The sequence below is a fragment of the Mastigoproctus giganteus genome, chromosome 3, assembly GCF_048544385.1.
Source record: "Mastigoproctus giganteus isolate SK-2022 chromosome 3, ASM4854438v1, whole genome shotgun sequence".
Lineage (NCBI taxonomy): Eukaryota > Metazoa > Arthropoda > Arachnida > Uropygi > Thelyphonidae > Mastigoproctus > Mastigoproctus giganteus.
The window spans coordinates 17,571,155-17,637,557 of record NC_143577.1 but is presented as its reverse complement, the minus strand read 5'-3'; the positions used below and the strand labels follow the sequence as shown (position 1 = coordinate 17,637,557).

The 66,403-nt window shown below is 39.2% G+C and overlaps 1 long non-coding RNA gene across 1 annotated transcript; it reads right to left on the bottom strand.

Annotated features, from left to right (window-relative positions):
• Positions 1-6,731: 6,731 nt before the first annotated feature.
• On the bottom strand, positions 6,732-35,818 carry LOC150087754 (uncharacterized). Its single transcript, XR_016546759.1, has 3 exons — positions 35,726-35,818; positions 17,925-18,116; positions 6,732-7,250 (listed from the first exon to the last, which is right to left on the bottom strand). It is a non-coding gene; the product is annotated as an uncharacterized LOC150087754 (long non-coding RNA).
• Positions 35,819-66,403: the final 30,585 nt, after the last annotated feature.

Here is a 66,403-nt window from a genome sequence, read left to right as displayed (position 1 = left end):
GCGTCGATCCACTTGGGACATACTGACTTAAGTTACCCATCTGTGGACGAATCCAGTAGAAAATTTTGGTGAAACTCAAGCAGTCTGTCGACATTTCAAAGGCCTTTGATCTTGTTTGGCATAAACATATTCTAAATAAGCATCCATCTTATGTTTCGGCAACTGTTTTTTTTTTTTTTCTTTGTAATTGAGTATCCAGTGTTCTTTCTGACCGTTCATTGCATGTGATCGTAGATGACTCTTTCTTGAGCTCTTTCTCGCACCCTTTTCTTGTATATTTATGACTGTCTTCCGGTGACTGGAAATCCTATCCATAGTTTTTCTGAGGATCGCACATTGCATTCTACCTTCTAGTTTAAGAAACCCCGTCCTGCACAAACAGCTTCAACTTAGCATTAGCATTAGCATTAGAAGAGGCATTTGATGCAAGAAACCAAGCTTATGCAGCATCAGCCAAAAAAAAAAAAAAAAAACACTTCCACTTCACCCCTCTGTTCGTTCGAAATACCTGTCCAGCTGAGCCTTAAACTTACTTAGGCTATCAACTTCCACGACAAGGGATGGAAGTCTGTTCCAACAACCAACCACCCGCTGGCTAAAGGCAAATTTCCGCACATCTATCCTACATCTGTCTTTCCTCAATTTGAATTTATGCCCTCTCAGGTGATTATTCTGAGCGAGAGGAAGAATCCCATCAGCATTGAGCATGCTCAAACCATTCAAGGCTTTATACACCTCTATCAGATCACCTCGCCGGTGCCTAGTCTCCAGACACTGTAATTTGCAAAACTTAAGCCTTTCTTCGTAAGTGCACCCCTTTGTTCCATTCACTAATCTTGTTGCCCTTCTCTGTACTCGTTCCAGCAGCTCTACATCCTTCTTGAAATGAGGCCTCCAGACCTGTATACAGTACTCTAGGTGTGGCCTGACCATTGCCTTATACAAGGGAATAATCACCTCCTTATCCCTGCTAGAAAAATTCCTATATATCATTGACAATACACCATGAGCTACTCTTGCAGCCCGTCTGCACTGCTCAGAGAACTTCATATCTGCCTGCACAACCACCCCCAGGTCCCTTTCATTCTCTACCACTGTCAGTGTAGTACCACAGAGTTGATACGTTGCTCTGGGGTTGCTGTTTCCCATGTGTAGTACTTTACATTTGTCAATGTTAAACTTCATTTGCCACCTCTCAGCCCATCTGCTCAACCTTTCCAGATCCTGTTGCAGCAGCATAGTGTCAGTAGTGTCCTTGACAACCCTGCCTACCTTTGTATCGTCTGCAAACTTCGACATTAAGCTTGATATACCATCATCAATATCATTTATAAATACAGAAAACAATAATGGACCCAACACTGAGCCCTGAAGGACTCTACTAATAACATTAGTCCACGACGAGCAGTGTCCATTGATTACCACTCTCTGTCTTCTCCCCCTCAGCCACCCCTTTATCCACAGCAGCAATTTGCCTCCAATGTCACACTGCTCTAATTTGTGCAGCAGTCTTCCATGTGCAACAGTATCAAAAGCCTTTCTAAGATCCAAGTATATAATATCAAAGTTATTCCCTGCATCCAGTTCCTTTGTGACTGCATCATAGTATCCAATCAAATTGGTCAGGCAAGACTTCCCCTTAACAAAACCATGCTGTGTCCGAGCTATAACTGAAGTCTTGTCTAAATGATGCAGTGCTTCTTTAACCAGTGCCTCCATTAATTTTCCTGGAACAGAAGTTAAACTCACAGGTCTATAATTACTTGTGTCAGCCTTTGATCCTCCTTTGTGAATTGGGGTCACATTTGCACATCTCCAGTCTGTGGGTACCTCCCCTGAGTCCAAGGAAGCTCTCATAATTATGGCTAAGGGTTTGCTTACTTCCTCTGCTGCCTCCTTTAATATAACTGGATAGATCCCATCCACCCCGGGTGCCTTTCTTGTGTTTATCTTCAACAATTTCTCCTCCACCCTACTCTCAGTTATTACAAGATTCTCTAGCTTACTGCTAGAGTTGAATACACCTCTGGCATTCCCCTCGCTAAATAACTCCTCATGTGTTCTCGAATAACTTCTCGAATATCTGTTACCGGTTCCTTATATGGTGGTCTTTTGGTAACATTCCAGTGGGCCAAAGATAACTTGGTTAATATCAGTCCTTCTAAAACTTAGTCCTGTCCTATATCTCACAAAAAGGATTTTTCTGCTCCTATGCTTATCTTTGATCTGAGCTTACTCAAATTTCTAGAAAAGGTCACTTATCGTCCTTAGGAATTATTCTGATTTCCAAACTTTCTTGCCATAAGCACATCATTGCTTCATCATAAGCACAATATTGCTTCCTCTGCATGCAAAAAAACTGAGTTTCCTCTTTCGCTCTCGGCATTACTTTTCTAAGTAACTAGTCATCTGTAATCTCAAATCCGCCCTACCAATGAATATCGTTTGCACATTATTATTATTAAAATCTGTTTATTTCCCAAGAAACCTTGTGTTACCCTGGGACGGCTCTGTGCCAGAAGGTTGTGAATATTTACAGACTAAGGTGCGAGGAACACATGTACATGCGTGCTCGACCCGAGACATTTATAGGATTAAATATACAAAATATACAGTTGCATGAAGACAAAACAAAGTCTTTGTCAAATACAAATAGGCAAGTTAAAAAAAAAAAAAAACAGTCAGTCATGTCCAGGAGCAGGTGAGTATCTAGATTCATTATCTGGGAGCAGTTCTTGAGGATTTCCTTCCTGTAGAGCTTGTCTTCACAGAACTTATCAGTGTGTATCCTAAATTTATTGAAGATCTGAAGACAATTGGATAGAAACATATTCCTCTGGGAATCAATGCTTGACAGCGTAAGACGCAGAGGGAGACAGGAGTCGGGGTGCTCCCCTCTTGCCCTCCTCTGGCCCGAGATTAATGTGTATACCGATGGATTATTAGTTCGCTCCGTAGAAGCCGTGCAAGCGTGAGGATATTTTTTGTCATGATGAGATGTCTCCAGGGAGTGGTACCCAGATTTGCTTGTAGAATCGATCTGGAGATAGTTAGGGGGTGGCCTACCACCCTGTTCATCCATCTAAGCAACCAGTACTCTAAACTGAGATACTTGTGAAGGAATGAGGCAAGGGCAGATGATCAAATTTCTGATACATAGAGAGGGATCGGCGTAATACACCTCAGAATGTATGTGCTGAACAAGCAGCGCTGGCTGATGCACACCAACGAGCTCCTATCGCACTGCCCAAAGAGCCGCGTATGTCTTTCTTCAGCCTCATCCTGACAAAGTGAGACTGAAAGGTGAGCCCAACATCCCAGATCAGTAAGGGAGGTCACGTTTTGCGCCGGCTTCCCACTAACAAACATTTGGATATAATTTTTTACTCTCTTCTTGGTTATCGGCAGTTGCTCTGATTTGGAAGGGCTCTCAGATGCAGCCCAATTATTGCAAGATAATTTTCCAAGCTTAATGTCTGCCTAGAAGCTTGTTGGTTGATATCATGAATCTGATGTTTATCATCTGAGCTTACTTAGAACTTCAGATCGTCTGCGTAAGAGACAAAGTTAGGATTCTGAGCGAGAAAAGGCTCCAAAACTGCTGCAAACAGGATAGATGACAGCACGCTTCCTTGCGGAATGCCTCTTGAAACTTCAATAGTTACCTGGAAGTCGTTGTGGCTCACAGACAGGTGTCTAAGAAGTAAAATTGACTGTATCTGCCAGGCCGAAGTAGTGTTTAAGAATGGTAAAAAGAGCTGGGAGGTATATTCTGTCATAAGCCGATTTAATGTCGAGGAATATGATATCAATCTGTGATTTGCTTTTAAGGGTCCGCTGAATTCTGAAGAGGGTATCAAGAAGAGTGTTAGTTGTCGATCTCCTGTGCAGAAAGGTATGCAGGTACTCGGGCCTGTGTTCAAAGCAATGCTTTGAAATTGCCGGCTGAATTACTTTTTCAAAAATTTTGAGTAAAAGGACTTTAAGAGATTTGGGTTTCTTGATCTTTGGAATGGGCTTAACATGGTAAGTTCTTCAAATTGACGGAACTATTCCAGATTGCAGGATTTGTCTGAAAAGGTGCAGAAGACGATCAACTATATATGGGCTGCAAATCTTGATAATAAAGAGTGGGAAACCATCCGCACACACAGTAGCTTTGTTGAGTAGTTTATTAATGACATCAATTAGGGTCTCTCTAGTTATTTCGATGTCAGTCAAGTGTGTCCTAGGTAACCAGTCCCCCTGTGAGAGAGAGAGAGAAATCAGAATCAGAAAAATCTGCCTGTAGAAAGCTGAACTGTGTCCATTTCTGGACAAGCTTTTGGTCAATGGCTAGATGATGATGATGCGAAAGGATCCTTCTGCCCCTTTCAACCTATCCAGAACAACTTGGTTAAGGAGGAAGTGCCCCTACAACCTATCTCAGGCTTCTGGGCTCCATTCAGAAGAGGGGCAGTTTCGATTAATTAATGACTCATCTCTAACAGTCTCGCCACTCTCTGGCTCAGACGTTCTGTTTCTGCCGCATGCCTTTTCTATAGATACTTTCATGGATACTGTTCTTCTGAATTGGCTTCTATAATTCTCACGGTCTCATCCGAACACGTCCGCAACTGAACGTCCTTTTACTGTCCAACTTCAAATTACAGACATGGCCGGATTGAAACTTGTTGTGACCCTAAGCTATGAGGCCCTTCTCTCTTAGAGTTCACCTGTAACAATATTAAAAAAGGATTTTTTAAGATGAAGTGAGGATCTAAGCTGTAACTTGTTTAGCTTATATGTAAATCTGGCCCTGCTTATAGAACTAACTTTTCTTCTTCCTCATTTATTATTTGAACTTCTGTTTGCTGAAAAATCTCCCTTCACAAGTATTTCTACAGAAATCCAAGTCTAATATCAACAAGATTATTTTCAGTACCTTCCTTCATTTTCTGTACCTTTTATCCACGCACTGTTCTAAAGTACTGTTAGGTTCTAATACCTTACTTCTTATGGGAGAATATTTAAGTACTTTATCATTTTAATGATAAATTTCAACTTTTATATCCTAATAATTTAATTATTCAATATTTTTTCTACAAATTTGTAAATTTTGTACACGCAGTATTCTCATAAACTTGCAGTCTCAGTCCTTTTCTTTACTAAATTTTCTCGACACATAATGAAAAATTTTAAAGATTATTTTCAGTAATTTGGTAATACATCCTTTAATATATTACCACATTTCAGTAATTTGGTAATACAGTATATCCTTTAAAGGATAGTTGCAAGAAAGATATGCGGAAGTTTGCCTTCAACCAGCGGGAAGTTTATTGTTGGAACAAACTTCCATCTGTTGTTGTGGAAGTGGATGGTTTGAATAAATTCAAGGAAGAACTGGACAAATTATTGACGTGCTGGGAAAATAATGTGGGATTTTTTTTTCGACTGATGTTTTATAAACTTGCTTTCTTGTATGATACTAATACTAATTGCACTCCAAGAAAGGTAGGGGCTTTTGCCCCTCTGTTTTTATGGGATTTCAACAATCAACCACTCGCTGGCTGAAGGCAAACTTCCGCACATCTACCTGCAACCATCCTTTCTCAGCTTAAATTTACGTCCCCTCATGTGTGTAGTCTCAGTAAAAGGAAGAATGCCATTCACATTCAGCTTACTCAATCCATTCAAGGCCTTAAAGAACTCAATCAAATTACCTCGCAGTTGCCTAGTCTCCAGACGCTGCAATTTTCAGAACTGAAGCCTTTCTAGGTAAGAGCACCATTTTTTCCCATTCACCAATCTGGTTGCCCTTCTTTTACTCCGTTCCAGAAGATCTATATCCTTTCTAAAGTGAAGTCTACAGACCTGTATACAATACTCAAGATGCGGCCCAACTATGGCCTTGTACAAAGGGATAATCACCTCCTTATCCCCACTAGCAATGTTTCACTGGGTAGTGCAGCATTTCTAGACATTAAAGAAGCATCTAAACCTAAATGTAAAGCCTTAACTGCAGGATTATAGCTTCACTTCAATCCAGTTGTAAAAAAAAGGGAGTGGGGGCGCTGTCTCTGAGGAATAAACATTGTTTATAATTTCTAGAGAACTCTTTGGTTAGTATTCTGCTTGGGATTCACCATCGGTTCTTAATGGTTTGAAATTCTTATTGAATGTAATGTTGGCTCTTTCCATCATAAGTATCTATCTATTTAAAAATTATTAGTTCTGCTGAAAACACGTTACATACATAAAACAGAAACATGAAGTTAAATAAAATGGAAAATGGAAGAGGCTAATAATTTAATCATGCATGTTCATGTATTTCTGCTTATATGTGTAAAATTTGAAAAAAAAAAAAAAAAAAAAAATTAAACTATATGTATATTAGCGAAGCTCTTATTCACTTCTATTTTCAATTTTTTTCGAAATTTATCATTTCAAAATTATCATTTATGATTTAATATCGCCTTCATTGTTTATTGTCCAAAATTAGTGATGACTTTTTCGAAAATAAGTCTTTTAAGAATTTGAAAAATGTTTGACGTCTATAGATCATGTGTGAGAGAGAATTCTATAAATAACTTGAACTAGAAACAACACATAATTCCAATTTTTCTATCATCAGTATCAGTCAGATTTTCCATGCTAGCTTTATGACCAAAAAATAGGACAAACACCCTGGCCCTGTCCCTAATCGGCTCACGAACGCCATAAATGTAGGAAAACTATTAAAAAAAATCAAAACCAACGAAGTAAAAATTTATTTATACAGTATTTATTAAAGTACAGCAACTCAAAGTTTTATCCTCAATTAACAGTCAACTTGAGCTTGAATGGCCTCACAGGGCTCCTGTGAGGGCCAATTGAGCCTACTCTATTTTTTAGAGTAAATTTTTTTTCTTGAATTTTCTTCTAAAAAAGCTGAGGTCGTTTGTAAAATTATGCTTACAATGCTTTTTTCTTATTCGGATAACAGTCAATGATCAAATTTCAGTACATGATAAAATGAGATTATAGAATGAGTTTATACATATGTAATTTGTACATTGAGATCAAAATTCTAAATACATTTGGTGAGAGAGTTTTGAAACGGATTTTAAAATCTTGAAAACCACAGCCGCGACAAGTCCTCAAAACGCCTTCTTTGGAATAATACACTCAACAAATTTCTGTATGGATACCTATACCATTATCTTCAAGTGCTTGATAAATTTAAAACGATCTATTGCATAGAATCACAGTACAGGACATGGTAGTTGAACCTATAAAGGTAAACAGTAATTAAATTAAGTTAGTACAGACAGTAAGAACATTTCAAATTTACTACAGCTAAAAAATTCATACTCTCATTTAATATATGTGAGAGTTACACCAAAAGTAATGTCTACTTTTCCCTTTTTCTTTTTAAAATTTTGCTAATGTATTCTTCCTTGGCTGTTGTAGTAGTAGGGTCTTAGGAGCATCAGCGACTAAGACGATATTGCACTGTGTATACTGTCTGTAAATTGTGTGTGTTCTGAGGTCAATTTTCTGTTTTGCTGGATAAAAAACCCAAGTTATGTGGGATAAAAACTATGCCACCCTCGCCTAAGACCGATTAACTCGGCCACGTTGTGAAAAAAGCTCATAAAATTCCTCCCGTCTTTGTTGGGACTCGAAGTCAGGTCTTTTCCACCCGGTGTGGGGAGGACGGCGATCCTACCAACTGTGCTACCCAGGAGGGTTCTTCCTGGGCGCCATTTATGCTAAAAGTGCCAAGTTCTACAGGTGATGTACATATGGTGTTTGTTGCAGCAGTTAAACATAGAGGTATACAAGGTGCAGTTAAAATGAAAAGAGAATCGTTGCATACGAACGCTTTACAACTGCGCATGTCAACAACATTCATATTTTACTGTAGCTTGTTTTTTCCTGTATAGTTTAGTTTTTTGTTTCGTTACAATCGATTAAGTTTTGATTGAACTGTGCCTCTTTGAGTGAATCAATGTTTTAACATTTCGGTGGAAAAATAAGTGATTGTAATTTAGAGCAAAGACTAAAATTTTTGGATTTAGTGATAACAGGAGATGAATTCGGGGTCTTTCAGTATGGTCCACAAACCAAGCATCAAAGAACATGCAAACCAAGCATGCAGTGGCAAACTCTTCTCTTCTCTACGTTTAAAGAAAACAAGAATGACTCCATCAAAGATCAAGTTCATGCTTGTCGTGATGTTGTTCATCAGGAATTTGTCCCCCCAATCAGACTGTTAATCAAAACGTTGAGGGTTTAGGAAGACTTCTTGAAAAAATCCGAAATACACGGCTCAATTTATGGCCGAACAAATGGTTTTTGCATCATGATAATGCACCCTGTCATTCCTCGATCGCAGTGAGAGAGTTTTTATCAAAAAATAAGATCACAACATTGCACCACCCGCCTTATTCTTCAGATCTAGCACCGTGCGACTTTTTCTGTTCCCGAAAATTAAAATCCATCTCAAAGAAAAAATTTTAAATCTTTTTCTCTTTGTAAATACCTTTACGTACAAATAAAGGGTATTTACAAATAAAAGAAATTATTAAACGCTGAGAGAGACATTAATAAACACCGAGTTTAAAGTTAATAAACACAGAGAGACAGCTCTCCACACCTCCAATTTGTATATCACATGACAGTTAATTCTTTTTGGGAAGCATCATCACAAGAGTCAATATCTTTGCCCTATTGTCATTGCATGGATAAGACTTCCTTTCTAAGCTTTTTGTCACATGCAGATTTGTAGAGGTCATCCTCGGTTTATAGATCTGAGAGAGCATCTGAAAAGGGAGGAAACAATCAGGAAAAGTCTCGTATTCTGGGGGAGGGGGGCAGTCTTGGAGCAACCCGCAAGGCTGAGAAGCAAATTGTCGATTAGCATGAATCCCATATGGATGCTTCAGAAATAAATCCCGCAACCATTTTCACCATGATGATCAGCCCTCGGGAGTCAGTAAGCTCAGAGAGACGGGGACCCCCTATTGCATTTACTAATTGTGTTGTTCTAATTTGCGGCATCAGAGATTGGATTTCAATGGGTCCACTTCAGTAGCCAATATTCAGATGCAATGAGAGGCTTTTTGCTCGGTATGGTTGCCGAAGCCCATTCCTCCGACTCGTACAATAATGGGGGTAGACAATTGTTTTATGTATTTCTTAATACATAAAACAATTGTCTACCCCCATTATTGTACGAGTCTCTGAATCTCTTCAATATGCAGCAGATTTTGTTTTGTTGTCCAACGTAGACTCAAGGTTCGTGAGGCGAGTTTATCCAGCTGAGTATTAAAACAGAATTTAGGGTCGAACAGTACACGTGACCAGAATGCGTAGTTACAACAGGGATTTAGGTGTTACCAAAAGTCGGAGCGATTACTGTGGGATTGGTCTTCAGAGAGAATACCATCATCTTGGTTTTCTCGGGGTTGATCATCAGGCCAAAGTACTGAAGCAAAGACGCAATTTTCATTGATATGGTTAGTGGTCAGGATGAGGGTGGGACTGGGCCCAATTGGCATAAGAATCTTAAGATTATTGGTGTAGAAGGACAATTTGTTGGTTCTGTATTAGTGGGACTATAATCGCCGTGAATAACAATCCAGAGTGAATGCTACCCTGGGGGACTCCAGCAGTAACAGTGCTCCGATAGCATCTTTCTCCTCTGTCAAGTTATAACAAATTCTTGCAAAGAGAGCAGAGAGAAAGCACAGAATATCTCCCTTGATGTGATAGTATGATTCTAAAAGCCACAATAGAGAAGGGACAACATTCACAACATCAAATGCAGCCTCTATATCTAAGTAAGTTATATGCTCTCGAACGCTGATAATGTAGCATTTGTGGTTGCGAGGAGGTTTATAATTGTCGATCGCTATGAGAGAGCACAATGAATCTTGGGAGGGGCTAAGCAAGAATCTGTTTGGTGAGGACTGGTAATGGCGCCTCCGTAGCCAGGTGGGCAGGAGCAGCAGTGCGAAGCACACGCTTCTTGTTTAGACCGGGGTTAAAGCCCGCGACCACCAAATACGGAGAATGCGGAAAGGTCAGGGATTGACCACCGCATATCCCCGGAGCAATATGGCCTCAGTTGCTAATGCTCCTAAAAAAACAAATAACAAACAATAAACAAACGAGGCTGGTAGCAACATTTTTCAAATGGATACAGGCCTAACACTGTAGCTGTTCCACTCAATTGGGAACGAACGAATAATGGTGGTTGAATAATAAAAGGATTCAGGCACTTAACGATGAATTGGGGGACATTATTAGCTCCTGCGACAGTAGTGGGAAACAATGAATTGATAGCTTTTATAAGTTTAGATGTAGTGAAATTATAACTGCGGAGGTTATCCAGATGGGACATGTGATCTGGCACGTCTAGGTTTTGGGGGCAGTACACTTGATCAAAATCTCGTAATGTGGTCCATCCATTGGTCAGGATCAACGTGAATTTTATTGATCCTTCAGCAATCTCTGCTTCTAAATTTTATGAAGTTGTTTCAGTTTAAAAGCTACATTGAGGTCTTAGTTCCACCGCGCTTTCGAGTGGGAGGTAGTTTTAACTGTACTGGAGGCGAAAAAGTTTGCAACAGTATTAATCCAGTTTGTAGGTATGTTTGTTGTAAGCGTGACTTCACACTCTTCAAGGATGTGCCAAGGAATGAGTGTAGCTGCCATAAGGCATTTTTTACTATGTAGAAAATTCGGGCTAATGATTGTGGACGTGTTACTCAGCTTATGGAGAGTTTCACATGACTTATGGACAGCATGTTTTCACGAATGAACAATCTTCGAATATTTAATTATTCTTTTATATTCCCTGATCAAATTCAACAACGGATAAATGATATTGATAGTTCAGCGTCTGTACTAAGAGTTCACTTCAAGGTATGAGTATCCAGCGTTGCATTTCTCTACAAATCCGGTCTCCTGATCGTCACTGGGGGAAAATATACCCGTATTCTCTCTCTCTATCTCTCTCTCTCTCTCTCTCTCTCTCTCTCTCTGCTTGTCGCCGAGATCGGAGAGAAAACATCGACATGGTGGGGTTGATGTCAATGACCAACTTGCGAAAGCAAGGAGCAGTCTAGTCAGCTCTCTCGGAAGCGTGACACCACGTGATCAGTTAGGAGGAGGAGCGACGTTTGTCAAACATTGTATCACTCCACGTATTTGGAAAAATCCACAGAAGGGGTACCCGCTTGTAAAGATTATATAGCCATGTAGGGCAGCTCCCAAACGCTAGTTCAACTCCGCCGTGGTACACAGTGATGTTACAAAAACTCTGCAGAAAGGCCACAAATGTGTGTAGTGCTATGTTTGTGCCGTGTATATGTTTGTTATGTTGTTTAGTTGTTTCTGACCGCTTTGCTATCAGGAAGCAACAAGCACCAGGGTGGTGCGTCCTGATACCCGTCTATGCCGCGTGGAGGCGGGCCACAACTGAGCGCGAACCGCAGCAAACCTCGAGTGTCACGTACTGAATGTCGAAATCATTCAAAGTATGAGCAAATAAAGTTAATTTTAACAATAAATTAAAAAATAATAATAATAAAATAATCACAAAAATTAAAGATAAAAATAAGTAAAAAAAAATAAAATAAATAAATTAAATAAAAAAATAATAATAAAATAAAAATAAAATTCAGTAAAAATAAAGATAAAAATAAGTTAATAAAATGGGATAAAAAACAAAAAATAAAAATAAATAAAAAATCATCCTGCACCAGTGTAACCCCACCTCAGGACCAGCCTGAGGTAAGCAGGAAATAGAAGTCAAGAAGACAGTGATGTCACTCGGCGTCATACACGTTTGTTATCCAACTGTCCAAGTCGAAGATGGTGGTGAAGTTGGTATTTGAGCTAAAAAAAAATGGTGGTAGTGACGATGGTGGTGGTATCACGAGATGATGATGATAGAGATGCTAGTTTGGACTGCAGGTAGAGCTGGAATAGGAGTAGTTCCTGAAATTGGGGCACTACTGATGATTTGTCCACCTCTGGCAAAGGCTTTATGTGCAAAATCTTGCAGAAGATGAACTTTTTCTTTGGAGTCCAAGAGAGAAGACTCATTGCCTGGGGAGAATGGTTGACACAGAGTAGACAGAGGCTGACGAAGATCCAAGTTATATGGACAGGTGCAAAGAACATGCTGCCAGTCTTCTGGGCTGCCACAGTTACAGAGGGATGAATCAGACAGGTTAAACATAGCAAGTTTAGCACGAAGGGAACCATGACCAGTTAGAAGAAAAAGAGTGCGGAGACTCGGACTGAACCATTTTAGAATAGATTTTTGTAAGGCAAAGGACACAGGTGGAATAAGTTTTCTTGTGACCATACCTTTTGAAGAAGAAGACCAAAGAACTTGCCAGAGTTGAACCAGGTGGTTCCAGCAACGAGTTTTTTCGGCTTTAGGATCGCAGTGGATATTAATAGTGAAGTCTAAAAAGTCAACTGGAATGGCATGTCTAAGGTAATAGCAAAAACCTCGATAAGCGATTTGGAGATCCAGAGGTAGGCAACCGTTTAAAACCTGGAGCGCAGCTGTCGAGACAGTGCGACAGGTACGACTCATCATTAAGAGCATACGTCTTTGGATAGAGGAGAGTTTCTTTTGGATGGCAATCTTCTTAGTATACCAAAACCAGGCACCAGCGCCATAGGTACAAATCGAAACAAGCACCACTTTGTACAAAAGACGAAGGGTATGATGGTTAATACCCCAGGATTGATGCGAAAGACGGACAAGCATAGATGTATACTTGGATATTTTATCATGAAGGTGCAATATATGTTTCTGAAAGTTTAACTTGCGATCTAGAATAACACCCAAAAATTTATGCGAGTCAACCGTGGAGAGAGAACGACCAAAACGTTTAACAATCGGAGGCCTGAAAATGTTAAGGTTGCCCTTATATTAAAGAAGCTTAGTCTTCTTAGGAGAAGTGGTAAGTTTATTAATAGCAGACTAAGAGCACAGATCATTCATAATGCTACTGGCAGTACTTTCCAAAGAAGCACGAGAATTACCAAGGAAAAGAAGGGTTAGATCATCGGCATATGCTATTTTAGAAGCATTCGAAGTTGAACGGAGAAGCCACTCATCTAGAACCAAATCCTAGACGAGTGGACCAAGCACTGAACCTTGTGGGCATCCTCGAGAGACAGAACGACTAAGTTCTGAGTTCCAGAAATGACTTGAACAGAACGGTGGAGAAATTAGTTGTAGGTTAAGTTGTAGAGTTGTGAGGAGCATCGAGCAGCCCTGAGGCGAGAAAAGAAGCTGTCCCACCAAATGAATGTTGCATATCGTAATTGGCTTGTTTCTAATTCTTCAGTTTCATTTTCTGCCTACACCAAAGCTAGCAACAATTGTAAAGCAGTTATTAATCAGTCCAAACTAGAGTTTGAACAGGCTAAGAGTAGAAAACTTGCTTCTTGCCCTAATGGTAGCCGAGCATTCTGGTCTCTTGTCAAAGCTATTGGCCGCAACTTTTGCCCATCTCTGCTCCCACCTCTGTTCAAACCAGATGGTTCTGTTGTCACTTCAGCCAAGGATAAAGCTGACCACCTGCTAGCATCCCATTTTTCTTCAAACTCATGTATTAATGATCTTGGTAAAACATCTCCCACCATTCCCAGCACGCTCCATTCAATGCCTCTTGTGGTCTTCCGTCAAAAGGATGTTTTGACGAATCTTGATGCTAAGAAAACTCCAGGTCCCGATGGTATTTCTCCACTTGTTCTCAAAACCTGTGTTCCTGAACTTACTCCTATTCTTTGCCGCCTTTTTTCACTTTCTTATTACAAAGGTGTTTTTCCTTCTACTTGGAAATTTGCTCATATCCAGCCAGTTCCTAAAAAGGGTGACAAATCCCTCCCATCCAATTATCGTCTCATTGCAATTACTTCCACTCTTTCTAAAGTAATGGAGAAATCAATTAACCGCCAACTCTTAACCTACCTGGAAACCTTCCGTCTGATTAACGATCGTCAGTGTCGATCCACTGGTGATATTCTGGCTTATGTTACCCATTTATGGACTAATTAAATGGAAAGGTTCGGTGAAACACAAGTAGTTGCTCTTGACGTCTCAAAGGCTTTCGATCATGTTTGGCATAAAAGTCTTCTAAACAAGCTTCCATCTTATGGTTTGCCAACTGTTTTTAGTAATTGGTTATCCAGTTTTCTCTCTGATCGCTCACTGAGGGTGATGGTAGATGGCTCTCTGTCTTCTAACTTCTCCACTAATGCCGTTGTCCCCCAAGTTTCAGTTCTTTCCCCCACTCTTTTCCTCTTGTATATTAATGACCTTCTTCTATTAACTGGAAATCCTATCCATAGTTTTGCCGATGATAGCACATTGCATTAAACTTTCCATTTTGAGAAACCTTGCCCTGGTCAATCAACTTCAACTTCTAGAAAATCTGCTACCAATTCCTTAAATGCCGATCTTCAGGTAATTCTCCAGTGGCGCAAAGACAACTTAGTTGATTTCAACACTTCTAAAACTTAGTCTTGTCTTATATCTCGCAAAAAGGATTCTTCTGCTCCTATGCTTAACTTTAGCGACACTCCGATTTCTAGGCAAAATGATATATCTCTTTTGGGGATTACCCTGACTTCTAATCTCTCTTGGCACAAGCACATTACAAATATTGCTTCTTCTGCATCTAAAAAAACTTGGTTTTCTCTTTCGCTCTTGGCGTTACTTTTCTTCCAAACACTGTATAAATCGCAAATCCGCCCTGCCATGGAATATTGCCCTCCCACATCTGGGGTGGTGCCCCCAAAACCTCTTTGAGGCTTCTTGATTCCATTCAGAAGAGGGCAGTTATGTTAATTAATGATTCATCTCTAACAGAGCCTCTCCACTCGCTGTCTCATAGACGTACTGTTTCTGCTGCATGCCTCTTGTACAGATACTTCCATGGGCACTGTTCTTCTGAATTGGCTTCTATAATTTCGGCTGTCTCTTTCAAAACAGTCCGAACATGTGCCGCCACCAGCCAACATCCATTCACTGTCCAACTTCAAACTCACAGAACCAACTTTTCATCTTCCTCGTTTATTCTTTCTAAAGTAATGGAGAAATCAATTAACCGCCAACTCAATTAACGTAATGGAGAAATCAATTAACCGCCAACTTAATTAAAGTAATGGAGAAATCAATTAACCGGTTGTTCCAGAAAACTGCCGTTTTCTGGAACAACCTTCCTTCGTACGTATTTCCTGAAAATTACAGTCTACAGAAGTTCAAATCCAATGTCAACAAATATCTTCTTTTGTCTTCTCAACCTCCAACCCAAGCACGATACTAAGTACTATAGGTTCTAATACCCCTCGTGTTTGGGGTTTACATAAAAAAAAAAAAAAAAAATTCCAGACGAGTGGACCAAGCACCGAACCTTGTGGGCATCCTCGAGAGACAGAACGACTAAGTTGCTGAGTTCCAGAAATGACTTGTACAGAACTGTGGAGAAAGTAGTTGCAGGTTAAGTTGTAGAGTTGTGAGGAGCATCAAGCAGCCCTGGGGCGAGCAAAGAACTCCCACCAAAGGGAGTCAAAGGCTCCAGAGAAATCTACGAAAATAGCCATAGCATATTTAAAAGAGCATTGTTTACTCTAGAGAGAAGTTCAACCAAGGCCTCCTCAGTTCCACGGCCTGTACGAAAGCCAAACTGGTCGGAGGACTTTAATGAGCGTTCAGTAAATAGACAATCTAGACGGGCAGCAATAAGTCTCTCAAGAGTTTTACCCAAGTTGGACAATAACGCAATAGGACGATAGGCCTTACCAGTGATAGGAGTACCAGGTTTGGGAATTAATTTTAACAATGCCGTCTTCCAAAGAACTGGAAAAGTTACGTCGTTCAAGCATTTATTATACATTGTGACAAAGACAGAGGGATAGAGTTTGTGTAGTCGCTTAATAAAAATGCCCTGAGGTCATCAATTCCAGGACAGCTATTATTATTGATTTTGCAGATTGCCGAATCAGCCTCTGCCTGGTTGAAGCAGGGAGTGGATTCAGAAGTAAGATAGGTACTGTTGAGAGATCTAATTTGTTGGTGAATAGGAAGATCACAGCAGGAATCATCTGAGGGAAGAAGTGCATTAAGTATGGCATTGACAGTGGTAGTCCAAGTCAGAGTTTCATCATTGTGATAATCAACAGACGGTAAATTTCTGGAGGGTGAACCTTGTTTCTAGAGAGACGATGAACCAGACCCCAAGGGTCAGAGTTACCTGAGGTTAAAACAAATGTTTTCCAAGTGGATCTTTTACTGTCCTTTATGGCCTTGGCATATTGCCTTTTGTGGTTGCGATATTCATTTTTTAGCTGCTCAACGGCGAGCACGGAACACACGACGGCGTAAGATGGACAAGTCGTGACTCCACCACGGTGTTGAATGTTTAGGCAGCACTTCTTAACAGCACGAGAGCAGGCCTTAAACAAAGCATCCTGGACATACTTTGCATAGTCAGATGCAGAGTAATTAGCAATATTATTCATCATAGAGTCCGTGAATGAGAACTGAAGAGCATCATCAAAACGACGCCATAATATAAGTTTAAGGAAGAAGCGGTGAAGGTCCTGCAAAGGCATAGAAGTGTCTGGAGAGGAAGACTTAATAACAAAGGTAATAGCTCTGTGATCACTAGAGCAAATGCCACAGTTACCAGACCAGTCAGAAACAGTGGTAGCGTTGGCATATGCAGTCACAGTTATGTCAATATTGCTCTCTCCAGATGTAGAGCTGAAGGTACAAGGCATGTCAGGCTGGTTGAGAGTAACAAGGTGATAAGAGAGTAGGAATTCTTCGATAAGTCTGCCTTTAGCGTCAGAGGAGGATGAGAACCAGAGTAGAGACTTTGCATTGGCATCTGACATGATAAAAAGGTTTGTACAACCAACAGTAGCAATAACGTTATCAAGGTATCGAAGATAAACCTACTTCTCTGTAAAGTAGGTTAATCTGTAAAGATTAACCTACTTTACAGAGAAGTAGGTTTATCTTCGATAAAAGTAGGTTAATCTGTAAAGATTAACCTACTTCTCTTTCAAACCTTCACAAATTCAGCTAATAGATTATTCATGACCTAAATGAATCAGATTGCTGTAGAAATCTATTCGCCAATTAATTAATATCAATTAGTTAATTATTACAGTGAGAATAAAATAATGACAGACAAGAGTACACAGAACGAGATCTAAGATCAAATGTTTCTTGTAACATGAAAATGGTGGCCCTTTGCTGGATCATGTTGGTTGTGCTGAAAAGAAATCTCGGGGGGTTCTCTGAGTCCTCTTGGCCTTCGAACACATTAACTCGAAGTACTTGAAATGTTTTCGAAAATTAGCTGTCATTAATGAAATTAAATTTTATCTTTGTTTATGAATCTATATTACTCTAAAGGAGGTTATTTGCTCACATCTGAAATTTTAGTCGAATATTTCCATGGATTCCAGTGATATTCTCTGCTTTGTGATGTTCCTTCCGTTTTTTGGATACCAGTGTATTTATCTTAATTTAAACTTTTTACTGATGAAATGTTTCAATAGAGCCCGTTTATCACGACAGTTGTTTAATAAAAACACGTTTAAGGATTTTAAAAGGTTCTATTTTTGAAAAATAAAAAGTAATCTTTAGCATTCAGACTTTGACTATTCATGGACGCACCAAAACAAATCAGCATGCAATGATTAATTTTAAATGCATTCAGCGTATATTTGAAATGCCATACAAATCTTGGCACACACAACTATAACAAAGAGCAAACAAAACAAAACGGGTGTTCTTATAAATTTTCTAAACGTGTTGGTAATGCATTGAACATGTTTTAATTAAAAGCAATCCTCGTAATATATTTCATTTTCTATTTCATTTTCTACAAGCGATATCTTAAATAGCGTACCTTCACATTTCCATCATTACCATTGGATTCCGTGCCTGTTTTGTTATCTTTCTGTTCATCTGCCTTCGGCTCTTTCTGAGCTTGTTGGTTCTGGAAGTTGGAGAAGCGATCATCTCTCTCATGTGTAAGTCCTTGCATTACATATCGAATTTCTGGTTTGCCATTGGAATCCATCGTGAATTTTTGTGGAATCTAACGTGAATATAAAAGAAATACGCTCTGTTATGTATTAGGAATATGGCATAGTGTAATTACTGATTACCATTTTATAGGAATGGTACAGATCAAAAACAGCTTGAATCATTAAATAATGCAAAAGCTGCTTACAGGAAAAATGGGAAAAACTTTGTAATCGGATGTATTTAGTAGTAATTAAGACGGTGAGTGGTCAGGAGTTGGAGTGCAGTAGCCCACGTTCTTTGAGTAGACCGGGGTTCAAGCCCCTGACTGCTAAATACGGTCGATCTGCCAACCCGCACTGGACCAGCGTGGCAGATTATGGTCCATTTCCTTCAGCATGAATTGTTGAGGAGGCTTCCATCCTGCAGTGGGATAATGGCTGCAGTTAACTTTAAGACGGTGAGTTAAGAACGAGCGTAATGGCAGATGTTTTAAGGTCTCTTATTGGTTGTTGTGCTGTCCCCATGCTTGTCTGAGGCCAGCTCTGTGATTAGCTGTTGAGTCGATGGGAAAAAACATTTTTTTAGTTCTTATATTGTTCACTAGATTGCGCTGCATTTTTTTCTTTTTTTATTTATTTTTACCGAGGCTCGAACCCATGTCATCTGTCTGGTGCTTATCCATTGGGCTACCCTTTAAGTTGTTAGAATGTGTGTAAATGTGCCTGTTATAGTTAAAAGTGTGTGCGTGTGACGTCAACAGACCTGTATTCTGCAATGAATTGTGGGGCCCCATCGCAGGGCTGGGGGCCATTGTTGTTTATTTCATCTGTCATCTGTCTGGTGCTTATCCATTGGGCTACCCTTTAAGTTGTTAGAATGTGTGTAAATGTGCCTGTTATAGTTAAAAGTGTGTGCGTGTGACGTCAACAGACCTGTATTCTGCAATGAATTGTGGGGCCCCATCGCAGGGCTGGGGGCCATTGTTGTTTATTTCTTCTGGTTGTATGTACCTGAAACAAAACGTTTTTATATTTTTTTAAATTTCCAATGTTGATACTATTGGAAATAAATACTGTGTTATTGTTAGTCCATTTTGCCAGTGAGAATCAGAAATTAATGATTTTTATTTTATTTTATGTGTTTGATGATTAAATATACATATTTTTACCAATAGCTATGTATGGTGGGGCCATCTATCGGTCCTTTCTGAAAGCTGAAAAAAAATGTTTTTCCCTTCTTATTCTAGAATGTAAAGTTTTTTTTTTTTAATTTTTTTATATCCTGTGTTGATACTATTTGTCTCCCATGTTTAGAGATGCATTTTACCTTTGTAAACCTGAAAAGTAAAGATTTTTATGTGTTCTGTACTGTTTTGATGTGTAAATTTATTTTACCAATGTTTTTTTTTTCTTATTCTAGAATGTAAAGTTTTTGTTTTTTATTTCCTGTGTTAATAATATTTGTCTCCCATGTTTAGAGACACACTTTGCCTTTGAAAACCTGAAAAGAAAAGATTTTGATGTGTTCTGTACTGCTTTGATGTGTAAATTTATTTTGCCAAAGTTGTGAATGGTGGCTCCATCTATTGGTCCAATCTGCAACTTGAATTTTACTCTATATTTGAAATTTAATGCTTTTTACATTTCTAAAGTAATTTCCCAAAGTTTAAGATTTTAAGGCTATTTATTAATGGAAAAATTACAAAGTTATTTTCTAGTAGCTAAGAAAAAGACAGACACAATATTTACAAATAGAATATATTTTTTTATTGATAAGATTTTAGAGCTAGCTACAAATCACAATTTTTTTAAAAATATTAAGACAAAAGTATAAAAAATTAAAACAATCACTTACATAAGACACGTAAATTTCAATGTGTAGGCACAATTAAGTTCATCGATCATCGAACTTACTACACTGAATAAACCATAGATGTTGAACTCTGTTTTTTTTTTTTTTATCTCCTCTTTCTGACACTAAGCAGAAAAAATTTGAATGCTGGTATATGGTTCTACAGTTCTTATATAATATGCATAGACGTTGTTAAACGATACATCGAACGAGTTTGAAATTACATCGGCCTTTAGACGCTCTCGAACGCTGTTAAGGTGCTTCAATATAACTGCTGGTTTCAACAGAAATGCATGCTTTTCGTTTTCTAGGCGTTGAAGAAAAATATGAATATCTGTGATTCTAGTAGCCAAAACTTCAAGCTCCGAAAGATGTAAGGTTAAACGTACCTCTGGCTCTAGGAATGTGTTTCCAGTAGAAGTCACCAATGCCGTCCTCTGTATTGATCCGGAGTCGATGCAACTGGATTTCATCTTTAGCTTTAGCTCTAACGAAAGCAAGAAATCAGGCAATTTATCCTTGAATTCAGTCCATTGCCTTCTCGATAATCGAATGTATGCATTAGGTGTTTTCGCTCGTAGCGTACGGTTTGAATTCGTATCAAGAAACTCGCACTGTGGTACTATGACCCAAGCGTCTATAGAGAATAACGTTCTGTTTTCTTTCTTCATCAAATTTTGTAGGCACTGACATTTTGACAACTGGACAGAGAAAGTTCCAAACTGCAACTGAAGTCCAAAATGTTGCTGTCTCACATGCGCAGAATCTAGAGCCACATGGCTACAGTCTCCCCCGTCAGCACGTAACGGACCCAACGCTCCCACGCCTAGGGGTGTGATAAACTACGTGGCTGAAGCCGTGTTAGTCAAAAACAGCTCCATCTGACTGCCTGTTTTGCTTCCTAAAATACACGATAAGAATGTACCCTCCTCGCAATAAAACAAAGGCTTGTTTTAACTTCAAAAGAAGGCGACAACTTTATGATTTGCTGGTGTGTGCTCCTAGAATTCGTTGTACGTGTTATGTACTGAAAGTTGTTTTTCTTAGGAATAAGCGCTACAGATAGAAAAATTTTTTTTTTTTCATTTACTGTACACAATATTTTCTTAAACTCATATCGATCCTTTTGAATAGTAAAATTAGAATCACAGCAAACAAGTATCTTTTTTTTTCCCTAACAGTTTTCAAAATTGTGTTTCAAAGTTTAATGAAAATGAATATTTTCTATAGAAAATAACGTTCTGTTTTCTTTCTTCATCAAATTTTGTGGGCACTGACATTTTGACAACTGGACAATCAAAATCGTATTCATCTTTAATCCAAAATCATCCCAGAATAGAGAAGGGGAACATCATTGTTAGACTAAAACTCGTTTATCGGTAAATTTGATTTCAATTCTGTGATGTCTCTACTCAAAACAGTCTTTACAATAAAAATTGCTATTTTAAACCTGTAATCAGGTCACAAAGAAGGTTAGGCAGGCGAAGGCAGATTAAGAGAAATCCTTGGCAAAAGATGCTAAGAAAAACAGAAAGGATTTCTTTACTTATATAAACTCTAAAAGGAAGGGGATGAATCTGATTGGTCCACTTGACATGGATGGTTCGACTGTTGATGATCCTGCTCAGATAGCAAACAAACTGAATGAGTATTTTGCATCCACATTCACACATGAGGAATTATTAAGATTTGAAAATGGCAGAAGGTTATCAAATTGTAGCATGGTGCTTAATGATTTTGTAACAACTGAGAGCAAAGTGGAGGAGAAATTATTGAAGTTAAACATAAGAAAGGCACCTGGGGTGGATGGGATCTATCCATTTATATTAAAGGAGACGGCAAAGCAACTAAGCAAACCCTTAGCCATAATTATGAGAGCATCCTTGGATTCAGGGGAGGTACCCATAGACTGGAGATGTGCAAATGTATCCCCAATTCACAAAGGGGATCGAAGGGTGACACGAGTAATTACAGACCAGTTAGTTTAACTTCTGTTCCGGGTAAAATAATGGAGTCACTGGTTAAAGATGCATTGCAGGATCATCTAGACAAGACTGCAGCAATAATTCAGACACAGCATGGGTTTGTTAAGGGAAAGTCTTGTCTGACAAATTTGATAGGATATTATGATGTGGTTACAAAGGAACTGGATGCAAAAAATAATTTTGATATCATATTTGGATTTCAGGAAAGGTTTTGACACTGTTGCACATGGAAGACTATTGTACAAATTGGAGCAGAATGGTATTAAGGGTAAGTTGTTACAATGGATAAAAGGATGGTTAAGTGGGAGAAGACAGAGGGTGGTAATCAATGAACGCTGCTCTTCATGGGCTAATGTTATTAGTGGAGTCCCACAGGGTTCGGTGTTGGGTCCACTGTTGTTTTGTATATTTATCAATGATATTGATGAAGGTATATCAGGCTTAATGTCGAAGTTTGCAGATGATACAAAGGTTGGCAGGGTTGTTAATGACAGTAATGGCAGTGTGCTACTGCAACAGGATCTAGATAATTTGGGCAGATGGGCTAAGAAGAGGCAACTGAAGTTTAACCTTGACAAATGCAAAGTACTGCATATGGGTAGAAGTAACCCCAGAGAAACGTACCAACTGTGTGATACTACACTTAAGGTGGTAGAAAATGAAAAAGACCTGGGAGTAATTGTGCAGTCAGCTATGAAGTTTTCTGAGCAATGCAGACAGGCTGCCAGGGCAGGTCATGGGGTTTTGTCAATGATATATAGGAATTTTGCTAGCAGGGAGAAGGAGGTGATTGTCCCTCTGTATAAGGCAATGGTCAGGCCACGCCTTGAGTACTGCGTACAGGTCTGGAGGCCTCATTTTAGGAAGGATGTAGATTTACTTGAGCGTGTACAGAGAAGGGCAACAAGATTGGTGAGGGGAATGAAGGGATCCTTTTACCAAGAGAGGCTTAAATTCTGCAAATTGCAGTGGCTGGAGACTAGGCACCTGCGCGGTGTTCTGATTGAGGTATATAAGGCTTTGAATGGGTTGAGCACGCTGAATTCTGATGGGATCCTTCCACTTGTTCAGATTACGAACCTAAGGGGGCATAAATTCAAATTAAGAAAAGACAGATGTAGAATAGATGTGCGGAAATTTGCCTTTAGCCAGCAGGTGGTTAATTGCTGGAACAAACTTCCATCTGTCGTTGTGGAAGTTGACAGGTTAAATAAATTTAAGGAGGAACTGGATTACTTTATTTTTATTTTTATTTTTTATTTTTTTATTTTTTTATTTTTTATTTTTTGGCTGATGCTGCATAAGTTCATACAGTTGCTTTCTTGCATCACATGCCACTACTACTACTACTACCATTTGCTGAATGTTCGTTTTAGTCTGGATAGGGACGTGTTGTCAATACAAACATAACATTAACCTATGATTAAAGAGGCCTATGCGCTCCGGATTCATTCTACTAAAATTAAAATTACAGTTGCTCAGAGCGAAACTGATACAAAAATATAGATTGTAACAGGTTTAATAACAGGAAATATACATATATTAGATTAGATACATAAAGCTTTCTTTTATCTAGTTAATCTTCTTCAGTTGATATGAAATGACAGTTAGAATGTAGGCGTGTACTGCCAATCTGGTACGTGAAGCGCGTGGCTAATTGTTTGAGGTTGAAGCCTGTGGTTGTGATGTATGTGGAGTATCGTTGCTTCGGTGATAGGGTGGACTTGACAACCACTGTTCCTGTTCACTGAGGTATTGGAGCATTTGATGTTTAACGATTCCAACCAGGCGCGGCGCAGATAATGGCGGGACTTATCCACAATCACGACATCGCGGTGTGGGTCAATGTCGTGGTGGGTTGCCCAGACGTGCTCGGCAATAGCTGAGTGCTCCACATCCGCTAAGCGGATCGCTCTTTTGTGTTCGAAAAGGCGTTTTTCGAGCCGTCTCCCAGTTTCCCCGAAGTAGCAGCTAGTGCAGTCACGGCAAGAGATGCGGTAGACCAATCCGCTTTGTAGTAAGGCGGGGACAGGTGAGGGATCGTAATTTCCAATTTCCTGCCTGGGAGTTGCACGCACTTTATCCCATGTGATTTTAAGATTCTACAGACCTGTTGTGATAGGTTTGGGTAGTATGGGATAAAGGCGCGCGTGGTTGAGTCACCACCTTGGATGTTTCTGTTGGTCGCTACGTGGTCGCGTGCCTGTAGGTCACACCTGTCAAGGGTATTGATGGGATAGCCACACCTCGTAAGGTCTGCCTTGACTTTAGCGATTTCTGTGCGCCTCTCATTTAACTGTCATTTCTAACTGTCATTTCATATCAACTGAAGAAGGTTAACTAGATAACCGAAAGCTTTATGTATCTAATCTAATATATGTATATTCCTATTATTAAACCTGTTACAATCTATATTTTTGTATCCGTTTCGCTCTGAGCAACTGTAATTTTAATTTTAATTTTAGTATAACATTGACCTTTTAATATCTCTAATTACTTTCATGTCTAAAGTGTATTTTTCAATATGGAATTGCTTTTAGTGTTAGTTTTAAAAATAATGAAAAATTTTTCTGAAAGTAAAGATTTTTTTTTTACATGTCCTGTACTGTTTGAAGCAAATTAATCTTAACAATGTTAGACTATGATGGTAGCTCCATCTATCGAGCCTTTCTGAAAGATGATTTATTATTTTTTGTTCTATATTTGAAATATATTGATTTTACATTATAAAGTAATTTTCCCAAAGTTGTTTAAGATTTTAAAGCTATTGATTAATTGCAGTTTTTACCAAGTTATTTCTCTTTCTATAGTAACTAAGAAACGACATACACAATATTTACAAATAGATATTTTTATTGAATTTAGAAAGAGATCGCTACAAAATTAACCCTTTTAAACCCAAAAGCAGATTCAAAAATTAAACTGATATACCCACACAGCGGTTAGGAAAGTTGAAATTTAGACAATGAGGTGTTTGTGTGTGTATGTATATATGTGTATGTGTGTGCACATCTGTAATAAGTACTTTTACTATGTTGTTTTTTGAAATACAGATCACTCGGATATGTATAGAGGGTGGATTTTACAAATAGAATGTAGTTAAGCAATGTGGTAAAAGAGAAAACATCGAACGATGTACAATAAAACTAACAGAGAATAACATCAAAGGAAGTCCCGATCTTTTATGACCCCAACCTGGTGGTAGTTTTAGAACTGCAGTTTTTTTTTTTTTTTTATTGTTACAAGCAACTTTCAATTTGAAAACGTCAACTTTGCTTTGCTATGCATATTATATAAGAACTGTAGAACTGTATACCAGCGTTCAAATGTTTTCTGCTTAGTATCAGAAAGAGGAGATAAAAAAAAAAAAAAAGTTCAACGTCTATGGTTTATTCAGTGTAGTAAGTTCGATGATCGATGAACTTAATTGTGCCTACACATTGAAATATACGACGTAACCCTTCAGATAAAAAAGCTTTGTGTCTTACGTAAGTGATTGTTTTAATTTTTTATACTTTTATACTTTTGTCTTAATATTTTTTAAAAAATTGTGATTTGTAGCTAGCTCTGTAAAATCTTATCAATAAAAAAATATATTATATTTGTAAATATTGTGTCTGTCTTTTTCTTAGCTACTAGAAAATAACTTTGTAATTTTTCCATTAATCAACAGCCTTAAAATCTTAAACTTTGGGAAATTACTTTAGAAATGTAAAAAGCATTAAATTTCAAATATAGAGTAAAATTCAAGTTGCAAATTGTACCAATAGATGGAGCGACCGTTCAAAACGTTCGCAAAATAAATTTACACATCAAAGCAATACAGAATACATAAAAATCTTTACTTTTCAGGTTTATAAAGGTAGAGTGCGTCTCTGAATGTGGGAGACAAATAGTATCAACATAGGAAATAAAAAATAATAATAAAAAAAAAACTTTACATGCTACAATAAGAAGAAAATTTTTTTTCAGCTTGCAGAAAGGACCGATAGATGGCCCCACCATACATAGCTATGGGTAAAAAAATTATGTATATTTAATCATCAAACACATAAAATAAAATAAAAATCATTAATTTCAGATTCTCACTGGCAAAATGGACTAACAATAACACAGTATTTATTTCCAATAGTATCATTGTAAATTTAAAAAAATAATAAAAACTTTTGGTTTCAGGTACATACAACCATAATAAATAAACAACGATCGGCGCCCGGCCCTGCGAAGGAGAGCCCCACAATTCATTGCAGAATACAGGTCTCTTGACGTCACACTCACTTTATATGGAATGTATGTATGTATGTATGTAATATAACAGGCACATTTACACACATTCCTACAACTTATAGGGTAAGCCAATGTATAAGCACCAGACAGCCAGCATGGATGACATGGGTTTTGATAAAAATAGAAAAAACATGCAGCACTATCTAGTGATTAAAATAAGAACTAAAACGTTTTTTTTCCCCTCAACTGAACAGCCGATCACAGAGCAGACCTTACCCAACTCAACAGCCAATCACAGACATGCGTGGGGACAGCACAACACCCAATCAGAGACCTTAAAATGTCCGCCATTACGCTCGTTCTTATTACCGTCTTAATTACTGTATTTTTTTCACATGCGTCCACTTTTCATGGTAAACTTTTTCGACCTTATAAAATACCGGTAACTTAAGGAGATAAGAGATAATTGGACCGAATTGACCCATCAAGGACTGCTATTTTTGAATAAATGGGCAAGCTTTTGCCATTTTTGTATCCATTTTATGTTAAGTATGCATTCTCTGCATTATATATCGAATAATTTGCTTTAGTAATTTAAAATCAGTCCCATTTTGAAGATTATGGATAAGTGGTTTCCTCTTGGAACTTTAAAACTAAACACCCATGCTAGGGTTGAATTGGATTTTAGTAATGAAACTGGAAATCTTGAATTCAAAGGGCTTCTTCAACTTCTGATAAAGCAACTTCGCCGAAAAAAAAGACAATAGTGTGAATAAGGATGAATATATTAAAATGGGTTTTATATGGAATAAAACTATTATATTTAGGCCACCCAAATAATTAAGTTCATCTGCCGTGCTGTGTCTGTTCTATGGTAAATTTGTCTGTTTGCTGGACTAAAAACCCCAGTTTGTGTGGGGAAAAAAAACATGCTATCTACTCCTGAAACCGATTAACTCATCCACAGAGTGAAAAAAGCCCATTAAGGTTCCTCGCGTCATCGACGGGATTCGAACCTGGGCCTTTTCTACCCTGTGGGTGGAGGATGGTGACAATACTACTGTGTTACCGAGCAGACTTTATATGGAATGTATGTATGTATTTCTCTAGGGCGGCACCTGGAACGTTAGTTCATCTCCACCTCGTTTCACTTTTAAATTACAGGATTCTGCAGAAATGGCCAGAAATGAACTGGCTGTTTGGCTACCCGGAATCATCAGGTCGAAAACGCACTACCACCACTGGAAAGTAGACCAGGGGCTACCAAGAAGCGGCAGCAAAAGAAAGGGACGCCAAGACCCTAACAAAGATTTTAGCCATAAATAGTGAAAAAAAAAAGTATCTTATACATACAAAAATTAAATACTGTACACAAGATTAACCTCAACAGATTGAGGTAAACACAGATGATACTTTGAGGTATCAAAGTAAACAATGCAAAAAGTTTATATACAAGGTCAAAGAAAATAATTAAGGATAATAATCCCCCCCCCCCAAAAAAAAAAAAACAGATCAGTACTACCATTCAACCGACAAAACTTTACACAAGCATTTTAGCTCAGAAGCAGGCACAAATCTTATAAACAGCTTGGGTTAAATGTAACATTCAGTAAGTTCTGCAGTCATCAGTAGCAAAGTCACAGTCAGTTAACAGCCATCCGAGCAATTTCAGGAGCACAGGAATTTTCATCGTTAAATTGAGTTGTAGTTGTAGGACACTTGTAGAGTTGAGGGAAAAAAAAAAAAAAAAAAAAAAACACGCACACACAGTACGTCCAAAATTGTAGATCTTGTTGAAAAAATGGACATCATTGCAATGAAGGTGAAGAGTCTTGAGCTGAATTTGAAACATTCGCAGGTGCAGTCATTGCAGAAAGTATTGCAAGCCCTTTGTTGAAGCTGCTTTAGCAAAATTCTGAAGGGCGCGGTAACTAGTGGCATTTGATACAAAATTGGGTTCCAATCCTGATGAAAAGTTGGGAATTGCATTCTGCAGAGTTACTCGAAATTCATTGTATGAGGGAAAAGAGTACAACACCTGCTGCCAATCTTCCACACCGCCACAATGACAGAGTTCCTTAAGAGATTAGCAAAATTTAAACATTTTCTTATTTAATGATCTATGTTCTGATAACAAATAGGAGGTAAACAAGTCAAGGCTAAACCAGACTAGATTTTTTATCCATAAGAGAGTCAACTTCAGGAAAAAACTTACGTGTTACACTAACCAGTGTTGTGCCATCCCACCTACGCTGCCACAAATTCATCAACTCTTGCCAAATTCTTTGTCGTTCAGCTTTAACATCGACTTGAGTGTTAATAGAAATTCCAAGGATCTCAGTGGAAATCTGATGTTTCAAGCGATAACATAAGCCTCTGAAAATTACGTAGAAGTCGAGTGGTAACGTCCAAGCTAAAACCTGCAAAGCAGGTGTTGAAACTGTTCGACAAATCTTCAAAATACAAAGTAACATTGTATGCTGGATTGACATCAATTTTGATTGAAATTGTACAACCCGCACCCTATGGAACCAAACGCAAGCAGCATAGGCAACCATAAGGAGAAACACAGCGTTATAGTAGATTCTTAAAGATCTTCTAGAAAGACCCCACACAGTTCTAGAAACTCTGACAAGAGCGCCGGTGAAATTTCTGATCTTAATTCGCAGATTGGATAAATGAGGGGGAAAATTTAACTTGCTGTCAATAGTTATTCCCAAAAGTTTAATTTCCGTTACTAGAGGTATTTGTGTATTGTTTATTTTAACTCTTAGTGGTCGACGACCGTCCAATTTAGAGACAAGGATCATAATTTTTGTCTTGGTAGAACTAATTTTTAACTTATTTTCAACTATCCATTGTTGAAGATCAGATAAAACTCAGATAAAACTTTATACGGAATGTATGTATGTATGTATGTATTTAGCTGTCAAAGGGTGGCACCCGGACATACATCCATCTCCACCAATTTAGCATATAATACCATGTTCTCATAATGGCCTGTTAGTATAAGTGTGTGTAATGTGTTGTAAAGTGAAATAGGCTACTCTGCCACCAGGTGATAGTCCATTGGGCAATTACCACCTGGTGCCCATCCCTAGCACGAAGAGTTAAGCCTGGGTCTACTAACTCTGACGGTGCATATTGCACCTAGATCCCGCACCCACCAGTAAGTGTGCAAGACCAGTGGGTGCCAGCAGTCCCGCTCCTGGGATGCCCACATTGGGTGTGGGCACCCAAAAGTTTTCTCCCCGCCTCCAAGACAGAATGCCTATCCATCTAGAGGAGTGAGAGAGAGAAAAAAAAAGGGTACAGGTCTTTAGTCAGTATTAGTAACCACAGGTATACTCCTCCTTTTATTAAATGTCAACCTGCAAAACCGTTGAAATTCTACAAAATTCCTTTCATTAGACAGCCAAACTAATTCAGAACCCCTAATAAAATTAGGTACCAAATTAAATAATTCTAATCTAAATTCATCATGCAAATTGCATTCACATAAGATATGATCCCATGTTTCCAACCTTCCACAAACACAGTAAGGATCTTCCACTAAACCAAACTGATGCAACTTACTTTTTAAGGAACCATGCCCCGTAATCAAATATGAGCATTCCATACTTGGATAAAACCAGCGATGCAATTTGTTATTAAAATTAAATTCGACACAAGGTATAAATAAATAAGTTACCCTACCAGTACTACTGGAATCCCAACGGTCCTGCCATAATTTAATTAATTTCACCAAAATTTTTTTCTTCTGTTTGCTAATTGCAGAAGAAACTTCATTAGTAATCCCCATAAATGTAATTTGTTTTCTCTTACGTATAAAATAACAAAAAGCTCTATACACGACAGCTAAATCCAAAGGCAGTACCCCCGAATCACATGTAGAGCATTAGTCGAAACGGTCTTACAAACACGCAAAACAGTTAACAACATTATTCTTTGAATTGATAATAGTTTTTGTTTAAATTTTACATTGAGAGTACGAACGTACCAGATTGATGCAGCATAAAAATAGCTTTATAATATAGATACAAGATGCGTTTACCTAATCCCCAATCTTTTCTGGTAACCCTAACTATAGAGGCAGTGTAATTTTTTATTTTCCTATTTAAATAATTCAAATGTTGTGAAAACAATAACTTATCATCTAAGATAACCCCTAAATATTTTACTTGGGAAACAAGAGGAATTTGTTTACTGTTTACTAATAATCGAGGTGGTCTGTTGTAGTCTAATTTTCCTTTTAATAACATCATGACAGTTTTAGTAGATGAAATTTTTAGTTTGTTTAACGCAGCCCAATCAGTCAAATCCTGAACCTCCATTCTACTTTCTAAGACTGCTCTAGATCTTCCTGTCACGCACAAAACCAAATAATCAGCATAAGCCACCTTATAACAATTAGGGATTGTTCTACTTAACCACTGGTTTAAGACCAGATTCCATAAAATAGGACCCAACACAGATTCCTGTGGATAATCGCGATCAATAACTCTATTAAATGTTAGATGTTGGGATCTTATAATAATCTGCCCATCCATTAAATAACTTTTAATAATTTGGTATAACTTTATTTCTGAATAACTTTGTTATTCAGAAATAAAGTACTAGTAATAGTAGCAATTATAGAGTACCAATCAATAGACTCAGTATCATTTGAATACACAGTATTAATTAAATTGTTTCTGGTTAACTTAAACAACAATCCCCATGGCTCACTATTTCCAGTAGTATAAACCAATTATTTCCATGCATTACATTTGCGTTCAGAGATTCTTTATGATATTCTCTCCTCTTAATTTTATACTTTTCTTTATACCTTAATGCTTCATTATTACTTCTACCCCTAACCCTCTGAAAAAGCTTCCTCATTCTAAAAACTTCCCTCCTTAATACTGATTGCTCCAAAGACCATCAAGGTACTTTATAACCTCTCTGTTTCCTTCTCTTAGCAGCCAAATTTAAAGCATTAAAAATGGAAGATTGAACAAAAAATGCATATTCAGAAGCAGTTAATGAATTTAAATTGTCCCTAGTATAAATTGAAAAACTATGTAACACAGCACCTTTAAATTTATCCCACTTAATATTCTTATAATTAAATCTCAAAGTATCATCTGTTGACATATCTGTATTGCTAATTTCTGATAAATTTATAATTATTACAATAGCTCCGTGATCACTGTTAGTCATATTTGTAACAACATCCCAAGAACTGACTCTTCTATTTAATTGATTATTTACCAAGGTGATATCAATATTGGAAACACCATGAATGCTATTAAAATTTCCAGACATCTATTCTACAACTGTTTCCTCAAATTGAATCTGTGCCCCCTCAGGTTCTTAGTCTGAGCAAGAGGAAGAATCCCAACAGCATTCAGCTTGCTGAACCCATTCAAGGCCTTATACACCACAAAATCAGATCACCACGCAGGTGCCTACTCTTCAGGCGCTGCAATTTGCAGAACTTAAGCCTTTCTTGGTAAGAGCACACCTTTGTTCCCTTCACCAATCGTGTTGCCCTTATTTGAACTCGTTCAAGCAACTCTACATCTTTCCTAAAATGAAGCCTACAGACCTGTACACAGTACTCTAGGTAGTGCCTGACCATTGCCTTGTATAACGGGATAATCACCTCCCTGTCCTTGCTAGCAAAATTCCTATATATCATTGACAAGACTCCACGACCAACCCTGGCCCATCTGCACTGCTCAGCGAACTTCATATTTGACTGCACAATTACCCCCAGGTCTTTTTCACTTTCGACTTCCCTGAGTGTAGTACTACACAGTTGGTACGTTTCTCTTCGGTTATTGTTACCCATATGCAGTACTTTGCAGTTTTCAATGTTAAACTTCAGTTGCCACTTCTCAGCCCATTTGCCCAACTTATCTAGATCCAGTTGGAGTAGCATACTGTCTTTACTGTCGTCAACAACCCTTCCAACCTTTTTATCACCTGCAAACTTGAACATTAAACCCGATATACCTTCATCAATATCATTGATAAATATACAAAACAACAATGGGCCCAACACCGAACCCTGGGGAATTCCACTAATAACATTTGTCCACGAAGAGCAGTGTCCATTGATTAGCACTCTCTGTCGTCTCCCACTCAATCATTCCTTTATCCATTGTAGCAACTGACCCCTAATGCCATACCTCTCCAATTTGTACAGCAGTCTTTCATGTGCAACAGTCTCAAAAGCTTTCCTGAAATCCAAGTATATGATATCAAAATTATTTTTGGCATTCAACAAACCCATTCTGTATGTTAACTATTACTGCAGTCTTGTCTAGATGATCCTGCAATGTGTCTTTCACCAGTGATTCCGTTATTTTCCCCGGAACACAAGTTTAACTAACTGGTTTATAGTTACTTGTGTCACCTTTTGAACCCCCTTTGTGAATTGGTGATACATTTGCACACCTCCAGCCATGGGTACCTCCCCTGAGTCCAAGGAAGCTCTCATAATTATGGATAAGAGTTTGCTTACTTGCTTTACTGCTTCCTTCAATATAACTGGATAGATCCCGTCCACCCGAGCTGCCTTCTTTATGTTTAACGTCAACAATTTCTCCTCCACTTTGCTCTCAGTTATTACAAAATCACTTAGCTTCCTGTTAGCTTTTCATAACGTCTGGCACTCCCCTCATTGAATAACTGCTCATGTGTGAATGTAGATGCAAAATACTCATTCAGTTTGTTTGCTATCTGAGCAGGATCATCAATAGTCAACCCATCTATGTTAAGTGGTCAAATCTGATTCATCCATTTCCTTCTAGAGTTTACATAAATAAAGAACACTTTGCTGTTTTTCTTTGCATCCTTTACCAAAGATTTCTCATAATTTGCCTTCGCCTGCCTAACCTCCTTTGTGACTTGATTACAGACTAGTTTATACCTGCCATAGGCTTTTGTGTCACCTGATACTTTATATGCATCCTATACATTTTTCGTCTCTGCCAAGAGCCTCATTAATTCATCTGACATCCATTTAGGCCTAAACCTTGAACAGTATTTCTTAGTTGGAATGAAAAGCCTAGTAGCCTCCAAAATTAAGTCCCTGAAGGCTTCCCATTTAGAGTTTAACGTTGGTAACATCATTAGTTGACCCCACTGTACAGAATTTAAAAACTGTCTGAGACCTCTGTAGTCGCCTTTACGAAAGCAAAACCCTTCCCTTTACCCTTGATGGTAGTTACATCTTTAAGTAATTCCCACATCAGTATGTGATCACTGTCATCCAGTTCTTTTATCTGCAAATTCGTAATGCATGAATAATCACTGCTGATAATCAGATCAAGAGTATTACTCCCTCTGGTTGCCTCTCGAACATGTTGCTGTAGAAAACAGTATCCATTAAATCCACAAAAGTCTTGATAATATGCGACTGACCAACCCACAAGTTCCAGTCAATACCTGGAAAGTTGAAATCCCCGATTATAAGACATTCTGATTTACTGGCCCACTCTATTTGTCTGCACAACTGCTCATTATACTCATCAGATCAGATTCATTAGGCCTATAACTAACACCTACTCTTATTTTTCCTTTCCCAGGTATTTCCCAGTGCCTATTTCACACCAAACAGACTCGACACTGTATTGTCCACCAACATCAATTGGATGCACTTCCTTAGATTTTATGTGTGTCTTAACTAACAGCATAACCCCTCCTCCCTTCTTGTCCCGTCTATCCTTTCTTTACACTCCCCAAATTCCAATTCTGCATTGCTTATCTGTGTGACATCACGTCTCTGATATCCCAACAGTATCTGTCTTTGATGTCTTGACTAGCACTTCAAGCTCATCAAATATATTAACTATACTCCTAGCATTGGTGTACATGCAAGTATACATGCACCCGTTTCTACTCTTTGTTACCCTAACACTGCCCATGTATTTACTTGTTCCACTATGACTCCCAACAGTCCTGGAAATCTCCATTACCTTGCTTTCCAGGCTGCTGCTGCTCATTCTAATAGAAGCAGTGCAAGAATCACTTTTGTCTCTGCCTGCGGCCACCGTTACCCGTTTAGTCTGTGTATCGCCCAAGCTACCAGTTTTCCGACCCACCTAACACTGCCTCGATAGCATCAGCAAATATTCTTGCACCCTTTCTGTTTAAGTGTAACCCATCCCTGTAGAAGTAGTCTCTCCTGTCAACAAGCACAGACCAGGCTGAAAAAAATTCTACCCCTTGAGCCTTGCACAATCTCTCTAGGGCTGAATTGATCGACAAGACTCTCATCATATATTCCCTGCTATCGTGTCTGGGCAGAATTGCAGACACTTTCACATTCAACCTAACTCGCGACTTTTTTTCAACATTGACCTGTACTTGTTGAGTAAATCTGCAGATCTCTTACTCTTAATGTCATTAGTCATTAATGTCAAAAGTTGATGTTGTACAACAACATCAACTTTTGTGCCCTTAAACGATGATATCTGCTCTCCAACATCAACTTTTGCCCCTGGCAGACATACCCTGGTCCTGCTCCACCTATCGATTGATAGTTATTAATAATTAATAATTAGTAAAAAAGCGCAACTTTTAAAAATAAACTGGAAGATTTTTAAAAATTTTCCGGTTTATCAGGCTTAATGTCCAAGTTTGCATATGGTACAAAGGTTGGCAGGGTTGTTAATGACATTAATGATATCACGCTACTGCAATTCTACCTCATAATCAGAAATGCAAGAGTTACAAGGTAGGGGGAAATGTAGTTAAAAATAAACAGGACAAAAAGCTCTTGGGTTACTATTCGGTCAGATATTAAATTTTTCATGCATTGTAAGCAGCAGTTAGGAAAGCACACGGTGTCATCTGTGTGATATATACAATCTTCGAAAGTAGAGAAATTCCTTATTGAATTCAGGTTTGGAGGCGATATTTGAAGAAAGACAAAGCTCTAGAAACGAATCCTAATAGGTTGCTAATCGATGTCCATATAAAGAACTATGTAAAGCACTGAAGAGAATCGTTTGAGTGGTTGTGTGGTTTTAGGCACATCAACAACTTAGGCCATATTGCACTTTAATGTTTGTAATTCGCGTATGATTTGTGGTCGATTATCTGTTTGTTGGATGATAAACTTGTTTTTCCTTGAGAAAAAATATTTTACTTACGCCTGAGATCGACTAACTCTGCCAGGATGTGAAAATGGTCCTTAAAAATTCCTTACTTCATTGACGAGATTCGAACTCAGGTCTTTTCCGCCCCATAGGGGGTGAGGACATTGGTTATACCAACTGTGTTACCAACTAGGGCAAGGATTCAGTAGAAAGAACAGAATCAGCAAATAAAAATTCGAAGAGCCCAGCAGACCTGAACTTTAAAATAAAATTATCATAAAAATTTACGTTTGGATAGTCTCTTTGAATACGGGTAAATTAGGAGTCAGAATTTGTTTTAGCCATGCTTCCTGAACTACCTCTGAAGCTGCCCAGAGGTAGTTCAGGAAGAGCAAACAACGGCTATAATAAATTAAAAGCGTTTTCATTTTTAAGATCATTTTCCCTTTTTCGAATGATTTAACCAGAGTACGTTACGATTAAAAAATGGAACTTCTGATTGAAACAAAATCAATAATACTTACAACACCAGGCAAAGAGAGGAACGGACTTTGTTTTGAATGTCTTCCTTAGACAGCGGAAATACTTTTGAAGGAAAAAGGTTGCGTTGCCGAAGTCCGTCCAGCCAATGAGAGGAGCGCCTTTTTATTACCATCCGTTGACGCAAATGGCTGCAAGGTATTTGGCCTCTGTTGCCTATTGACGTCAGCACAATGTAATTGCAATATCCATTAACCTGTATATGGATAACCTGTATCAAAATTACCAATGAAGTGTAAAGAGACAAACAAAAATATTTATGTGCAAATTTATAATTTGGTTGTTTTGTAATTTTCTATTTGTAGTCAAAAATTAAGACTTAAGATCACAATTCTTTCTCAGTTGTGTTCTTAATGTCGCTTCTAATATTCACTTACCAACTTTGAATGAGATATTTATTGCAGTTCTCGACTCTAATTGTATGTTTCGAAATAAACCTATACAATTTGTAAATTCTTAAAAGCTTTATACAAGGTGTCCCAGAAGTATGGAATCACAGGGAAAAATGGATTCGGTGAGTGCTACTTTTCAATGCTCTTGTCTCAGAGAATAATCTTCCAAACTTTTCGGGACTTTTGCATAAATTGGTGAAGATGGCTTTGACATTAATGGCATTTCTCGAAGATTAACTGCGCGATTTATCCTCAATGGATGCTGTTTTCCCAAACTTTGCAACAGGTTTGCTAACACACCTCTCTGTTATTGGCTCACGGTCTGGATTCAGTCTATGAAATTCTGTGGTAACCCCTCTCTGAGTACGATTTCCTACGAGAACAATTATCGGGACTCCTTCTTCCTTACTAAAAGGCATCTTAAGACTACAAAGATGAAAATATATGAATTAGTTATTTTCCATATGGTTCCAAACTTATGGGACACCCAGTAGATTTCTCATTACTTTTATTTATTTAATAAATTTCCAAAACAACAAGTTTTATTGACTGAAAGCTCATTTCGATACTTGAGCACATCTACCATGGCATACATGCCATACCGTAATTCAAAAAATACACACACACGCTTACTGAAGGCTAAATATACAATTCGAATTTTTATAATTTCTGTTTATATGATAATGTTGGAGCTTTAGATCGTATATGATGGTTGTTTTTGTAGGGTTTTAGGGGCATCGGCCACTAAGGCCATTTTGCTTCTTGTATATTGCCTGTAAATTGCGTGCGTTCTCAGATCGATTTTCTGTTTACTGAACGAAAAACTCAAGTTTCCGGGAGTAAAAACTATGCTACCATCGCTTGAGACCGAATAACTCAACCACATTAAAAGACCCATAAAAATTCATCCTGTCATTGATGGGAGTCGAACTCTGGTCTATTCCACCCGGTGTGGAGAGGACGGCGATCCTACGAGCTGTGTTATCCACGAGGGCGTAGAGAAAGTAATAATAACAATAATAATAATAATTTCTATGACATTAGTTAGTGCATTTGCATCTGAGACCGACTAACTCAGTCACGGAGTGAAAAAAGCCCATTAAAGTTCCTCCCGTCGATGACTGGAGGAATTTTAACGGTTTTTTTTCACTCCGTTGCTGAGTTAATCGGTCTCAGGCGTAGATGGCAAGGTTTCCCCCAGAAACTGGGGTTTTTCTTTTAGTAAAACAGACAAATCGACCATAGAACACACGCAATTAACAGACATAAGACACACAGCACGGAGGATGAATTTAATTATTCGGGTGGTCCAAATATAATAGTAGTAGTAGTAGTAGTATTGTATTTGCATAATTAGAACATACTTGAATTTTTTAGACAATCAGAAGTACATTGGCATCATTATTGTAGCCACTCACGTTCAGAAATCTGCTGGACGACTTGAAGCTTGTCTTACATGTGGTTTTAATCCTGAGGGAGTATCAGACGGGAAAATCTATCGCCGAAAAGTCGTGATGGCCTTCCTTATTACTGGACTTTTCATACCTTCATGTAGCTTTTTGACGTTAACGGCTTACGAGAAAATCGATTTACCCAAAGGGGGGAAGAAAATAACCGGTTAAACAAGAAACTTGAGGCCCTTCAGGACACTGTGTACTTATATTACATCATTACAGACAGAGGCTTAACTATTTATGGTGAATGTGGCCTTGTAGGGGATCGGCACCAATGTCCTTGAAAGTTGATTTTTATCTGGACTCATGCCATATCAATGGTTGTACGTGGTTGATGTTGACTTTAGAAGCACAGCAACTAAGGTCATATTGCTCCGTGTATACTGTCTGTAAATTGCGTGTGTTCTGAGTTCGATTTTCTGTTTACTGGATGAAAAACCCGAGTTTCCTGGGATAAAAAAACATGTTACCTTCGCCTGAGACCGAATAACTCAGCCACGTTGTGAAAATGGCCCATAAAAATTCCTCACGTCATCGACGGGACTCGAACTCGGGTCTTTTCCACCCGGTGTGGAGAGGACGCTGGTTCTACCACTATCCACGAGGGAGGTTGTACATTGGGTTCTTGTCCCCGATGAAACAGTCAGGGCCACAACAATCCATACAAAAATATACCATTTTAGGTATTTTGCTCGTAATATAGTGTAGCTTGTTAAAGTCTTGGCATGGACTCCACAAGGTGTCGGGTGGCCTGTGGTAGTGCTACCAGTGCGTTGCACAATGTGTCCAATAATCCACGCACATTGTGAGGTTAATGGTTGTAGCATCGAATGTCCTTTTCCAGTAGTTCCCAAACATGCTCAATACCCACTTTGATCATTGTGACAGTTCACTTAAAAAATCAATTTTCCATTAGAACTACTTCTGGGTGAATACAAATATTTTTCTGAAACCCCCTACCCCTCGTAATTTTATTATATATTTCTTAACAACTTCAACAGTGCAGACCAAAGCAAACTAAACTCAGTTTTCTTTATTCTTGTCGACCGGATAAAAATCAGCCGGACGACTGCAAGCTTGCTTTATACGGGAAGTCGCTATGTGCGTGGGGGGAGGGGGAGGGGGGATGTGCCACAGAAAAGTAGGGAATGATTTACCTTAACAGTATTCTACATAACGTTGGTGTCTGACGTTAATGGCTCACGTGAAAAACTGATTTGACCCAGGGGAAAACAAAACTAACCGGTCCAACAAGTAACTTGAATCTCTGCAGTCGCTACTTGTATCTTTACAGAACACAAAAATTAAAAAAAAATACCCGAAGAGTTCGGGAATATTTAAAACATCGGCTATTAAGGCCATGGTGTGCCAGGTTTTGCGTACAGTACTTGTTTTGTTGTTGTTGTTTTTTTTTTTTTTTTTTTGTTTTTTTTAATGTGATTTGTCCATGTCGACACCACGATTACATCTGTGTTATGTCTGTGTTATTAGTCTTGCACCGACTTGGAAAGTCCAAAAATAACTCACAAGGAAAACCCTGCCGTCTTCGCCTGAGATTGGATTTGGATAACTACAGCTGATGTTCAGCCTGGAAAATCTACTTAAATTGCAACCGCTAATAGGTACATCACTATTAGGCCATGAATGGGTTGTTTTTGAATATGCAGAGGCAACTAAGATCAGTAGGCGTCGCTATATAAATGATTAAATAAATCTATATATTAATTTTCTATATTCTATGGTCAGGTTGACTTATTTTCTGGTTGAATGATGGAAAATTTGAAAATTTCAGCTGAAAAGAAACTTTGCAAACTTCAGCCGGGATGGACAGGATAAGGCCTTAACTCTGCAACATTTTTGATAGATATACCCAATTAATCACATTATGCTAAAATATCCCAATCCGCATTTGAATTAACCTGCTCAAGACCATTCGCAGTTCCTTACAAAACGTGTGATAGTGTTTCATTTCAATTCGATAATATACAATGCCAAAGTTTAAAATTCAATAGCAATGGCTAATTTGGGAGGCCATATGACAGGCGGACAACAGCACCAGTCAAGATTAGGATTTAAAAGACATGCACACTCAATGACAGGTAACCGGACGACGGAAGGGATTAGAACCCTTCCCAAGAAGATTGTCACTTAGCGCCAGCTTGTATATTCGTCAGACAGCGGACAGAGCGGAACATCCAAAGTCAACTTTTGGTAATATCGTACACCAGTGGAACAGGAGGTAAAATAAATAGCAAAGGCACCCTTAAGAAGCTTATTCGGAAAACAGTTAACGTAATTGGGTTAAGTGTATGACCAACAACCATCAGAAAAGCATTTCATAAAATTGGTCACCATGGTCACTCTTCTCTTAAGCCGAAGCTGTGTTCCAGTAGCAGCAGCACGTTACTGTGTACCCTGTTTAACCTGGTGCGAAGAACGAGAGAATTGAATTGAACATTACAAGACGCACAAAAAAGTCCGGATATGTATCACTTGGAAAAACCCAGGTATGGCATAAGGCCAAAGTACAGTTTCACACAGGTTGTATTTCGCCAACAATGAACTTCGGTGGTGGCACTGCCATGGTATGGACTGTTTCATGTGGTTTCAACTTGGTAAACTGGTTGTCATCGATGAAACCACCTATACAGATGTCTTTTGTGACATTATGAGCATACTGCCTTAACTGAATTATGGAAATGGTTCGGAGAGGAGAGGGCCACATTTGTATCAGCATGAGAGCAATTTATGTCAGAGAGGGTGGCCAGTACGACAGATGTTTGAGGAAAATGATGAACCTGCCACTTCCAACCCAGTTTCTGTATCTTCTGATAATTCATATGCATCCAATGCATGTTTTTCGCTACCACAAGTATCATCAGTCCATTTGACATCCATTTAGGTCTATGCCTTGAACTGTTTATCTTAATTGGTATAAAAAAAGGCTAGTAGCTTCTACAATTATAGTACTTCCCCGAGTGCTTCCCATTTAGAATTTACTGTTGGTAACTTCATTAGTTTCTTCCACTGCATAGAAATTAAAAACTATCTGAGACCATTCCAGCCACCTGTATTAAACCAAAAGCCCTTCTCTTTGCCTTTGACAGTACTTACATCTTTAAGTAAATCCCACATCAATCACTGTGATCACCGCCACCTATTGTTTCCTTTATCTGCAGATTCTTAATTCATGTAGTTACTCCTGCTAATCAGATCAAGAGTGTTGCTTTCTCTTGTTGCCTAACATGGTAGCGTAAGAAACAATCATCCAGTAAATCTACAAACCTCTTGCTATTGAGGTATTGACCAACTTACAAGTTCCAATCAGTATATGGAAAATTAAATTCCTCCTTTGTATAAGGCATTCCTATTAACTGCTGGCCCACTCTGTACAGTAATTTGTTTATCTGTACAGTAATTTGTTATACTCCACAGTCAGCAAAGTCCATATTACTCCGTGTATACTGTGTGTAAAAATTGGGTATGTTCTGTGGTCGATTTTCTGTTTTGCTGGATGAAAAACCGAGTTTCCGGGAGTAAAAACCATGCTACCCATTCCTGAGTTCGATTAACTCATCCACGTTGGGAAAAAGGCCCATAAAACAAGAATCCATTATTAATTAACCAGAATCATCATTTTTAATTAATAATCAAAAAAATGTGAATGCGCATACAAAGTTATCATCAACTTCGCTTTCCATAAGTGGGGTGGTATTGGAACTGAAAGTTTCACTAGAAGTGGAGTCTTACTGATTTGATTTCTCTTCCTGTTTTTTATTTTTATCATTGCTTCCTTGTTTATCATTTTTAATTTGAATTTCTTCGTTGGTATGTGTTGTCTCTTGTGGATTATGTGGCTGAAAAGCATGTTCATAATGTTTGTCTTCTTCAAAATTCGACTTTCTGTTATTTCAAGTGGGAGCCACTTGAGCGACACCAATGGAATCAGGATCAGCAGTTCGGTTACCAGTCGACATTTGGAGGGCGTTCTGATGCTTTTCAATCGAAAAAGAGGAAAGCCTCATATAAATAACCTAAAACAGGCATAGGTGTATCATCTACTGGCCATCCCAAATAATAATTAATACAAAAATTCTAAAACTTTATTAAATAACGGAAACTTTATTAAATAACGGATTAAATAACAGAAACTGGTAAAGTTCAGTCTTAAATTACTTTCAGCTGTCAGTAAGCTGGGAGGTTGTTGTGAGGCAATATCTGAAGAAAAAACGGATCCTTTAGATGAAACATCTTTCCTGATTCTACGATTTGACAAAGTTGTCAAAACAGCAACAGTAACAGTAAAGAGAGGGAGAAAAACCGAGCATATACAAAATAACAAGTAATCGAAGCGTGAAGGACGTTTCTTCTGAAGGATCCATTTTTCTCTTCAGATATTGCCTCATCGACTTATTGGCGAGGGCACTAAAAGTAATTTGAGATTGAACTTTATTAATATGATTTTATAAGTTCAAAAGTGATGGAGGACTGAACGTGGAGTCAATATAACACTGGACACAAAAGTAACGTAAATTGTCATCAGAAGTTAAAAACACAACACGCTGTCACCGATAGGAAGAGAACAGAAAGGCCATCAACCTCGCAGACTCCAGATAACATTGTGAAATTGACTGAGATGTTCTCAAGGAGCCTACAGAAACTAAGGCGTGAAGGAGCTCGTGAAAGTGGACTCTCCCGTTACGGCCATCCTCAAGAAAGAACTGTCTTTCAAACCATGGAAGCCAAGTTACGTTCAGAAGTTGTATTCTGATGACTGCGACAGAAGGATAGAATTTGCAGAAGTTATGTTGGGGTGCAACGAAGAGTGGCCAGAGCTGTTTAATGACGTTGTTTGAAGTGACGAGGCTGTGTTTCATGGTGTGGTTTTGTTGATCGACACAACTGTCATTGGGCAGCAGATAATTTGGGCAAGAGTTTTGAAAAGGCTCACGGTAATCCACAGGTATACGTGTGGAGTGGTATCACGTCCGAGTCTTTAGAACTTTCATTCTGCTCGACACTGAATGCCAAAAGATACCTCGAAACGATGGAAAAACGTATGTGGCCAGTTTTTTTCAAAATGGAACAACATTGAATCACTTAATTTCTATGCAGGAGTTCACCCCGCCATTTTTTTGAGAGGCAAATCTTACTGAAGGCCACAAAGCATGGTTTGTTAAAGGAAAATCAAGCTTAACCAACTTAGTAGGCTATTTTGACACAGTTACTCGTTAGCTGGATTTAAGGAATAATTTCTACATAGTTGATTTGGATTTTAGCAAAGCATTTCACTCCACGGTCCCTCATAAGAGGTTGGTTACTGTACAAGCTTGAACAGGTTGGAATTACTGGTAAGATTCTAAGATGGATTTCTGGCTGGCTGCAGGGCAGAGGGTAGAGGGTTGTGATTAATGGATATTCTTCAGATTGGTGTAATGTCAAGAGTGGGGTCCCTCAAGAATCGGCTTTTGGACCACTGTTGTTTCTCATTTTCATAAATGACATCGACGAAAGTATGGAAGGCGTGATATCAAAATTTGCAGATGAGTTAAAAATTGGCAGAGTCGTTAATGATCAGTGCCAAGCAGCGCTCCTTCAGGATGACTTGAACAGACTTTAGAGATGGTCAAAGAAGTGGCAACTAGTTAGGTTTTATTGCTGGTAAATGCGGGGTCTTACACTTGGGGAATAGCGAACCACAAATAAATGGTACACTTCGTGGGGTTCAATTAAAAACCATTGGAGGAAGAAAGGGATCTGGGAGTTACAATACGCACAGATACGAAGTTTTCTGAATAGTGTAAACAGGCAGCAAGGAAATTCCATCGTATTCTATCGATGATTTATTGAACGTTATCCTTTAGAGATAGGGAAGTCATAATCGCACTGAATAGGGCAATTGCAAGGCCAAATTTGGAATACTGTTCAAGTATGGAGACCTCATCTGAAAAAAAGACATTTTGGTTGTTCCTTCTTTTGATCGCTTGATCTGGATCATTACGGGGGGGTGGGGGAGATGCCAAAAACTTTGCTCTTGAGACTAAACATGGGTTTCACCACTTCAAGCCACCAATAAGCAAAGTTGTGATAATTGGACCGGTTGATGAGAGTGATCTACCGCCTAGTTAAGTATTAGTGTTATATTATATTAATAATGACACTGGTTAATACTAGTAGTATCATGCATTGGTTGGAGGAGATGGGGGGGGGGGCAGGAATACCGGAAAATTTGCTCTGGCGACTGAGCGTGGGTTAAGACCAATTCAAGCCTCGAGTACGCAAAGTGGTGGTATTGCACGGGTTGATAAAAGTCATCCACCACCTAATGCTATCATTAGTACTAGTAATTCATTGTAGTTTATTAGTATTATTTTATGTTAGTATTCGTAGTGGTGGTAGTTGTATTACGAGAGGGAGGAGAAAGAAGGAGATAGGGGAAGATAAGAACACACAAAATGCAAGTTATCAACTCAAGATGCTTGCTAGTCATCACAAAAATGGTTATGATTGTCTTCAGACAGTGAAGAAATAAAATAATGTCTATGAAGGTCATCTTCTTATTTAATTGTCCGGAAAGATTTTTGCGACGTCTTGCCATGCACTGGTTACAGGAATGAATAGGCAATATGGCAGATGCGCAGAAACAATGTTCTCAGTTCGAGCATAAATGTAGTTGCTTTTTTTGTTATAAATGATAAATTACTACTATTTGAGAACACGCCTTATTAATGTGCTAATTCTGACGAAGAATGAAAGATATTTCTACACTCTAATACAGTGGGGGACTATCTTTTTCCTGTAGCTTTTTCACATATTACAATGCACTGTATGGTGGGTCATTAAGGGACGGATCCAGAAGCTAGGAGATTAATCTTCCCCCTACTGAACCGCAACTGGCGCCACCAATACCTTACAGATGATAACCTTAGCAGAACTTCTTAAGGCTGGCCAGCCGCATGCTTTCGAAAACCAGTCGACTGACTAGAACATGGGTATTGCATAACTAGAGAGGAATCCATAGCTAATTAGGTAAGAACTAACTCCACGGGAAAGCTATAAATGTGGATAAGACCTTTACAATTTACAAATGCATTCAACCCCAATACTTACAGTACACAATTTCGATTAAACTTGTATTGAAAAATTTGGAATCAATATGTTACAAACTTTTTGTGGAACCTTAGACTGGAGAGTGTCCATTCTCCATATCGTGCTAACGTAGTTCTGTAAATGGGAGGGAGTAGCCCCATAAAAATTGATCAGGGCACGTTCCCTAACGGTGCAATTGGAAGTAGAGCCAACATTGATGACCTTGGGAGTCTGCTGAGACATGGAGTATTGGTTTTTATGAAGTAATTTGTCTCTGCTTTTTGATTTGCCCTCGTATTTAAGTGCAATAAGATTTTTATGAAACAATAGTTATTCAGATTTTAATTACGCTTTAATTTTTGTACTTTTAAACTAAAGCTTAAAATAAATCACAGTTTCCTACCTTTAATTAGTGGCTGCTTTTAGACGTATTCACTTCAAGCAGAAGCTTTACTTGTGCGAGAACAACTCACTCACTGATGTTTAAAAACATATTTCTCGAAATTGGCCTCTTGGGTTGAGAAAGTGCTGAATCATAATAACTGCAGTGGAATACACCAGCCGTATATGACAGAAACTTTATTAGCCTAAATTAAAATAGAATAATAATAAAATAACGCAGGGTAAAATTTTGTTGTAAAATTAAAATACACTGACAACTGTAGAGATAAAAGTAAATATATAAAATTAGAATATACGAATTATTACAAATTAAAAGCTATAAAACAACGTGTTACTGTAGGAGCATGGAAATTATCCTCCACTCGTGCATGAAGACCGGAAATGGCTCTGGAGCGTGCCAGGCGGAACCGTTTATTCCGTCCAAGAATTATGGTTTCAAAGAGGGGATGAATACGGACTCCCCTATCTCGGTTGAGATAGGGGAGTCATTTCCGGTTCCAATATCTATGTGAACGATGATGGCATATCTGGAGAAATTTGGTGGCTTTCCTCCCAGAAGTGTTCAGCCACAATAGATTTCCCATAGTCCAACAATCTTATGCTGTTGGAGGGATGGTACCTCATTCCTAGATGTCTCCAGATTAAATAATGTCTAGTATATATTTGTAGGCTAAAACGGGACTCATCAGAGAACAGCCGTACCCCATTTGTTAGGGTTCCAAGTCACATGTTCATGGCACCAGTTTCGACGATCTCTGTAGTGGTTTGGGGTTAATGTGTACTAATGTTAATGGCACCAGGGGTTTCCCCCATCTCCGCGTTGCTTTCATTGTAGGTGTACCAGTTCGCTGGGAAGTCCAGAGACTTAAAAAGTGTGTGGATATTGTTAATATGTAGTGTTATGTACCATTGTACCTCTGGCCATTTAGCCGCCAGACTTCTGCTGGAGCCCGACGTTGCCCACACTTCGCCCCGTGGAGGCAGACCAGGTACCTAGTAGTTTCTATTTTACTCTGGCAGGTCTTGCCACTTACTTTCCTGAGATTTCAGTGGCTAGGACCTTAAAAAAAATTACATATGCGCGCACACACAAAAGTGTATGCATACGCATACGTTGTCATTTGAGTTCATTTGCGTGGGGGAGTTTTCGCTTGATTGATAAGGCCGAAAATATGGGCGAATGGTATTTTAGACATAATTAGATTTAGGTGTGTGGGGCATTCGCTTGCGTAAAGATAGAGATGGGGAGAGACTGAAGACTGGAGGGAGAAAGACAGAAGTATGGGAACGATAGGATAGGCGACCCCAGGAGGTCAGTGAGGCACGTCCATGCTTCACTAGGAGAAGGAAAGGGGGTGTTACAATGTCATAAGTGAAATGAACATGTAACATGTCTACACAGCAAATCACATCACGCAACTAATCAGAAGTATAAATTGTGCCACAGGAACCACAAGACAGCAGTCTTTTTCTGCCCTAGGAAGAAACGAAAACCGCACCAACTGGATGGAGGTAGTGCTATACCAGTGGGTGCTAGCTAATCTTGTATCTACAGCTGCCCAAACTGGGGTTCTAGCTAAAAAAAAAAAGAAAAAAAAAAGTAGATGGCATGTGATATCAGTTTTAAGAGATATCGATACACATTGCAGGTGTTGGGTTGGTTCCTTGTTGTTCATATGGTGATAGAATTGAGAAGAGTTGCTTTCTTTTGGTGAAAACAGCAAAGCAGAATTGTTGTAGAGCTGAGAACGATTGAGAATTTTTCAGTCAGTGCCACTTCATTTCCTTCTGAGAAGTTGCTGACAGAAGCTTGTAGTGTAGATCTGTCGTCGTGGTACAGGTCGCAGCGATATAGAATGTGCGTCCAGGTTTCCTCAGCACCACACAAGCAGAGATTGGTGTCAGACAAGCCAAATTGAAATAGTTTGGAGTTGATTGAGCCGTGCTCAGTAAGTATATATGCTGTTGTAAAGCTGGGAGAAAACCATTGACGGACATTCTTGTTGAGAGGGAAGGTAACTGCAGGTACGAAAGAGCGGGTGACTTGACCAGTAGTACTGGAATCCCATCGTGATTGCCACACACTGATAAGTTCATTCCAGATTCTCCGTTTCTCTTCTTTGATGTTAGCAGTTAGGTTGCATGAGATGCCAAGAATCTCGCCAGGAACTCTCGATGACTATGCTATCATAGTCACTGGCTATGCTTTAGACGATAGCATAGTCCTTTGAAGATGACATGCAGGTCTAGTGGTAAGACTCCAGCAAGGACCTGCAGAGTAGCAGAGGACACTGTCCTGCAGACCCGGAGCATGGCAAGCAGCATAATCCGTTGAATGGAGATGAGCTTGGAACGGAGTTTAACATTAACGGCTCTATGAAACCAGACTTGCGAAGCATATGTTGTGATTGTACGAATACTGCTGTAAAATATAGTAAGAGAGTCTTCCTATTTAGTCCTAAAGTCGGATTTGAAAATGTAGATAACTGCTGCAGTGAACTTCTTTTCTCTTCGAGGCGAGGTGTTTAATATAAGAGGATCAGGTTGACCTGTCATCTAAAATTACTCCAAGATGTTTTAATTCAGGTACAAAAGGGACTTGCTAAACGTCTACCTTTATATTATGAGGTCTTCTCAGAGGCGGATTAAGGTCGGTTGAGGCCCCGGGCGCAGAAGAAAATATTGGGCCCCTTTAATGTATAAAAACAAAAAAATTCTTATACATTAAAGAAATTGTCAGATTTCTTTAATGTATAAGAACCTTTATCCAATTTATTGCATAACATGTTCCATCGAAACGTTGATACAGAGAAAAAAACAAATTTTGCACGAATAAAAAATATCTGGAAGCATTTCTACAACTCTCTGCAATATTTTATATCTACTGGCAAATTTTGCGAGGTAGATAAAACTGTCTCTTCTAAATACTCCGCATCGTGTCTTTCTATAGGGAAGAACTTTAAAAATCTTTCTTTAACATCCCCATTTGCTGATAAATAGCGCGCTACAAATGTAAGTTGATCCACATGCACAACATCGGGTGTAGAATCTAAAATACGTAATGCTATAATACGTAATGCAATTATTTTTGATAAATTACTTATCGCATCACACGTCTGATGCGATAAGTAATTTACGTGTCCGCTACCTTGATTTCCATACTTTTGTAAGTGCAACTTTAAAAAATTGTCATATTCGCTCATAAACTAGTGAAATAATTGCCTTTTCTCGAAGCCGTTGCACTCTCATTATGGCCTCTAAAAGCAATGCCCAAACTTGCGAGGAATTTTATTGTGGATACAATTCTGCGCAGAATCTCTCTCCAATAATTTTCTTTTTGCGATGTAATTTGCAGATTTTGAACATCAATGCGATTTAACGTAGAGGAGCACTTGTATAATGTACACATTGAAGCGACGTGCTCTTTTCACATTTCATGCTCGGACAAAGTTATTCCAATATTTTTCCAATTTTTGAAACCTGTAGTCAACTTTTTTAGACGTTGAGCCCGAAAACATTTTGCATGGGTAACAATAAATTGATTTGGATGTTTCGGAAAAAGTTAGCCACGTCCTTTCTTCTTTTCACCATTCGAAATTTTTCTGTAAAAATGGTCTTTACACAAGCCTCTGTAATAAATGCGATCAACGTGTTTATAGGCCGATTTAAGTGTAGTTATATCGCCTATATAAGTAGTAGTAATAGTAGTAGTGGTATGTGATGCAAGAAAGCAAGTGTATGAGCTTATGCAGCATCAGCCAAAAAAAAAAAAAAAAAAAAAATCACACCATTCCTCCAAATGCCTGTCCAGTTCCTCCTTAAATTTATTTAACCTATCAACTTCCACAACGACAGATGGAAGTTTGTCAATATCATTGATAAATATACAAAACAACAGAGGACCCAACACCGAACCCTGTGGGACTCCACTAATAACATTAGTCCACGAAGAGCGGCACCCATTAATCACCACCGTCTGTCTTCTCCCACTCAACCATCCTTTTATCCATTGTAGCAACTTACCCTTAATACCATTCTGCTACAATTTTTTTGGTTTATTTGAAATTAGAAATTCAACCATTTCATTAGATAAAACGTTAGGCTAGAGAGTAATATCTTTTAGTGTAAATTCGAATGGAATATTTTCCGTTTGAGTTTCAATATTTTCTAATGGACTTTCTTCTATATTTTTTTCTATTGGTTTTTCACCTGGTTGACTGTTGACTGGTTCTTCATCTTCTTCATCATTGTTGCTTTCTTCTATACCTTGGATTTCAACTTCAACTAACTCTTTTTGTTGACTGATGGAAGCTCCTTGTTCTTCATCATCATTGTTGCTCGAATTATGATGGCCTGAATGGCCAGGACCAGTTATAAATTTCTCCAATGCTCCTTTCTGTTGGTTGGCAGCTTGCTCGCGTCTTTTTTTAATTTGTCTTTTTTTCAGCCCATGATAGATGTCGTTTCATTTTTCTAGCTACCATTGGTAGCCTACCAATGAAAAGAAAAATATAAAATTTAATAGTCTGAATGATTAGAATACTAGAGAAGAGATTTTTCGTTATAGTGCAATAAATTAATGATTAATTAAAATTCAAAAATTATTCATAAACTACGAAAATCCAGACGCTGATGTAACGACAGGAATTAATTTTATCTTAATATATTATATAATATAGTTGGAGTTATATAATAATATAACTCCAACAATATACGATATTTGCGTATATCGTAAGTCTGCACTGCAGGAGAACCTTTGTAAGTACAAAGCAGCAAATGCGATTCTATTCCTCTGAGGAGCGGTAGCGCAGCCGCGAGGGGCCAATGCAGCGTAGTATGTATATAGTATGCAGCATAGTATGTATACAGTATAGTATGCAGCGTAGTTATGAAATAATGAAAATAAGCGAATATAAACATACTTTCAGGTTTTACCGCCGATTGTAAAGTTGTACGTAATTAAAATTGCACGTATGAAACCAAACTTGGTGTCATTAGAAAAAAGTGTAAAGTTGGGGTTTTGCGGGGCCCTTCAGAAGTCGGGGCCCAGGGCGCGTGCCCGGTGCGCCCGCCGTTAAATCCGCCTCTGGGTATTCTGTAATCAAACTTGTCCTTAAAAACCATCAGTTTTGTTTTTGTGGCAGTTTATTTATTCGCAGTTTATTTATACTTGACCACTTGATTAGCTCAGAAAGAGTTTTATTGGCTGATTGTTCTAGTTTAAGACGCGATCGACCTGGAATTAGAAGAACAAAATCATCGGCGTAGGCGAAGGCAGAGATACTGTCAGGTTTTTGAATGAGCCAGCAGTCCAAAACTATGTTCCAGAAGAGGGGTTCCACAACTGATCCTCGGGGGCATCCTCTTGAGATGGTCTTTGAGAAAGACTGCTGTTTTGAGATTACTTGCATGAGCCTATTTTGGAAATAGCTCCTAGTTTCAAGTTGGACAGCAAATGGATGTTGACTGGCGGCGGCACGTGTTCGGACTGTTTTGAAAGAGACAGCGGGACTTATAGAAGCCAATTCAGAAGAACAGTGCCTATGGAAGTATCTGTAGAAGAGGCATGCAGCAGAAACACTACGTTTATGAGACAGCGAGTGAACAGACTCTGTTAGAGATGAATCATTAATTAACCTAACTGCCCTCTTCTGAATGGAATAAAGAAGCCTGAGAGAGTTTTTGGGGGCACCACCCCAGATGTGGGAACAGTGTTCCATGGCAGGCGGATTTGCAATTTATACAGAGTGATCAGCTGTTTGGAAGAAAAGTAACGCCGAGAGCGAAAGAGAAAACCAAGTTTTTTAGATGCAGAGGAAGCAATATTTGTAATGTGCTTGTGCCAAGAGAGATTAGAAGTCAGGGTAATCCCCAAAAGAGATATATCATTTTGCCTAGAAATCGGAGTATCACCAAAGATAAGCATAAGAGCAAAAGAATCCTTTTTGCGAGATATAAGACAGGACTGAGTTTTAGAAGAATTTAAATCAACTGAGTTTTAGAAGAATTTAAATCAACTGAGTTGTCTTTGCCCCACTGGAGAATTACCTGGAGATCGGAATTTAAGGAATTGGTAGCGGATATTCGAGAAGTTGAAGCTGATTGAGCAGGGTAAGGTTTCTCAAAATGGAAAGTGGAATGCAATGTGCTATCATCGACAAAACTATGGATAGAATTTCCAGTCAATGGAAGAAAGTCATTAATATACAAGAGGAAAAGAGTGGGGGAAAGAACTGAACCTTGGGAGACACCGGCATGAGTAGAGAAGTTAGAAGACAGAGAGCCATCTACCATCATCCTCAGTGAGCGATCAGAGAGAAAACTGGATAACCAATTACAGAAAACAGTTGGCAAACCATAAGATGGAAGCTTGTTTAGAAGACCTTTATGCCAAACACGATCGAAAGCCTTTGAGATGTCAAACGTTACGTTACGTATTACGTTTGGCTGATGTTTTGAATAATTTCTTTATGTTATATTTGAACATTTATCAGTTAGACCCTGTGCATTTTCTGGGTGCCCCTTGTATCACATGGAATGCAGGCTTAAAGACGACAAATATTAGGTTAGAATTCTTGAAAGATATTGATAAATGTCTTCTGAATAGAATCGGGAATTCGTGGGGGCATTAGTTTTTGTCGTCAAAGATTTGTTAAAGCAAATAACCGTTATATTCCTCAAAGTTATGATCCATCTAAACCGATAAGTTACATTTTGTCGATTGATGCAAATAATCTGTATGGGTTTGTTATGTCAGCTCCTTTCCCATCTGCTCAATTATGCAGAAAGTGTGCATAATGAACATGATGAATTCCTTTGGCTGTAGTAGTAGTAGTAGTAGTAGTAGTGGCATGTGATGCAAGAAAGCAAATGTATGAGCTTATGCAGCATCAGCCAAAAATAAAAAAATAATAAAAAAAAAAAATAATAATAATAATAATCACACCATTCCCTCCAAATGCCTCTCCAGTTCCTCCTTAAATTTATTCAACCTATCAACTTCCACAACGACAGAATGAAGTTTGTTCCAGCAATTAACCACCCGCTGACTAAAGGCAAATTTCCGCACATCTATTCTACATCTGTCCTTTCTGAACTTGAATTTATGCCCCCTTAGGTTCGTAATCTGAACAAGTGGAAGGATCCCATTAGAATTCAGCGTGCTGAACCCATTCAAGGTCTTATACACCTCAATCAGATCACCGCGCAGGTGCCTAGTCTCCAGCCACTGCAATTTGCAGAACTTAAGCCTCTCTTGATAAGAGGATCCCTTCATTCCTCTCACCAATCTTGTTGCCCTTCTCTGTACACGCTCAAGTAAATCTACATCCTTCCAAAAATGAGGCCTCCAGACCTGTACGCAGTACTCAAGGCGTGGCCTGACCATTGCCTTATACAGAGGGATAATCACCTCCTTTTCCCTGCTAGCAAAATTCATATATATCATTGACAAAACCCCATGACCTGCCCTGGCTGCCTGTCTGCATTGCTCAGAAAACTTCATATCTGCCTGCACAATTACTCCCAGGTCTTTTTCATTTTCTACCACCTTAAGTGTAGTACCACACAGTTGGTACGTTTCTCTGGGATTACTTCTACCCATATGCAGTACTTTGCATTTGTCAAGGTTAAACTTCAGTTGCCACTTCTTAGCCCATCTGCCCAAATTATCCAGATCCTGTTGCAGCAGCACACTGCCATCACTGTCATTAACAACCCTGCCAACCTTTGTATCATCTCCAAACTTCGACATTAAGCCTGATATACCTTCATCAATATCATTGATAAATATACAAAACAACAGTGCACCTAACACCGAACCCTGTGGGACCCCACTAATAACATTAGTCCAAGAAGAACAGCACCCATTGATTACCACCCTCTGTCTTCTCCCACTTAACCATCCTTTTATCCATTGTAGCAACTTACCCTTAATACCATTCTGCTCCAATTTGTACAATAGTCTTCCATGCGCAACAGTGTCAAAAGCTTTCCTGAAATCCAAATATATGATATCAAAATTATTTTTTGCATCCAGTTCCTTTGTAACCACATCATAATATCCTATCAAATTTGTCAGACAAGACTTTCCCTTAACAAACCCATGCTGTGTCTGAATTATTGCTGCAGTCTTGTCTAGATGATCCTGCAATGCATCTTTAACCAGTGACTCCATTATTTTCCCAGGAACAGAAGTTAAACTAACTGGTCTGTAATTACTCTGTAATTACTTCGAGCCCCCTTTGTGAATTGGGGATACATTTGCACATCTCCAGTCCGTGGGAACCTCCCCTGAGTCCAAGGATGCTCTCATAATTATGGCTAAGGGTTTGCTTAGTTGCTTTGCCGCCTCCTTTAATATAACTGGATAGATCCCATCCACCCCAGGTGCTTTTCTTATGTTTAACTTCAACAATTTCTCCTCCACTTTGCTTTCAGCTATTACAAAATCATTAAGTATCCTGCTACAATTTGATAACCTTCTGTCATTTTCAAACCTCATCAACTCCTCACGCGTGAATGTAGATGCAAAATACTCATTCAGTTTGTTTGCTATCTGAGCAGGATCATCAACAGTCGAACCATCGATGTCAAGTGGACCAATCAGATTCAACCCCTTCCTTTTAGAGTTTATATAAGTAAAGAAATCCTTGCTGTTTTTCTTAGCATCTTTTGCCAAGGATTTCTCGTAATCTGCCTTCGCCTGCCGAACCTCCTTTGTGACCTGATTACAGACTAGCTTATATCTGCCATAAGCTTATATCTGTTGAACACTTGCACGTAGGATATGCTACAATAGCACCAAAAGCGAATCTTAGACAGTTTAAATTTAAAATTTCAGAATGGAACCAAAAAAACTCATTCCAATATTTGATAAATGTGACTATATCGCGCATTACAGAAATTTGAAGTATTGCCTGAAGCAAGGATTAATTTTGAAAAAAGTCACCGCATATTATATTTTAAACAAAAGCCGTGATTTAAAGATTACATCCTTTTGAATAATGAAAAGTGAATGGAATCCAAAAATGATTTCGAGAAATCATATTTTAATCTCCTATATAATGCATTTTATGGTAAAAATGCGAAAATGTTAGAAAACGTATTAATATAAAGGAAGCTCAACCAATCTCAGCAATATATTGCCCTCGTGGGTAGCACAGTTGGTAGAATTGCCGTCCTCCCCACACCGGTTGAGAAGGACCTGAGTTCGAATCCCGTCGGTGACAGGAGGAATTTTTACGGGCCTTTTTCACAACGTAGCGTAATTAGTTGGTCTCAGGCGAGGATAGCATACTTTTCCCTCCCGGAAACGGTGGATTTTCGTCCAGCAAACGGAAAATCGACCACAGAACACACGCAATTTGCAGACAATAGCAACATGGCCTTAGTTACCAATGCTCCTAAAACCCAATAACAGCACCAACAATAAAGAAAACGCTGGCCAACCAGGATTTTTTGAAGTTGAGACAAATTCAAGACTAATAAGCAAAGTTTTCGCTTTAAAGGCAAAAATGAACTCTTATATTTATGGTGATTGACCATAAGAAAACTGCAAAAGGTATTAAGAAATGCGATCTAAAAAGCATAACTCATGAAACTTCTAAAAATGTTTTATTTAATAATGAACTGTTATACCATCCACAACATGAAATTGTAAGTAAAAAGCATACTTTGAAAACGATATTTCAAAATAAGATTTTAATTAAGTCCATTTTATGAGAACAAATTTGTTTTTGAAGATGGAATCAGAGTTAAATCTTTTCATCAACATTTGCTGCAAAAATAGATATGTCATGTTTTTGGTAAATACGAAAATGATTCCATTTCTAACTATATCCAAATATTATGTGTAATGTTAACATTTTTAATAATAATTTTGTTGATTTGTTTTTTAAGTAATAGTATAATCCTTTTGGTCGCTCTGTCAAATAAGTGCAATGGTGTTAGCTGTAATATTTACAGCAATTATATTTTGTTGATATTACTTGGTTATTTCTTCTTCGTGTAAGCTTCATTGTATATACAGTAATTGCTAAATACTGACTTTACCATCTAACCTTTCAAATAATTTTTGGTACAATGTGTATTGTATGTATTTTATGTTTATTGTATTTTCTGAATCAATGAATGGGAGGGTTGAGCCTCCTCCAGATCATGCGTTTCGGCTGCAGTTACACTTAAATCATGCGAAGGGAAGCACTTTGGCGAAATCATTTTAAAACATGCAAAGAAACATGGCCTCCACGAAATGAGGAAAATGAAAGTCAGGAGGCTTATTATTTTCTTACATTTTTAAAAGCTGCATTATGAAACATAAATCATTTAATTTGAAATATGGCAGACATACATTAAAAATAGCATTATTAAAGTATATATATATATTTTTATTAAAGCATGACTACGAGAGGTGATCGTTTAATTCGCTGACTGATGCAAGGTCTTAATCTTAATTTTCATCATCTGAATATTTCTCCTTCTCGAAATACTCTCCCTTGAACTTTACACAACGATTGCCTTTCAGAGCTTTCTTGTTTCTGTGGTCAATTCTCTGTTTGCTGGACGAAGAACCCGAGTTTCCAGGATAAAAAACCATGCTACCTTCTCCTGAGACCGACTAACTCAGCCACGTTGTGAAAAAGGCCCATAAAAATTTCACACATCATCGACGGGACTCGAACTCAGGTCTCTTCCACCCGTTGTGGGGAGGACGACGATTTTACTAACTATGCTACCCATGAATGCAGTATTTTAGGAAAGAACACTTGTATACAAGTTAAAAGAAGAAACTAGATTGGGTTAAGGGAACAAGACATAAAATAAATCCTGGTTTGAGCTATTACAAGCTAAAAGGGACGCAGCGGTTTTTGTTCCAGAATTAAATCTTTTATGACTGCAAAAGATATCGTTAAGCTTTAGTTAAGACAAAAAGACACCGTTGAGAAACATAACCAGTAAAAGAAACAGCATTATTTTTTGTAGGACAGGGTATATGATATTTGTCCTTATAATATAGTCACTGCCCAAAAAATTAAAAACCCTTTGTAATTGGGGTCAACCGATATTTAAACGTACTCTATGCAAATGTCAGTAGTAACATGTTACGAGCATAATTTCCTTTGCGTCACATAAAAACTACGCTTTCCTGGGGGTTTTTAGTCGATGAAGTCATGTGGAATTAGCATTAGCATTAGTAGAGGCATATGATGCAAGAAAGCAAGCTTATTCAGCATCAGGCAAAAAAAAAACAAAAAAAAAAAAAAACACAACAACTCCCATTTCACCCCTCCGTTCGTTCGAAATGCCTGTCCAGCTGAGCCTTAAATTTGTTTAGGCTATCAATTTCAACAACAAGTGATGGAAGTCTGTTCCACCAACCAACTACCCGCTGGCTAAAGGCAAATTTCGGCACATCTACCAGACATCTGTCTTTCCTCAATTTGAATTTATGCCCTCTCAGGTGATTATTCTGAGCAAGAGGAAGAATTCCATCGGCATTGAGCATGCTCAAACCATTCAAGGCCTTATACACCTCTATCAGATCACCTCGCCGGTGCCTAATCTCCAGACTCTGTAATTTGCAAAACTTAAGCCTTTCTTCGTAAGAGCATTAAATTAGCTGACTGATGCAAGGTCTTATCTTAATTTTCATCATCTGAATCTTCTGTTCCTTTGTTCCATTCACTAATCTTGTTGCCTTCTATGTACTCGTTCCAGCAGCTCTACATCCTTCTTGAAATGAGGCCTCCAGACCTGTATACAGTACTCAAGTTGTGGCCTGACCATTGCCACAAGGGAATGGTACAAGGGAATAATCACCTCCCTATCCCTGCTAGAAAAATTCCTGTATATCATTGACAAGACACCATGAGCTACTCTTGCAGCTTGTCTGCACTGCTCAGAGAACTTCATATCTGCCTGCACAATTACCCCCAGGTCTTTTTTATTCTCTATCACTGTCAGTGTAGTACCGCAGAGTTGATACGTTGCTCTGGGGTTACTGTTTCCCATATGTGGTACTTTACATTTGTCAATGTTAAACTTCATTTGCCACCTCTCAGCCCATCTGCTCAACCTTTCCAGATCCTGTTGCAGCAGCATAGCATTAGTAGTGTCCCTAACAACCCTGCCAACCTTTGTATCGTCTGCAAACTTGGACATTAAGCTTGATATACCATCATCAGTATCATTTATAAATACAGAAAACAACGGACCCAAGACTGAACCCTGAGGAACTCCACTAATAACATTAGTCCACGTTGAGCAGTGTCCATTGATTACCACTCTCTGTCTTCTGCCACTCAACCATCCCTTTATCCATAGCAGCAACTTGCCTCCAATGCCACACTGCTCCAATTTGTGCAGCAGTCTTCCATGTGCAACAGTATCAAAAGCCTTTCAAAGATCCAAATATATAATATCAAAGTTATTCCCTGCATCCAGTTCTTTTGTGACTACATTATAGTATCCAATCAAATTGGTCCGGCAAGGCCTGCCCATAACAAAACCATGCTGTGTCTGAGCTATAACTAAATTCTTGTGTAGATGATCCTGCAGTGCTTCTTTAACCAGTGCCTCCATTAATTTTCCTGAAACAGAAGTTAAACTAACAGGTCTATAATTACTTGTGTCAGCCTTTGATCCTCCTTTGTGAATTGGGGTTACATTTGCACATCTCCAGTCTATGGGTACCTCCCCTGAGTCCAAAGAACTTCTCATGATTATGGCTAGGGGTTTGCTTACTTCCTATGCTGCCTCCTTTAATATAACTGTATAGATCCCATCCACCCCAGGTGCCTATTTTATGTTTATCCTCAACAATTTCTCCTCCACTTTCCTCTCAGTTATTACAAAATCATCTAGCTCACTGCCAATGTTTATTTCACCTACGACATTCCCTTTCCTGAATAACTCCTCATGTGTGAATGTAGATGCAAAATACTCGTTTACATTGTTAGATTGTTAGATTGTTATCATAACTTGTGGAAGAAGTCTTTTAGTTGTTTCACCTTTGGTTGTTTGCTCCCAAGATCTTTGCCAATGCTGGAAGAGCTTAGAGTAAATCTGTTTCATTTCGTTTTTTGGATCATTAGCTAGATCGAGTGTTATATCCAGAATGGTAGTGGGAATTTCTCTCTTTATGCGGTATGCAAGGCCGCGACGAATAACCTCCAGGTCCAGAGGAAGAGTACCTGCTAAGACCTGCAGGGCAGGATGACTGACTGTGCGGCAAGCTCTAGTCACAGTGAGTAGGATATTGCGTTGAATTGTATGTAGCTTTGCTTTATTACGTGCAATGATGGCCCGAAGGAACCATATGGCTGCACCATAGCACACAGCTGGTAAGAAGATGGTTTTGTAAAGTAGCATGAGGGTCCTCCTCTTCAAACCCCAGTCTGCTCTGCTAATTCTTACGATCATGGCAGTATAACGACGTATTTTGTTGGAGAGGAAATTAAGATTAGGTAAGAATGTTAATCGGGAGTCGAAGGTTACTCCTAGATATTTTAGTTCTGTTTTGAGTTGCAATGTCTGCCCAGAGATTTTAATTTGGGGCGGTCTTCTTATGTCCAAGGATCCTTTGAGGAGGATAGTCTTCGTTTTTTCCCCAGAGATGACTAACTTGTTGTTTACCCAATTTTGGAGGATCGTTAAGGCAGGGGAGGCAATTTGCTCAAGCTGAGTTCTAGTATCAGCTTTGATAAGGAGGATGAGGTCATCTGCATAGGCCATGCAGTCCACAGGACCTAGATCCATAAGAAGAAATTCATCTAGTATCAAGTTCCAGAAGTAGGGCCCAAGAACTGAGCCCTGTGGACACCCTCTAACAACTGGTCGGGAGGTTTTCTGAAAATTTGTTTGAATAGTAACTGAGCGGTTGAAAAGGTAGTTCTGGAGACAGCGGTAGAGGTTGAGTGGAATATTGAGTTGATGTAATCTCCTGACAATGCTGGGCCACCAGATAGAATCGAAGGCACCAGCAAAGTCAATGGAGATAGCCAGTAGATATTTTTCTGTGGTTGAGTTTGCTGTGTTGAGGAGATTGTTCATAGCGTCTTCAGTGGAGCATCCTGGCTTAAAGCCATACTGCTTTGGAGAGTCTAAGTTGGCTGTCTGGTAGTAGGTGGATAATCTGGATTGAAGCAGCCGCTCCATTACCTTTCCCAAGACCGGGAGATGAGCAATGGGGCGGTAAGATTTGGGTAGAGTAGGATCTTTATCTGGACCTTTTAGGATGTGTCGAAGCACTGCCTGTTTCCAAGAATCAGGGAAAATTCCTTTCGCAAGGCATTTGTTGAACAGTGCTAATAGGTGGTTTGGGAGAGGTGTTGCTGCTTTCTTGATGACCTCAGCCTCAATATTATCATGACCAGGGCATATATTTATTTTTGTTCTGTCAAGTGCTTTGTTCATTTCCTCAGAGGTGAAAGGAGGTTCTATTTTATTGTTGGAGAAGGCCTGGTTGTCTTGTTTAATTTGCTTTTGTTCATCATTGAGGGGACTCTCATCAGTCTGAAGTAGGGCGTTCAGAATATTATTCATGGATTCAGCCCATGTGTGTGTTGGATTGCCATCAGGAGTCAGGGTTGCATTTAACATCTCTCCCCTGGGCAGCTTGTTCATAACAATGCGATAAATGACCCCCCAAGGATCTGCGTTACCAGTAGTTGTCACAAGGTTCTGCCAAGACACTTTCTTTTTCTGCCGAATGAGGCTTGTGTAGTCGCTACGATTCCTTCTATATGCTTCCCGTAGAGCCTGGACCTCAGCAGGAGGCCAGGAGTGCCTCGCTCTCTGGAAGGCTTTTCGGGCAGTGTGGACTTGGCGCCTTAAGTTTTCTAGTTCCCTGCACCACCAAGGGACTGCTTTTAGGTGCTTCTGACGTTTTTTCATAGTTCTTTCACATGCTTGTTGGATTGTGCTTGTTAGGAGGGAGAGGTGCTCCTGTGGATCAAGATGGTTTAGTTGGGATATATCCATTTGTAGGTTTGATTTTATATTGTCCTTGAAGGCATTCCATTCCAATCAGCTGTTTTGGTGGAGTAACTGATGATATTGTGGTATATGGGAGGAGTACTGTCAAGTTGTCTAGATAGATGGAAGGAGATGGCCCTGTGGTCTGAGGTGGTCCAGGCCTCATGAACCATCCATGATGAGAACTTTTGTGCTATGGACCGTGTGGCAAGGGTAACGTCAATGTTGCTTTCCCACAGGGTATTGCTGAAGGTAGAAAGGTGATGTGGTTTGTTAAGGACCTCAAATGGAGAAGATGAAAGGAAATCTTCTAAACGCTGTCCATTCTGGGAAACTACGTGACCATCCACCCAGCTATGCCACAAGCGAGATCTACAATTGGCATCCATCGTTACTAGGATTTTGCTGGAAGGTAAGAGAGTTATGACTGACTGTAGATATTCAATATATGGTGCGATATCAGCTCGTGGTCGGCAGTACAATGAGACTACGTGCAGAGAGCCTTGTTGGCAGATAATGTGTGCACAAACACCAAAGGGGGTGCATAAGGAGTCATTCTTTGTGACTGTAATTGTAGTATTCCTAATAATGATGGCTGCCCATGGAGTATCTGTGGTTGTCTCAATGATCCTATATGCGCGAGGGTAGCCCTGTACCCGTCCCTTGTGGGTGTAGGGCTCTTGAGCACAGAGGATATCAATTTCTTCTTCATCCATTTTCATTCTAATTTGTTCGACCACATTTCTGGCTCTTTGGGACCTCAGTTGGAGAATTTTGAGGACGTTGGTGGAATGGCGATTATGTTGTACAGCCATAGTCGGTTTTGTTCTGGATGGTTCTCAATACCCTTAAATAGATTGGACATTTAACATCCCGGACGGAGTGATTGGGATCCATTTTTGCTGCTTTGCAGTTGGCGCAGTTAGGGGCTCGATTTTTGTTTGGACAATTGTTGTACTTGTGTCCGCGTTCAGTACAGTGACCACAGGTGAAGTCTTGCCGGGCACAGACATGGGATTGTGTCCAAATCGGAGACATTTAAAGCACTTGATGGTAGGTATGTGCTCCTTGAACCGGCAAGAGCTCCAGCCAATAAATATTCGTTGTTGTTGGGATAATATTTTCCATAACTTCGGGGAGAGTTCGACTACCCAGTTGCAACAAGTACCCGATCTGGATTTGGTGGAGTACTTGACTTTGAGTTCACTTTGAATTTCATGTCTAGTGATATGATCAGCAAGGTTCCTGTCATATATATCCTCAAGGAGGTCATCTTTGGAAATTATTTTTTCGACATCGAAAATTACAATAGATGGGCCTTTTGGTTTGTGTATCTCAGCGCTATGACCAAGTTCATTTATCTGTGGGATTTGGATAATGTTTTCTGCATCTTTTTTGGAAGCAGTCTCAATGATGATCCCAGAATTACGGATTTTTCTGAGGCTTTTAATTTTTATGGTTTTCATTTGAGGTTTCAAGTTGGTAGTAACAACCTCCTTGACAGCCTCGCTTGAAGTAAAGCAACCTTCTTGGGTCGCACGAAGGATGACTAGGTTTTGTTCTCTATTCTATCTGGTATTGGGAGGGGCAAATAGCTTATCTGCCATTGGTTGGATCCTCAGCGCATCTGAATAGGACCGGGGGCGCTGTGGCATTTCACTTGGTTCACGGTTCTTGGTCTGGTAATAATCATTAACCGTGATATTCGGTGCACTGTCCATAAGGTGGCAGCCAATACTGGCTGGTGGTAAGGCAGTGTGATTGGGAGGATGGGCATTAATTTTTGGCCGCTGTACCATAGCAGCATAGGTTGATTCTGAGATAGGTGTAGGGAGAAGTGCTGGACGTGTCTGGCGGTTTGATTGTGCTGTCAGATCTGGGAGGAAAGAGTTCTGAGTGCTATGGCTGGTCCGAGCTGGACTGCTGAGGGCCTTTGTCAAAGTATAATTTGTTTCCCTCAGTTGGTCATTGATTGATCTTAGTTGTTCATTCTGTAGTATTAAGTCATGTAACATTTTCTCGAGGGTACCCCAGCAGCCTGTAACTTTTTGGGCAGCTGGCTTGGTTACTCTACTTCCTTCAAAGCGAATGCAGCATTCCATCATGGACCTGAGGATCATAATTTTCTCCAAGTGAGAGCAATCCTTATCTAGTGAGGACTGCATGGAGTTCAGTTCTTCTTCTAGGTCCTCCCAAAGAGCAGCTGAAGGAGAACAGGTTTTAGTGGATTTCTTGACTTTTTTTTGGGGTTTTAGCCGTTTTCACTCAGCTGGAGGGGTGGAGTTGTTCATATTGGTGTCCACACTCGCCACCTCCTCATCAACAATAATATTACTATTATTTGGATCCCGTTGCGAGGAAACATCAGTGCCTAACTTAGTTGGTTTGTAGTTGAGCCGTTTAATCAGAGCTGAGTTTGGGCAGGTGTTTTCAAGTAATTCCTCGTTGCTTGAGGTGTGCCGTTCTCTGCATGAAGGGTGCAATAGCACAACTACGGGAGTACTGTTTCCCGTTTGAGATTCAATTTTTGACATATTTTATTTAATTTTATTGTTCTTTATTATTACTATTTTATTTATTATCATTTATCTATTATTATTCACCTATTATTATTTATCCATTTATTACTATTATTACTATTTTTTTTTCTTTTTTTTTTTTTGAAGTTGTTCCAAACAGCTAGAATTTATAGCCAATTAGCAGGAAGCTTCTTAATGCCAACTCGAAAAACGTAGGTTCGCTAAGTGAAACAATATGGTGGCGAACAAAGGAGAATGGCGATAAACATGGTAAAAGGTAAAATAAACTGCTAGGATCTAAAATAAAGACGTTGTATGTGAGGTGACCAGTTTAAAAGTTTCCTGGGAGAACTCCGTTCCCAGTCAGTTTCACAGTTTCCAGGTTTCACTGCCTCAGTGACACTATCGCTACGGCGACCACGTGGTTTTCCATAGGGAAGATACGACGATATATTTCACTTGCTTGTAAAATGGCCTTCCCACATCAAATAAAATATAAAATTTTACCTGCAGGTAGAGAAAGCGATGCTGCATCCACTGAAATCCAGGGAATTGATAATCCAAAGTAGAATCCGTATTTTATCCAGGTTTCTTACAGGAGTGGTTCTTACGGGGCTGCAAAGCTGGCTCTATCACGTCCATATCTGTTGTCCGTCTAAACACCAGTGACCACATGGATTTTGCAATCGTCAAAATAACTGATGAATAAAATCAAGCATGAAAGCAATTAACTGATTTGCGCATAATATCAAAAAAGTGGACACTGAGCCACCATCGGAAAAGCAGACAGCCAACAGAGCCGAGAAATTGCTTTTCCGATTGTGCTAAGTTACATGTAAGCAAATTGTCTGCGTAGTAGGCTGGGTTTCTATAGTGCTCCACAAAATTAACAGAATAAAATGTTTTTCATGAATATTTTAATATGAATAGTGCCACCGAAGGTGAATATTTGATATAACAGGCATCCTGGCACACAAATTCTGAGTATCCAATGGGAATCGACCTACCGCCTTACAGAGCCACACATTATGCAAATTATTCATGCCTATAAAAACACTTGTCGTGACCGCATCACTTCATTCCCGTTTTTTTGACTTGCTCGGTGGGATAGCCACATTTCCACTACTGGGGATGACAAGTCATCGTCGTTGAGATAATTCTTTGAGATGGCAGGCCGTTGGAGCACATGCAGCAGGGCAGTCGAAGGCGGATGTGGCATGTTGCCTTAATATGTCACACAGCGTCGTCCCAGCACTATGGAAGCAGTTTGTGAGAACTGTAGGAGTCAGAAGATGGAACATACCCATTCAATACGCGACGGAAAGTGTCCAGTCTACCAAAAAGGAAAGAGTGCATTCCAAATGAAAATCAATTATGGGAACACTAATTAAACGGTATAATAACAATAAGATAAAATTCCTTCAAATTAATGCACATAGAGCCAAAGCCGTCGCTGGACAGATAAGAAAAAAGATTGAAATAGGAAACTATGACATACTTCTTATTCAAGAGCCCTACACTTATGCTAATGAGGTGCGGGGTTATCCCCTAACCTATAAGATAGTTCAAACAGCTGGAGGAAACCCCCTGGGCTGCAGTAGTCGTATGTAACCCCCACCTCACAGTGACAAAATTACCCATCTCTGTTCGGCCTGGGCCCACATAATTAGCTCTTTGGGTGAGTTCTATGTGGTCTCTCTGTATTGTCGCCCAGGAGAGGATATCACCCCTGCCATCCAGTGCCTGCACAATCTCAGCATTGTGCTCTGTGGAGCAAAGATTTTGATAGGATCTGATGTAAACTGTCCGGCACAGCGAAACACCCGAGTGTAGAGGAGCCCGAAATGGACACAGACTCAAGGGTTCCCGACCAATAGCAACGTCACAGTCCTTAATAGACCTATAATCTTCTCACCTTTTCCAGTACGCTCTGGGAGGCGACGATAGACGTTACCTTCGCCACCAGATCCTTCGTGGGATATATTACAAACTGGACCGTTCGTGAAGGATGGACAACTTCTGACCACCGCGCCATTTGTTACTTTATGGAATAAAATGGAGTCCGTTTTATTCCAAATATAATTAGAATCCGAAATAGCCACACAGCTAAACTGGAGGCTTATAAGGAAGGAGGAACAAAAAATATGCCACAGCGCGCATATTTTTTGTTTCTAAATTGCTGAGGACACCGGCTCAGTGTGACCACACAGCCACCCAACCAATACAAGCCAAGGAGAAATCCACCACTCGGCCAGTTAACCTTGTAGTGTTGAGACCCCTTAATAAAGAGGAAAAACATTCTAGTGAAGGCATGAAATAGGCAATAATTGATAAATTCTCCGATGAAAAATCGGTGCGAAAGACAAGGAATCCAGGGGTGGTCATCGAAACAGAGACCACAGAGGAAATAAACGAAATAATAGCCAACCCCAAGATCGCTAACCCCAACCCCTGGGGCTCAGAGCTGAATCTCCAAGAAGGAAGGGGCCCTCCATCTTTATATACGACCTAAATAAGGATATCAAACCCGACGAGGTCGCAAGAGAATTGTTTGACAGAAATCTGTCCAAACATTTGTCAGATCAAAATCTAAATGATCATGTGACACCCAAGCACACCATCAAGACCAAGTCCTCGAGCATAGGCAACTGGTCTGTAGAACTGAGCCCGGTAGCTTGACAAATACTTATAAATCAGAGTAGAGTTTATATACATTGGGGTAGCAACCGATTCCGCGAACATGTGTCTATCATCAAATGCTACAACTGTTGCAAGTTCGGACACACGTCGCACACGTGCTCTCATACTGTGCGAACCTGCGGCCACTGCGCTGGCAAGGGCCACAACTTCACCGACTGCCCAAATAAGAGCACAGACGCCGTTTGTGATAACTGCAGAAGTCAGAAAATGGATGACTCCCATTCCCTCAGAGACAGCATGTGTGCCATATACCAAAAATACAAGAGCCTGACCCAATCCAGAACAGATTATGGCACCACACCATAAATAATTCAACACTGAAGTAATAAAATTCTTCCAGCTAAACGCTCATAGAACCAGGGCAGTGGCCAACCAGGTCAGGATGAAAGCCGACGAAGAAAATATAGATATCATCATACTCCAAGAACCATACGCAGCCGCCAATCAAGTTAGGGGATACCCCCCTACAATACAAGATCATACAGCCTGAAAATAAAATCCCCTGGGCCGCTATTGTGGTCAGAAACCCAGATATATAACAGTTACCGGGATCACTCACCTCTGCACGGGCTGGGCAGTCTGCGCACATCTTATCTCAGCACTGGGAGCCTTCTACGTCGTAGCCGTTTATTGCCGCCCTGGAGAAGACATAACGATGGCTACAAGGTACCTAGAACATCTAACAAAAATCCTCCCTGACCAGAAACTAATAATAGGAGCGGACGTGAACTGCAGGTCACCAGCTTGGTACAGCCATACCCCGGCCAGGCAGGGAACAAGGTATGGACAATGCCTGGAGGACTTCCTAGCAACGTCAACGATAACAGTGCTAAACCAACCTAATCAACTACCGACACTGCAACCTACGATGGGAATCAACCATCGATGTCTCCCTTACCACTAGGAATATTGATGGCAATATAACAGACTGGACGGTTCAGGATGCCTGGGCCGACCACAGTGTCCTGACCTTCCAGCTCAACAGAGACCATCAGAGACAATATCCTGAGGGAAAAATGCTGCATCGAAATGCGCTGAACACTGCAAACTGGAACCAGTTCAGAGACACTCTAATAACAGAAAAAGATACACAGCGAGCTGCAGTTCAAACAAACGAAGACCTTGACCAA